This window comes from Phyllostomus discolor, chromosome 15 (genome assembly GCF_004126475.2).
Source record: "Phyllostomus discolor isolate MPI-MPIP mPhyDis1 chromosome 15, mPhyDis1.pri.v3, whole genome shotgun sequence".
NCBI lineage: Eukaryota > Metazoa > Chordata > Mammalia > Chiroptera > Phyllostomidae > Phyllostomus > Phyllostomus discolor.
This window is the reverse complement of record NC_040917.2, coordinates 25044508-25114703: the sequence shown is the minus strand read 5'-3', so window position 1 is coordinate 25114703 and position 70196 is coordinate 25044508. Positions and strand designations below refer to the sequence as shown.

The 70196-nt window shown below is 54.5% G+C and overlaps 1 protein-coding gene and 1 long non-coding RNA gene across 2 annotated transcripts; both read right to left on the bottom strand.

Annotated features, from left to right (window-relative positions):
- Positions 1 to 15326: 15326 nt before the first annotated feature.
- On the bottom strand, positions 15327 to 51542 carry PTPRC (protein tyrosine phosphatase receptor type C). The gene is made up of 23 exons (XM_036016075.1): positions 51536 to 51542; positions 50433 to 50564; positions 46424 to 46534; positions 42574 to 42788; positions 40507 to 40567; positions 38185 to 38293; positions 37146 to 37180; positions 36795 to 36904; positions 35769 to 35859; positions 35587 to 35663; positions 31150 to 31186; positions 30953 to 31050; positions 29661 to 29786; positions 27778 to 27935; positions 27428 to 27563; positions 25704 to 25853; positions 24618 to 24708; positions 23200 to 23333; positions 21837 to 21971; positions 20202 to 20324; positions 19761 to 19939; positions 17887 to 18022; positions 15327 to 16525 (listed from the first exon to the last, which is right to left on the bottom strand). Exons 1-23 carry the CDS (start codon positions 51540 to 51542, stop codon positions 16250 to 16252), a joined length of 2727 nt encoding a protein of 908 aa, XP_035871968.1. The 3' UTR covers positions 15327 to 16249.
- Positions 51543 to 55146: 3604 nt separating this feature from the next.
- On the bottom strand, positions 55147 to 58932 carry LOC118498274. Its single transcript, XR_004900798.1, has 3 exons — positions 58695 to 58932; positions 57854 to 57982; positions 55147 to 55229 (listed from the first exon to the last, which is right to left on the bottom strand). It is a non-coding gene; the product is annotated as an uncharacterized LOC118498274 (long non-coding RNA).
- Positions 58933 to 70196: the final 11264 nt, after the last annotated feature.

Sequence of the window (70196 nt, the reverse complement as noted above, 5' to 3'; positions counted from 1 at the left end):
AACGGAAGGATGACTAAGCACCTACTAAGCACCTACAGGAAGTGAGTCGCGGTCCAGCGCCACCGCCTGGGAAAGCACGAGGCTCCGCCCAGGTGGGGGAGGTGCGGTCTCAGCCGACCAGCCCACCTGCCCGGCCTTGAATCAGAGTGAGGTTTCCTCTGTGCGTTCCCGACTCAGTCTCCTCCTATTGATGTGATGGGCGTGGGGCAGGTGGACCTCGGTCTGGGCCCCCAACCCAGGAGGGAACAATTTTGTTAAAAAAAAAAACAGAACTCACAAAACTCTCCCTCCTCCAAGATGCATTTTGCCTGGTATTTGTTTTGGAGAAGGAGGGCGCTGCACATATTTCTCTTGTTTTGTTAAAATTATTTCTGCTCAACCATAAAAAGAAAGGACAAGAAAAGTAAGAAAACAGGTGGAAAACGGGGGGAAAAAAAGAAAGCTCATTTAAAAACATTCATGGACGAGAGAGAAATGCGAAGGGCCCTGCCTTTAATGCTCAACAGCTGCCTTTGAAGACACATCAATCACATGATCACTACCAGCTGTTGCAATCGAGTTAATCAGCCACGATTTTCGAGGGGCGGAGAGGGGGCCGCTGGCACGGCGGGTGGAAAGTTACCGCTCCAAACGCGCGCGCCCGGCACTGGCAACCCAGCCAGAACTCGGAGAGACGGAACCTTACCCGGCACCGTAAACACCCTCCGTGCCCTAAGCGCCGTGCTCCGAGCGGCGTAACCGGTCCCACATGCCGGGGAGCCTGACAAAACAATGCGGGTCGGCCGTGGACTTGGGCCGACGCGTGTCACGTGACGAGAAGTGGATTCAACAGAAAGTCCGCATCCTAACAAGTCAGGAAAACCCCAAAGCGCAGCTCATTTTGATCACCGGGCAGAAGGGGGCCCCAGGCTGGGGGCACGTGGATCCCCCACGCGTGTGATTGGAAATTAATAACCCGTGTGGGAGTGAGACCATCAGGGATCCCGGCGATTCTACGCAGATTGGAGAAGAGCTCGCTCCTGTTTCGAATTAACTTGAGGCTTTCTTGGAGACAACTGGCCACGCCTGTGCCATTCACCTTTTCACGCTAAGAGCTAATGGCGACACGTGAAAACTCGGTGCCCTCAAGGGAGGCTTCGTGTTCCAAATTAAGGGGGAGGCGGGCTTCCTTCCCGCCTAGAATGTTCCTTCACTCATCAACCATTTGCTGCTAGTGCCGGTCACAGAGCACTCAAGGTGTCCAGTAGGATTGGAAGAAAACTAAATGTGTGTGTAGCCCTCTCTGGCAAAATAACCCCGTGGGCTCCACCCCAGGGGCATGCACGATGCCCCCGGTCCCCCAGCGTCCTGTCCATTGAGGCCTCGGTGGCGACAATGTCCCCACGAGATGGCTAAAACGCGTCGCAACCGAATGCCCTCTGGGGACAAATTCCTGGCCAGAAAGAAGTCCCCTTCGATGACCAAACCAGCCAACGTGTCTGTCCCTTTATTTATTATTAATAAAAGGCCTAGCAAAATTATAGACATAAGTATTTCCTGGTACTTAATGTTTTTTTCCTGAGAATCGGAAAGGCTCATAAAGGGTGGCTTTGCAACACCGGAGAGGGCTGAGCCACCGGTCGGTCTGCGAGGACCCCCGAGAACACACTTGTATGACTGTTGCTGTCCTCGCCTTGATTACCGCGCGTTCTCGCCCTCCCAGAGTGCGTCCCTGCGCTGAGCATCGGCACCGAGGAGCACAGGGAACATTCTAGCTCTTGGCCGCCCTGCTCGTAAAATACATTAACAGGCAAAAATAGAAATCAAAGCCATCTCGTTTTTATGTGAAATTACAGAGCACACGCTTAAAAAACAAGTTTTCCTGTGAGTCTAGAGGCAGGCCGAAATCCTGAGGGCTATAAAAAAAAAAGGGTTCAGCGGGGAAGCTGGATTTTTTAAGCTAATGAATGCAACTCTATTTTTGATACTATGCTGTGTGTTTATATAAAATAGAGGAGCGTTTTAGGCCAATTAGTGGCTTGCACAGCCTATACTTTTTCCAGCCAAAGGCCAAGCTCCGCGAACTTGAGACGTTCAGGGAGACAAGCGTTGGCAGGGGAGCCTGCGGCTGGCTGGGTTCGAGGCAACAAAGCTTTAGCATAAATTAGTTTTTATTTGTTAAAAGGAAAAACAAATTCTGTTTGTTTTTGTAATACGGTTTGTTAGTTCTTTTAATTCGGGGGAACACCGGGGGGCGCACTGGCCCTCCCTGAAGGGGGAGGCTCAGGCCCTGGGTAAACACCGCCCGCGCCTCCCTAGTCCGCCTCGGGCGGTGGCCGTGGGCCGTGGGCGGCCGGGTTCCGCCGGGACCTCAGCTGACCCGGAGGGCCGGCCAGGCCGAGGCCGCTGTGGGAGCCACACAGGGTGATTCAGACCGCCCCGGGGAGCGCTGGCCCGCCCCCCATCACCATCCCATCTCGACATGGCTGCCCTGGACGAAGAAGCCCAGGTCTACAGAATGCCACCGCTCTGACGGAACGTCCTGCCCCTGGGTTTGCCGATAAGGCAAGAGCAGACACAGACAGCGTCTGCCCGGCCACGGCGGGTTCCTGCCACGCCTGCCCACCCCGAGTCCCACGTGGAAGGCTCCTCCCCCCCCCCCCCCCGAAATGTGCAGTCAGCAGCCCCTTGGTGTGCCTGGCAGCTGCGGGGGGCGGGGGGGGGGCAACAGGAAGGGAGGGGCTGGGAAAAACACACGCGTCAAAACCACTATGCAATCGCTGCAAGTGTGTGTCCTCGATTCCAATGCGGGTCCTAACGGCTGCCTCGAGGGGCACAGCAGATGCTGGGGTGCCCATGAGGAGGTGGTCCCTGCCGGCCCTGTGGTTACAGTGGGCCTCGCCTGACCTTGTGACCTTGTGACCTTGAGAGTGGGGACCCGTGCACCCGACAGGAAGCGAAGCCCCTGGAGGGCCAAGGGGAGGGGGCCCCGTCAGGGTGGCCCCCCCCTCCTGAGACCCCTGCGTGGCTCTCCGTAGTGAACTCGGGGGCCTCCCGTCGGTGCTGGTGTCTGTGTCCTCAAAGCGCGGTGACAGGAAGCGCGACTCGACAGCCAGTGTCCGAGGGTGGGGACGCTGAGTCTGGGGTGGGCCTTCCTCCTTCCGGTCTGGGGCCATCTGGGGGCTGGGAGGGTGAGGCTGAGTGTCGGGGTGACTCAGCGCCCCGGGGGCGCAGCGCAGGGAGGGGCGTGTCTGGCGGTTGCGCTAAGGCCTGACGCCCAGCCCGCTGCCCGGCAGCTGCCGCGGGCACCAGCGTCTGACTTCACAGACGGGGCCGCGCGGACCACCTCTGAGGGGCTTCACCTGCTGTGCTCTCGTCGCGCATCGGTCACTGCTGGACGGTTTTACGCAGCTTCCCAGGTAACCTGGGACAACCACCGGGGACAACCACCTGGGCGGTCAGAGAGTCCTGCCACGGTCAAGGTCAAGGTCAAGGTCAAGCTCCCCGGGTGGCCTCTCCATTCAGGGTTGAGTGGGGAAAGCGGAAGGGCTGAGCCCGGGGCTCGGGCACGTGCCTTGAATCAACGGTAACTGGGAAATACTTATCCCAGCCCGAGAGGTGAACCAGCGAGGGTAAGAACAGCCCGGTGCGCCCCGGCTGGCGGAGGTCAGTGGGTGGAGCGCCGGTCTGCGGCTGGTCTCCCAGTCGGGGCATGTGCCTGGGTTGCAGGCCAGGTCCCCAGCAGGGGGCGCACGAGAGGCAACCACACGTTGATGCTTCTCTCCCTCTCTTTCTCCTTCCCTTCCCCTCTCCCTAAAAATGAATAAAACCTTAAAAAAAGAAAAGAGCTCAGTGGCTTCCCCCGAATCGTAGGCCCTCCCTGGCAGAACAAGACGCAGGGCCTGGGGCAGCGCCCTCGCGGGGGCGCGCATCTGCTTCCACCGGAGGGGGGGGGGCGGGGCACGCAGCCCTCCCCCAGCTGCAGGAGCCCGTTCTGCGGCTCTGTGAGGGCAGGCGGGGGCCCGGCGCCTAAGGACACGGCCTCGTCCTTCTAAGAGGGGGCGTCTGTATTGTCCGGGCATCTTCAGCGCGCAGCCAAGGGCCGCTCCGGCCCCCAGCCCTGCGCGCCGCTGGTGCCCAGCTGCTGCAAGCCCCAGCCACGGGACCTCGCCTGCCTTCTGTCTGTGGGGTTTCTCAGCCAAGAGGAAAACCAATAGGTGTCAAGTTGCAAGCAGAAAGCATCCAAGGAGCTGCCTGTTCCAACGCGAGGCCCTGCCAAAGAACCTTAAATAAACCTGGGGGAGGAGAGGCGTCTGCACCCGCTCTGCACGCGGCTGCGCGGCTGGTGAGAGGAACCCGCAGAACCCCGCGTCGTCTCGCTAATTGGTCCGGGTTCTAAAAGCTGGCGAGAACAATCGGCTTTGATTCCCTTCTGAGTCTCTTTGTGGAGCTGTTTATTTTTGGGGGGGGGGGCGTGGGGGGGGTGGGGGGGGAGCTAGTCAATGCACTACTTAGGGGAGAGGAAAACGTTGTGCGTGCAGCGTGGACTATAGTTTTAGCCGCAGCGGAGAGGTGAGGCCGAGCAGTGTCTCCGAGAACCGGTGGGCGTACACGGCGGCCGTCCGTCAGAGACGAAGGATGCCCTGGGTACGAGAGAGAAGAAAGTCAATAAAAGTGCTAATCAAATGCTTAAGGGGCTTGGCCTTTTCAAAATATCTGCTGTGTCTACACAATGCTTTCTGAAGGGAATAGGACACTTTTACTCTCCTTTATATATATAATATAATATAATATAATATAATATAATATAATATAATATATGCCTGCCCTGACTAGTGTGGCTCCGTGGGTTGTCCTGCAGACCAAAAGGTCGCTAGCTGGATTCCCAGTCAGGGCACGTGCCTAGGTTCTGGGCCAGGTCCCCAGCAGGGGGCGCACAAGAGGCTACGGATCAGCGTTTCCCTCCCTCCCTTTCTCCCTCTCTCCCTCGTCTCCAGAAATAAAAATCTTCACACAGACGGGGTAGAATCCCCTCGTGGTTTCCGTGCCCGGATGACTCACGCCACCTGGCGGGTTTCTCCACCACGAGGCGCTGAGAAACAAATGCCTCCCGGGAGGCAGGGGGCTGGGGGCAGGAGCCCTTGGGCCCCCCAGAGCCCCCACTAGAGAGAGGAGGGCCCCCCAGAGTCCCCACTAGAGAGAGGGGGCCCCCCAGAGCCCCCATGAGAGAGAGGAGGGCCCCCCAGAGCCCCCACTAGAGAGAGGAGGGCCCCCCAGAGCCCCCGCAGGAGGCGGCGGCAGGTCCCGGCTCCCAGCCCCTGGAACGGGGGCCGTGCGCCAGGAGGAGACCAGCACTTGACATTTACCTTCCAGCAGAAGTTATTTTCTGGGAAGGACATCCACTGGGCGGGGGCGGGGGGGGGGGGCAGAACTCTGCATTCATGTATTCAAATGCTGCAGGGGCAGCGGCGGGAGAAGCCTGGGTAAAGGTCAAGGCAGATGCCCAGACTCTCCGGAAACCCAGGAACGGTCAGGGACCGACCGTCCGGGAAGAAAGGGGGTCAGATGGGCCCAAGGGGGATGCTGCCGGCAGGCGGGCGTCCGGGACCGGGGCCAGCCCAAGCAGGAGAGTGGGCGGGAGCGGGCGTGTGCACGTGAGGGTGTTCGGGGTGCCGTCCAGGGTGTGGGCGGGCGGACAGCCACCTGAGTGGGCCGCAGCGAAGGGCCGGAGGAGCTCACGGAGCCTTCCACGACCGGGCGGACAGGTTGCAGACACACCTGCGGTGCGAGGGGCACAGCCCCAGTGGTGACTACAGGTGGCTCCGAGGGAAGGTCAGAGTAGCACATGGAGGACACTCAGCGTCGATGAAAGAACACCCCTCTCTGGGGACAGCGCAGGTGGCAAAGGAGAAAACGCAGGTGTTTAGAAAGCAAGGCCATGTCGCCCCTTGGCATGAAGCCATGGGGGAGGGGGGGAGAGAAAGGTCTCCCTCTCGGGGTGCACTCTTCCGGGGGGCAGGCTCCTGCAGCCCCGTGGAGAGGCTGTGGGCTCTAAAACACGGAGCTGCACCGCCGTCGGGGTCCACAAAGCAGAGAGGCCGCGGGTGGGCAGCGGCGAGTCCGAAACCAGTGCAGGTCCTCGGGACGATGCTCTGCAGACCTCAAACGCTTGCCCACCTGCCTGAGGAGCCCCCTCCTCTTGTGTGAGGTAGTGCTTGCCTTCCTGGTGAGCACGGGCGCGTGAAAGTGTCGGCTAACAGGCACAGTGGCAGCAGATAGTACACGAAGGTGTTAACCACCCGCAAGGGGTTTGCCGCCTCAGGGTGTCGCGTTCAAGACTGAGACGTGGCCCTCCTCGGGCAGTTTCATGTACCGGGAGCCGGTAAAGGGGAGGGGGGCTTCACATCCCAAGCTCTGCCTCCGCGAAGGCAGGGTTAGCCTTGGCTTCCATACACTGTCGGCCCACCCCACCCCGACTTCCCCCTCGCAGTGGGCTGCCCTTGCCTGTGGTACTTCCCGTCCTGCCCATCACGCTGCAGCTGCATCTGTGAAACACTGCTACATTGTAGCACTCAGCAAGAGCAGCGTTTGGTGAGAAGGCCGGGCCTGCAGGCCCTCGCCCTCCCCAACAGAAAAGTTGCAGCTCTTACAGGAGGTCTCTAATCACCGCAGATACCAGCTTCGCAGTTCTCACGGCTTCAAACAAAACACCGTGAGGGCCGTGGGGACCGATGTCCAGGGACATCGGGAAGGCGTCCGCTCACCAGGCCCTGCCTCAGGGGTGGTTTGAGATCTCCCGAGATCGTCATCCCCCGGAGTCAGACAAGAACACAGCAAAGTGGACGAACATAAACAACCATCACAGTGAAACGGAAAGCCCCGGAAAGAGCTGCACAGGGAAACGGAGTCCCGCAGGGGCTCGCGTGATGTTTCAAGTGCAAAGGACAATGAAGTAAAAGAAGTCGTTTTCTCAGGCAGAAGGGGAGACATGGTCCTCCTCCATGACTTCTTCTTCTTCTTCACTCTGGCATGGAGAACCCACAGAGGAGGAGTGTGGGTGAACAGGAGGGGGCGGGGAGGAGGGGAGAAGACCCCAGCAGACCACCAGCAGTGGCATCAAACAACGGACACGGGCCTGCAGAATGCCATGCAGATGGGAGTGTCCAGGCTGCCGGTGCCTGTCAGGCCTGAGCCGTCTCTTAAAATAACTGAACTTGCCCTGGCTGGCATAGCTCAGTGGATGGAGCTCGGGCTGCAAACCAAAGCATCACAGGTTCGATTCCCAGTCAGGGCACATACCTGGGTTGCAGACCATGGCCCCCAGCAACTGCACATTGATGTTCCTCTCTCTCTCTTTCCCCTTCCCTTCCCTCTCTAAAAATAAATAAATAAAATCTTTAAAAAATAAAAAAAATAAAAAAATTTAAAAAATCACTGAGCTTGAGTGCCTGTGTAGGGAGAGGGGGTGCCTCCCCCATTTTGGGAGTGGCCTGCCCGCAGGTTGGAGCAGCCCCTTTCATTCACGGTCATTGTTTTCCCGACCTCTGAAGGTGCGTGGGTTTGCCAGCGCCAGCTCCAAAGCGGTTCCGGGAAGACCTGAAAGCCAGCATTTTTAGAAGCAGAACCTCTGAAGAGGATCCTCCTGGCATGCTGGAGTCCGAGGGAAGGAATGTACGAAAACAAGCCCACAGCTTGTAAATGCAGAAATTATTCCTGGGGAGGGACTTCCTGAGAGCCGTCGTAACAGTTTCAAGATTTCTATAAAAACGTACGGTGCACTCAGATTTATGCACACACAGTTTTTAAAACCTGTATTTCCTCAGTCATCTTTGTTAAACATCTGTCTCCTGGGCCATCAGATTCCGTCCCTGGGTTCTCCTCCACTCTTGCCTCAAAAGCTATCCAAAGAGCATGTTGAAGTTCAAGACTTGAACTTGGAAGGCTGATAAATAACGGATTGCTTTGACGGAAAAGACCTTTGATTGAGGTCTTCCAAGGAGCCCGAAATTATTCCTATTTGTACTGTACAAATAGGCCGCGGTGGGTGTATTTCTGTATCTGTTAGATACGTCACCATGTGCAACATTGTTCTCGTTTGGGGCAAAGAAAAACACAACCCAAGCCGGAGCTGCCTGCACGTTGCTGGCTGGGAAGGAGCCTGTGGGGTGTGGGGTGGCTAGTGGAGGAGGGGGCCCACGTCCAGAGGCTGGGACCCCAAAGGCCCTCACAGCCGGGGTGCCTGCTGTCAGGGACAGAAGTGGATTTCTGTCAGGGGTCAATGCCAATAGCAGGCTGGTCCGCTTGGAGATGATGGTCCAGGAAAGTAAGCATTTCCCCAGAAAGAATGATTGATTTGTCCTGGCAGAACCACTCTTGGTGAGTACGCATAAAACACCAGCATGCACGTGAAAATCTGCAGTGCAAGCGCCTATAAATAGACCACAGGCTCGATTGACCTAACAGGCGTCCAAGTTGTTACCTTTGGAAGCACTGCCTCTGTTTGCATAAGTCATTGCAAAGGGTTTAGCGCCACCTGGTGGTCGCTCCGCATTCTACAACAAGGTACATTTATGCAAAAAATACTTAGGATAACACAGTTATCCCAGAGAAAAGAGTAGTTGTTCCCATAAAATTTACTATTCTGTTATTTAATAAAACATAAGCACAAATTGGTTAAATAAAGACCTACATTTCTTCAAGTTTGTTTTTATCCAGCACTCATTCAGCAAAGAAATATATATTTTGGATGAAAAAAGCATCCTGGGCTGAAAATCTAGTGTTCACACACTTTTTTTCTTTTTGCTCAGAGCTGTTTATTTCTATAGAATTAACTTTAAAACATGTTTTAGAAGCTACTAAGTGGGTCTTATTCAAAGAAAGAAGTTGGAGTTAAAGTCAATGAGAATGTATTAATATAATTAGAAATTCCAAATTTATATAAAAACGAAGTCCAACTTTAAACACTGAATATTTACATTTGGTTCCGCTGATAAATGCACATTCCATTTAGAGTAATAAGAAAAGTGTAAGTTAATTGGATAACGTATTTGTCTGCTTTTCTCTCCTTAGCATACTATCCCCCTGAATTCACTTATCTTGTGTGTAAAGCTTACATGCTGACCAAACCTTATAAAACTTACTTAAAACTTTAACAAACGTGCACACAAAATACCTGGTTCTCATAAGCGAGGGACAGAGCAGCCACTAAGGTTGCCAGAGAATCGGGGACACGTCCCCAGGGGGCCACTCCGGGGCTCACCCACTTCCTCCGACATTTTCGGTCACACATTGCCGGGGCCAGCACTCTTCAAACTCGAAGAATTTTGACTCCTCTTCCAAGGCTTTTTCATAGTTTGTGAAGAAATTGTTCATCAAGCGAGTGTATAAACAAGGCCTGGGGTGTCCCCATTGCATTGAAGCCCCATGTGCCGCAGCTAAAAATGAAGATCCCGAGAATAAATAAAGAATTTTGTGCATTATATTTTCGAGGGAATCAGTCAATGTAAGATTAAAAAAAAAAAAAGACTCTTGGAGAGAAGACCACACAGACAATGAGCTAAAACCCAGCAGAGTGGCTATGAGAAAGGCAGGGGATCTGGAGGTTCAGCACAAAACGTAAGAAAAGTGCCACCCACCCCCACCCCGAGCACACGTTGCAGGATGGACTTCGGGAAAGAGAAAGGGAAGAGGTGCACACATCACATTCCTCGGGGGAGGAACCTGGTGTCTGTATCCGGAAGCCAGGAGGTGCAGGTTCTGTTCCCGGCCCTTCCTGGCGGGACCCCGAATGGGGACCCACCTACCCAGGCCCGGGCAGGTCCCCGGGAGACCGATAAAGTGGAGCGGCAAGTTCATTCCCAGGGCCGAGGCACGGGGCGGGCTAAGCTCTCCAGGGCACCTTGTCCCGGCCGGCAAAGCAGGCCCCTGTGTCCATGGTTGTGGCCACGCCTGGCGATGACGTCCTTTCTGGCCCTGAGTCCTTCGGCCATTGCTCACGGCCCCGCTGGCACACAGCACCCACCCGTCCTTTGTGGGTGTCACAGTCAGTACCTGGTTTTGCACTGGGCGCCTTGGCCGTCTTGGTCCCTACAAGCCGGCTGGGCTTGTGACGTCAGCAGTTTGGGCACTGAGAGACGTGAGGGTCTCTCGAAGGATAAGCCAGTGACGGTTCGCGTTGTCCCCAGTAATTTCCATGTCAAAGACGGGCGCAGCAAATAATGTGTGTGTGCCTGTGTAGCTGTTTCCGGAGGGTGGATCGCGAGATGTGAGGTTTCTAGGTGAAAGTGGACTTGTGAATTCAGGAACTGTGGTCGCATGGCCTGTGTACAGTTACTTTGTACTGGGCCGGTCGTCCCAGAAGCCCCTGTTTGCCCCTCAGCCCTGACCATGGGTGTGGACAAGCTTTGGGGTGCCTCCCTTCCACTGGTAACTCCTCCCACCCACTCGGATCGAAGTTGTGTTTCCCTGCACGGGTGAAGCTGAGCGGCCGTCACGGATTTGGGGCCTTGCAAGGTTCTCAGTTCTTGGGCGCTCTATTCCTTTGACCATTTTCGATTGGATTTGGGGCAGCTTGTTATTTTTTTTAAAGATTTTATTTATTTATTTATTTTTAGAGCGGGAAGGGAGGGAGAAAGAGAGAAAGAGAGAGAGAGAGAAACATCCATGTGCGGTTGCTGGGGGTCATGGCCTGCAACCCAGGCATGTGCCCTGACTGGGAATCAAACCTGCGACACGTTGGTTCCCAGCCCGCGCTCAATCCACTGAGCTACGCCAGTAAGGGCAGTTTGTTATTTTTTCATTGGTGCTTTTCCGTGTTGCTTGCTTTTATAGAATAAGAATGGACTAGTTTTGCAAAAGCAATAGTTGCTGTAAAAAAACTTGAAGACTATGAATGAAGAGTTTGGGGGGACACGGTGTAAGAAAACGTCTTAAGGGACGAGGGCGGAAACGTGCGTCTGCGTAAGGAGGGGCGTGTGGGCTCCGGTGCATCCAAGGAGGTTCGGGCGGTGGATTGAGTGTGCGTGGCCGCGGCTCTGGGTGCAAGTAGCAGCGATGGAGATGCCTCAAGTGGGGACGGACAGGCCGTGAAGGAGGCCCACTCAGGGTGGGAACATAGTCCGGTCACGAGACCGAGGTTCTGCATCCCGTTCAGGGCCAGGTTCGGAAGGGGCGCGGGCACTGAGGGGCTCCCGGACCGGAGGTCCACGGCGCACGCACTGGGGGCTCTGGGCCGCTGCCCGCAGGAATTAAGAAGGAGCCGGCGCAGCATTTAAAGGAACAGACGGTTCCTCGGTGAAGAGGTAGGGCAGAGAGCCGGCTCCCCCACCGGCAGGCAGCCCCCCCTTAGAGGGGTTCACTTCATTACTGGGGCTCATTAAACTGAGGGGCGGGGCACTCAATCAATCACCAAGGCGAGGAACGCTCCGGAGGTTTCTAGAAAGGGGGCGGAGACTTCTCGGAAGAGCCCTGCGGGCCTCACACCGGCTTCCTCATCGGGAAGGCCTGTGTCCGGTCCCAGGTGTGCGGGTGCTGCTCAGCCTGCCAAGGCGTTGCAGTGCGCGGACAGTGCGGCTGGGGGTCCGCAGGGCAAGGCCAGTCCCCGGGCCGGGCGGAGCTGGGCTTGCACTGGCTCTGCCGCATCGCTCTGCCGGGGGTCGGCCTTACCTGATAGGGCCCGTAGCCCCTGGAGGTCCCAGGTGCTGTGCCACCTACCTCATCTCGGAGTCAGCCAGCAGGGACCACGCTGGAAGAGCGGGAGCAGCTCGGAGCGGGGAGCTGCGGCCCACGGTAGGGACGGGGGTGGGGGACGTGGTGGACGCTGCGGCGCGCTGACCCCGGGGCGGGGCGGGGCCGGGCGCACAGGTGTGTGTGAGGTCGGGCACCGGGGCGGATGGGAAGCGCGTGTGGGGCAGAGGCGCGCCCTCCGCGGGGTGACTGGGGAGTCTAGGCCATACCCGGTCCTGGTTCTGTTGTTTTCATTTCCTTTGGTGGAAATTAATATCAACACGTCTTTCGCTTATAACAATGCCCACTGCTGCATACATCACGGAGCACAAATGCCCGATAATATTCCGGGAAGATATCTTACATGTAAATCTCCACCGAATTATGTTAAATAATGAGTAGCCTACCAAGTGTGTTATCTTGCAATGCTAGATAAAATTAATCCCTCCCTTTAAATTGCATAGAATATAAGGTTGGTTCTATTGAATTTCATTTGCTCTCCCAATGACCACAGAGCATCGATGTAGAGTACACTCGGAAAATCTGCAGGGAGAAACGTGGTGAGCTTTATTAATTTCACCAACCCTGTTGATTCGACTGATTTTGACCTTTCTGAACTTCCTGCGTTTAAATTGCGAACCAATATTTTGCTGCCTCTTGCAAGAAGAGTTTATTTCCCAGTGACTCGCATCAAAGGGAAATTTGACTTCCATGATTTAACGCTACTTTCAACAAAGAGGAAGCTGCCAGAGTGTGTTTTATTTATAAAAATAACATGTTTTGTTCAAGAAGTCGTTTTCCCAAACCCTGGCCGACTGCAAGCCCAGAGGAGAAAGGTCGGATTCTCGTGGGGGGGGGGGGCCAGACGTCCCGCCCGGAGAGGTTCGGGCTGCAGTTCGGCCGCATTAAATCACGGATCCACGTCGCCTCCCGGAGTTCTCGTGACTCCGGCTGCGGGACGCTCTTCTTGCCCGTGGAGCTGAGTGTGGCCCTCCACACTGCCCTTGTACGAGAGGGTCCATAGTTATTTCGGGTTACTTAACATTCCAAGATGGTATGGAGAATAAAGCCAAGAAGCTTCTAGGAGGAAGGACGATCGATTATTGAAGACGTGTCGCCTAATTAGCATGTGTCTTGGTAAGGAAAGAGCAGTGTAGGCCCAAAAGAACACATTTTTAAAAGATGCTGCAAAAATACTCATTGAGAATACGTAGAGTGTTTGCGTAAACAGCTACCTGCTCCGAGCTGTTACCTGCCGCAATGCGTGAGGCATGATGGGAGATCTGATGGCCAAGTCCATCTTGCCTCAATAAATGTTGGCTATTAAAATAATAATTAGGCTTTTGTTTATAAATAAGGAGACAGGATGCACAGCCTTTGATGGCATTAGTATTGAACCAAGAAAATGTAAAAGTAACATAAAGAGGTTTCAGGGAATGATTATAGAAAATGGACCCTCGGCGGAATCTTTTCACTTGAGAGAGGAAATGAACAACCCCAATGTTGAATGTCTCTTTGAAGAACTTTTGGATTGTTCTAGTGCTAAAATGTGTATCAGAGGATGAAAGCCCAGCCTTTTATGCTCGTCTCAACAGACACTCTTTGCCTTTGAAGTTGTGCATCTGAAGGTGCATCTGGAGAAATGCGGCATCCAGCCAGGCCAACCACAGCCACTTCAGTAACTGACACAGTGCTGAGACATTTGTGACCAATCCCCAGTATAAGTTAAAATGAAACTCAATCCTAGTTAGCTATAAGCAAGAACAAACTTCTCAGTCAATGTTTTCAGAGGAAAAAACAAAAACTGGTCTGAAAACTTCACTGTATGAGTTCTAAGGAGAAGCTTACGCTTTTACAATTATCATGGCAAAGATATTCAGCTAATCACGTCATGCAGCTTTATCCTGGCAAAGAAACAGTAAAATGTATCTCTCTTTTCTACAACTATGTACTTGGAAAAGATGTTTGGTTTAAAATGAACATTTGTACAAACATTAACTGTTTTCTTACTGTGTCCTACACACACAAAAGAAATGGATGGGTTGGGACGTGAATTACGAGAACACTAAATGCATCTTGTAGTCCTGATGAACTCTGATATCAAAACTAACATAACCTTTAAAAGAATCGTAACATGGTCCGTTTCTGCCCAGCAAATAGACAATGGAATGCAAGCTTTATCTCTGAAACGGACCAGGCTCTATTAAGCTGCAACTTTTTGCTTCATTTTCCCAGCTAGGTCCTGGGATTACGACGGCAGTGCCAGACTTTAGAAAATGAATCTTTTGTTGTCTCGTGACAGATTAGCTAGGAACGCAACTCACAGTGACAGACATGGGCCTGTGGTTTACATGTTGTTTTCTCTTTGAAGATGAAGGTCATAGGCATGTAATTCCATGATCTCGTGCAGTGGACCCCATTGATTAGCACTGACTGGTTCTGATTAGTAGATGCTTGCTCAGTGTTAACAGGCCTTCGGTCCCACCGCTGTTCCTCCCTCAACCACAACTGCTCTGCAGAAGAGAAACATTTTCCCAGCCTGCTCCTACACGACCAGCAACCACCACGGCTCTGTACGTATTGTATCCTTTGTGCCTTCTGGAGCAGACAGACTCCGGTGGAAAACCCCCAGCTGGGACACACGGCCCCCACATGCGGCAGAAGTCACTTGCAGCTGAAATCCTCTGAATAAAATCTTTATTGCAGATTCTTCAACATGTAGGACTTTCGCATTTTGTGTCTCCAAGCAGCTCACAGATAAAGAGACACACACACTCCAGTCTGCTGGACATGAGAACTAACTGTACACTTTAACGACACCGCCCAGTGAACGGCAGCTGGTCCCGTTTCGGCGGGAGAAACCGAGGCACGGAGCTGGAACGGCTAACGAGAGACATAAAAACTTAACTCCCTCTGGTGTTCCTCAGCTCATCACTGATGATTCCCAACCCCCTCTTCTCAGGAAAGAGATAGTGAGGAAACACCACAAATGAGACACTCGCTTCGCTCCAAAGGGTATGTTCACAAGGCACTAAGCCATAATGTAAGGAATAATTGCTAATTTTGTATGTATAATGAAGACTTAGAAAGATGCACACCAGATGAAGGTGAGTTGGAGGACAAGCAATAGCTGGTGTGTGGTTAAAACAGACATTTAGAACCGGCCAGGAACCTAATATAAGACCGTGTCAAATGTAATACAAATTTTCCCAGGATTCATAAAACCGGAGAGTGAAGACACAGAAAACCGAGCCTGAAAGCAGTGTGACTAGCGTACGAGCTGACGCACAACTCAGTAAGTTTTCTGTATTTCTTGAAAAATAACATTGTCCTTGATGTTTTCCTAGAACCTAAACAATTATTAAACTGTATTTCTTTACAATTGAGACCTGTACCATTGTTCTAGAAATGTTAATTGTATAACATTTGTACTTTATTGTGTGCTTATATAGTTCACTTATGGACACATGGCACACTGTTCTATGCACAAGAGAAGACAGTGGTTACATTTAGTCACGGTTCTTGGTGCAGGTTCCTGGGAAAAGTGGTCTAGGCATGTGAAATATTCAAAGTGCAAGCGCTTCAGAGAACCTTTAACATGGAGAATACACATATGCAAAATCTTAGGTCTCATATCAATGTTTTATTCCACAAAAACAGCTGTATTCAGTTTCACATGTAAATATTTAGCACACATACATTTGCACGATTCTATTTTTATTCTATGGATTTAATATAGGCTGCACTTGTTTAAAGATGTTTATTTAAATTCAGTCCTAACAAACACATAATTTCGGGTCAGAAGTATCAAGCAATGAATGTCACATATCGTACAAAGAATAACCCCGGATGCAAAATGTAAACACCACGTAAAGATACCAAGATAGGCTGGCTTGAAATTTTTAAATTAGATTAAATAAGCTTGAAAGGAGACTGCACTAAATGCTAACATATGGAGTATAAGGTTTCCAAACGTTAATTTGGCTGGCTTTCTTGAAGGAACTGCATGCTCACTTACTACTTCCTGTCTATCTCCAGCGGTGGAACAGGGCCCGGGGAGACGGGTGTGGCTGGGGCAGGGAGGACCCCTGGTGGTGGGTCCCCGGAACGCACACGGCCGTCCCCCACGGCTCACACGCGATTTGTGATTTCAGGAAATAGGATGCTTTAAGTGCATGCTTCCAGTAAAAACATTTCCTTGTTCTTCTTCTCAAAAAAGAAAAAAACCCAAACAAAAAGGCGAAAGTTTTCAAGAGCTCTTAGACTCACTTGAAATCCGCATCCCCCCTCTGTCAGGGGCACACCCAAACCCACATGGAAAGGTTACAAAGTTATTTTTTTGCTGAGTGATAGGCAAACTTTTAAAATAAGCATGAGGCTGTACAAAAGGGTCTTAAATATTTTCCACAGTAAAAAAAAACCAGAAGCTTGCCCGAAAAGTCGTTCCCCCTTCACCTGGTTAATCCGCTGTATGTGGACCCTACTTGTAGAAAAACAGAAATGACATTTCATGGAAGGTTCTGAGCTGCCCCCACTGTGGCCGTTCCTATGTGCTCGCGGTCATGGCTGGGCTCGCCGGGCCGTTGGCGGAAGGTTCTGGCTCCTCGGGGCCACCGGCGGGTTTGGGGCCCCCCGCCTCTGGGCCCCCATCCTGGCTCTTCTCTGGGGTGCCCAGCGCACACACGGAATTAGCCTCCTGTTTGCTTTGGTCCACCTCGTTATCAAACTCAACCTTATCTTCTTGGCTGGCGTGCTTCTTCACTTGCCGGGTCTGGGCCGGGTAGGTGCTGGCGATGACGTCGTACAGGAACTGGTACTGCTCCTGGGGGAGGGGAGAGGCGAGAATTCGGGGTGTGGGTGTGTGTGTGGGGGGGTGCTCCTGGGGTTGGACGGCCGACGAGAAGGAGCGGGAAAGCCCTGGGCCCTCACGGAACCCCTGGGTCCCAGAAACCTGGTCTTCCATGTGTTTCCCAGGCTCCCTGTCTGGACAGTGTGGTGCGGGGGCTGCAGGGGGCTCCTCCAACTGGACCCGGGAGCCTCACCGGACGGGTGGGCCGCGCGGGCCGCGCCGTCTCACTCCCACACCTTCCCGCACGACACCAGCTGGCCCGAGATGCCAGGTTTTGCACCTAACCTCTTGGCTAGCCCCCACACGTGACCTAGCAGCAGAGCCCCCTCCTCCAGGAAGCCCACCCTGATGCCCACAGGTTAACCTGTGACCTTATCCAGGTGCCCCTTATCCCGTCTCTGCCACGTCGCTCACCACCCTGCGGAACATGTGCCTTTCCTCCACCCCAAACCGGGGTCTCTCATCGGCAGGAGGACACGGTGGGCCCTCAGCACACTCGGACAATTGACACACGTGAGCTCGGTGTCAAACAGTTAAACGCTGCCTGTATTTTCGGGAGCGGGTTAGTGTGCTAATTAACGAATGACCAGTCACGAGTTAATTCCCAGACAGTCATCTGTGGTTACCACCACTTATCAAGGGCACGTGCAGATGGAGCACGGAAATGCCGCACGGACCGCCCTCTCTGTCCCCACGCCTCTGTGCCACATGGCTGAGCAGGCCCCCCCCTCAACAGAGGAGCAGAGCCCCTTTCCCCGCCCCCAAGCCTGAGCTGGCCTCCGGCCTCGTCTGGTGCATTAAATGTAGAGGGAGGCAGGTCAGGCCGGGCCCGAGCCTGGGCCCGGAGAGGTCTACTTCCTCACTGCCGTTCTTCTGGAAACGCACAAACGGAGAGAAGATGGAAGGAGGGAGCCCTGGCTGGTGCAGCTCAGTGGACTGAGCACTGGCCTGCAAAGCAAAAGGTCGCCAGTTCGATTCCCAGTTGGGGCACAGGCCTGGGTTTCGGGCCAGGTCCCCAGTAGGGGGGCCCTGGGGAGGCAGGCAACCACACACTGATGATTCTCTCCTTCTCTCTCTCCCCCTTGCCCTCTCTCTAAACATAAATATTTTTTTTTTAAACAGGGGAGGGGGCGGGATTCAGAGCATTTAAATAAATGGTCTTCCTGCTCAGTCGTGACAAAGAGCCTCCAACTCTAGTTGGGTCTCTTACGCGGACAACCATTCAACGTGAATCCGCGTGTGCAGTGGGAGAAAGAACCCCAGAGGAGGGAGGGGCAGGGACTGCCCAACCAGCCCTGGGAAACGCGCCGGAAGCGAAGGGGAGGCGGACTTACGAACGTGGGCACCACGGCCGGCCGGGCCTTGCGCAGGGCCTTCACCACCTGGAACACGTCCACCGTGCCCTCGGTCTCCGCGCTCTCCAGCAGGCTCAGCAGGGCGCAGAACACCCCCGTCTGCTGGGAGCCGTCTCTGCAGGGGGACACGGGGTTCAAGGCTGCTCCGTGTTCACAGGGAACGGGGACAGCGGGCCACACGTCGAAAGGGAGACAGAATGTGCTCTCCGCCACCACGTGCTCATCGCGTTGTTTTATCCTAATCTCTCAAGAGCCTAGTATTTATGCTCAGTACGTTTTGGGGGAAAATATAATCATCCCACAGTTCAAAACCTATCTGTCTCAGGCTGAAAAATACACTTTCGTTCTGTTCAGTGCTTTTCAGAGTATCATGCACTTTAATTTACATCCGAAGTTGACAGGATGAGTGGGATGGTGCCGTTTGATGGGTGAGGACGCCAGTCTTTGGGGACATAAAGTCACAGCCAGACACGGACGCGGCCAGAAGCCCTGGACCTGGCATTTTGTCGGTGACCAGACCCCCTGCCTTCTCCGCCTCGCTCTGCCTCTCTGCTGCTTTTCACCAGCGTCCACACCTCCGCGTCCACAGAAAAACGAATCTGGTGGGATGACTCATTACAAAGAGGGCAACGAAATGATTTGCTCGCCTATAAGAGGTATGTTCCGTGATTCTAAAGATCTCCCTTAAAGAATTTACCACTGGCAGCGTTGCTTATTGCTGCACACAACTCAGGAGCATGTCCCTGGGGTTCGGCCGCATCCTGGGACAAACACGCTGTTTTATTCCCTAAACTGCATTTCTACAGCTTCCGCTCCATAGCCACGTCACCTTGGAAACGCAAATAAATGGCAAAAAGCATCTCTAAGGGCTCGATTCTAGACTATGCCATTCTAACCACAATGAGGAGGCCTCCTGAAGAATTCTGAGAGCACCGCACTGGACCCTGGATCCACGTGTCTCGTTCACGGTGCTACTTTCACGGAAACGGTTCCCGGTGTGCCGCCTCCTCCTTTCGTCCAAAATCCCTTATCTGAGGTGGGTACATGGGCCTCAGGTGCAGACGAAAGCTAAGGGTCTGCGTAGCTCACGAGTGAGAGGGAGAATCATTTATTGTCAAAATCTCTGCCTCACAGGTCAGTTTAGAAAATCAACTGGTGGCTTTCAAATCGAAGCCACGAAGAATTAAGACGTCAGTCAATACGCATCCCATGTTCGCTGCAGACAAAGCCCCCAGTCCTCCGGATTCTGTTGGCGCTTCTCAGGGGACTGACGCGCATCAGCCTAAACCAGACGCCCCGCCCACCTGCCTGTTCACACGGCCTTCCCTCCAGCCAGTCACTCGTCCGGGACAGGCGGCACTCCAGGGTCAGTGTTGGGGAGGCGCCAGGGACTCGACGGCGCCGTGACACTGGCGCTAAGGGATTCACAGCCTAGAATTGCTACACCGTGATGTCATCATGGCTACTAAGAATATTTCTATGTCCCCTGGCTGGCGTAGCTCAGTGGATTGAGCACGGGCTGTGAACCAAAGTGTCGCAGGTTCGATTCCCACAAGGGCACACGCCTGGGTTGCAGGCCATGGCCCCCAGCAACCGCACATTGATGTTTCTCTCTCTCTCTCTTTCTCCCTTCCCTCTCTAGAAATAAATAAATAAAATCTTTTAAAAAAAGAAAAAAAAGAATATTTCTATAATAGTTACGCGGTCGGACGTAACAGAGAGTCGCCGACGGACTCCCTGCTAGCAGGCTCTTCCCGGGGCTGGGCCCCTCGCCCGCTGGGATGAGTAGAGGGAACGGGAAGCCGAGAGGGGGACATGCCTTTGGGGGGTGCACGCCCGCCCGCCGCACCCACCTGCAGTGCACCAGCAGGGGCACGTTCTTGTGGTGTCTGTGCCCGTCGGCCGGGCCCCTGGTGAGCAGCTTCTGCTTGAGGGCCTGGATCATGGACACCAGCTCCTTGGGCTCCGCCGGCAGCTCGGCCGGCCTCCAGTGCCGGAACTGGTACTGGTACACGGTCTGGGGCTCTTTCCGCTGCAACCGGGGGGAAGGGGACACGGGCTCGGGTGAGGGCCAGCCCAGCAGACCCCCGGGTGGGTAGCCATGTTTTCTCCACAGGTTCTGGGGCTTAAATCATTCAAACATTTCATTCTGCAGGTATGGCTCTGTAGCCACACCACTCTAGACACTCAAAACACTCTACAGGCAGTGGCTTTGCTTTCGTGGACTAATCTATGTCGACTTTTACACCGGAGTGTTTACGCCCAAGAGACACGCCCCGGAGGCGTCCCGGTACCTTGGAGTGTCTCAGCTCGAAGATGCGGAGGGTGTACGCGGAAGACTGGGCGGTGTCTTTCAGGTGGACCTCCACGTCTCCGTGCGTCTGCTTGCCTTCTCCCCAGTACTGGGCGCAGGCCTCCTGGACGGGAGAGCACAGGACATGGCCTGTCCACGCGTGCGTTCGCTGCCCCGCCCCCTCCGCCCTATCGTCGCATGGAAATTGCTAACTGCATTCCAGAACCGCAGGCTGCCCGTGAGACTCTGACATCTGCTTCAGGTCTGAGGGTATCCATTCAACGATACCTCGGGTGTTTCCTCGTGAGGATCGAGGGAACCTGGGAATGACCAAGGGGACCAGGGCGCCCTGGGAGCAGCCCTGTCACCTCTGCGGAGGGTCTTTGAGACTCCTTCCTCCCGCCCACACCCTGCTGCCACCTCCCCGCAGGTCACAGGCTGAGCCGCTGGGGGGCGTGGCCCCGCGACAGCTTCGGTCTCCCTGCCCCTCCCACGGCCCCTGAGGGAAGTCCTGCATCTTTGCAGCTCTGTCCCTGCAGCTGGGGGACCAGCCCCACTGGTGGCTCCGCAGAAGCCGACTGAGCATCTGTCTAAAGGACCAGCCTGGAGAGCAGCTGAGTCCCAAGGGTGTGTCCTGCCTGCAGACGGGTCTCCAGCAACTACCGCCCGCAGTGGCTGCGCACGCCAGGCATTCCTGCCCGCACCCCGTTCTGTCCCCCGGCCTCCCCCACTGAGACGGAGGAGGAGATGGCTGCAAATATAAACATGCATCTCTTTTTGGAAAACAAAGGGAAAAAATAAAGGTGAAAAAATAACTTTGTATGTCCAGGGTAGGGGACCAGGAAAAAAAAGAGAGAAAGAGGAGGCATACGATAGAATCACATGCTCACGGGGCCATTCACTCAATAAGCTTCACCGGGTGTGTCCGATACAGTGCGTGGGGGCAAACAGGCGGGGCGGTTTTGGTGACTCGGGAGGAGGGACAGAGTCCAGGGCGCATTGTGGGCATTGGGCAGAAGATCAAGTCAGATCGCAGATTCACCTCCAACTGTGGAAGTTTATGCCAATAAGTCCACCAATGGGGACACCAGGAAGGCAGAGTAAGGCCACACTGGGGAGAGGGTCTGGGAGAAGACCGGGGTGTTGGTTGGTCTGGCCGGGGGGGCAGGTGCACGTGGAGTGTTAGGGTTCTGTCGACCAGCCTGCTCCTCTGGAGTGGGGAGCGGAGCAGAGTGGGGAGCACAGAAAATGAGAACACAGCAGGAAAGTGGAGAGCTAGACGAGGGCCAGATCATGGAGGGACTTAAATGGTAGACTGAGGAGTCTGGTTTTTGCGTTGAAGGAAACAAGGGGAATGGGGCTGCCGCTTGTTGGTTCAGCGAGGCGACCCTGGCTGGCCCGCCTCAGATGCTCTGGGGGCGGCCGGCAGGACTGGGGACTCCGCACCCAGATGCGATGCTGGGAGCCACCTCGTGGACGGCGGAGGGTCCCCACCAACACATGAAACTGTACGGCAGGGGCGGGGGGGGCGGGTGGCACCGGGACTTGGGTGTCGCAACCAAGTGCGTCACCCACAGGTGGAGAGCGGTATTTTACGACAGACAGGTGAAAATAAAAGACTGTCCAACGTGCACACCTGGCCTCCGTTGTTCAGGTCTGTCAGCATCACGATAACCTTGACTTTCCTCTGGAGGACCATCTTCCAGAAGTCCCCGGTGGTCTCCTTCAGCGGCCCCTGGGCGGCGATCATCACCTCCGGCTTCCAGTAGCTCTTTAGAGACAAAAAGTGGCTCTCGTCACCACCGCCACCCGGGCAGAGCGGCGGGTGCTGACAGCACCATCTGGGCATGCGGCCGCTTAATGTCGATAGCGGTGTTTTTCCACAAAAACACGGGGATTCGGAGGCCCGAGAAACAAGGGGGTGTCTGTACAGAACATCCTTGTCTAGTTGGCGGGGGTGCTTGGCCAGTGCTGTCAAGTCTCGTTGAAAACACGTCTTCCAAAACTACCAAGGTATCCCTTCCAAAAACGTCTTATTTTCTAGAAAGGTGAATAGGATTGAAAAAGGCAATTGCATTCGCCTTTCAGATTATCTTCATCATGCTTCTACTTCATTGCTGCCTATACATTCTTATGACAGCTCATCGTTACATTAATCTTTTGTGAATGTGTGTTTTGGGAAAATCTGCAAAGGAAATAAAGCCAACCTAGTACATACCTAGAATGTGTGTGGAAAGTGTTTGTTGAGTGACTAAAGGTTTCTCGTTTGAATTTTCAGTCTACTGAAAAACAAGGGCATGTGGCACAGGCTCACCTGATAGCTCAGATCATCTGAATTAAAAGTTTGTAAATGGCCGTGGCTGGCATAGCTCAGTGGATTGAGCGTGGGCTGCGAACCAAAGTGTCACAGGTTCGATTCCCAGTCAGGGCACATGCCTGGGTTGCAGGCCACGGCCCCCAGCAACCGCACTTTGATGTTTCTCTCTCTCTCTCTTCCTCCCTCCCTTCCCTCTCTGAAAATAAATAAATAAAGTCTTAAAAAAAGTTTGTAAATGCACAAACACTCAAATCTGAATTGACTCACAACTTGGATGTGTGAGTAAATAGAAACATTTCCAAACACCTGTATTTTGATCAAATGTTATTTTTCAAATTAATATGATTACAGTTGTCTGCATCCTAAACAGCAACTAATAGCACTGTCTTGTTTTGCATCGACTTGGTGGATTTCATTTAAATACCTTTGTCTTTCAGTTAGTGAAAGTATAGCATTCAAAATGGAAACCTATATCGTTTTACTAACCAACGTCACCCCAATAAATTCAATAAAAAGAATAAACTTTACAGAAGAAAAGAGAACGGAAACTTCCGAGTCTGTCAGCACGTGGTCACGGCCACGCTCCCCATTCTGTTGTAAAATTACTTAAGAGCGGCCTTGGCGGCCCCGGGGGCAGTTTGCGGGCTGGACCCGCGCTCTGGGGACAGGGGCGCGCACGCACCGTCACGAAGGAGGCGTTGATGTATCCGCTGTTCTCGTCCGCGTCGCTGTCGTCGTCCGAGGACTCGTCCGACTCCTGCTCGCTCTCCTTGCTGAAGTCCAGCTCGTGCCTGAGCTGCACTCGGTTGAAGTCATCTGCACGGAGCGAGCGAAGCAGCGGTGAGCGCCCCGCCAGCGCCCCCAGCGCCCCTCCAGCGCGCACCGCTGGGCCCCATCGCCACGCGGCAACCGGGGAGCGCTCTAGGGGTGACGTCACGCCAATGCATTGATTGACAGGGCAGGAGTCCTGGGGTAGCTTGGCGCTTGCAGGTTAGCGGGTCGCCCCAGAGAAGGCTCAGAAGGAGGAGGGCCCGGGAGCGTTCCGGAAACGCGCGTGGGACACACTTCAGTATTAAAGGACAAATAGGTATCGTAACTCTCCATGAGAGTATTCGGTCTTTGATGCCTACGCTTTAGCGTTCCCGGGAATATTAGCATTCTGCTTGATATAAATTAAAAAATATGTATATGTTAGTAACATACATCGCTGAGGTAAGAACTTATTTTCTATTGCATTCTATTAACTCTTAAGTAACATTTTAATGAAACCAGTATTTCCAAGAAATTATTAATGAAAACATGCAGCCCATAATTCCTCAGTATCTCAATTTGTAAAATGTAATGGCCTGATCAAATGATCTCATTAGCTTCATGACTGTCGATTTCATATTTTAAACTGCTGTGGAGAGTTTGTAAAGGATTCTCCAGAAATGAGCTAGGTCAGCGTGCACTGATCTGATTGATCTGGCTATCTAGTCTGTTAGCCGGGGCTCTACTCTGTGCAGGGGAACTTTAGTGTGCCCATCGGGATGAAGGGACAGCCGTCCTGGGTGTGGGTCTGTGACTCGCTCACACAGCAGAGTTCGAGTCCTGAAAGCCGCGTGTGCTCTGGTCTGTGGGACGGAACGGTGGGCAGGCTGCAGAGACCTCGTCACCTGCTTTCACCCCCCTGAGATAAGGAGGGGGGAAGGGAAGCCCGAAAGGGAACGGAAGTGTGCGGCCCCTGCTGTCCGTGTGTGGCCCCTGCTGTCCGTGTGCGGCCTGGAGAGAAGACTGAAACCCCGAGAGGCCGGGAGGGACTCGAGGAGAGGACCCGGCTCCTCCTCTCCCGGTGCCAGAGGGCCCCCCTCCCACGGCCCTGTCCTGAAATGAGTGGTAAAAAGAAAACACGGAGGACAGTCTGTCCTCCCACGTCCTCCGTGAGTGTCTGGGCCAAAGCGTTGGCCTTAACCCGGTTTTAAATAGTCCACCGACGGCTCTCTACACCAACCCAGCACCGGAAACTGGCTCCCAGATCACCTGTGTGTCTTCCGTGAAACAAAGCCACAGGAGCCCGAGGTGATCGGACACAACAAAAATAAGATAACGTGAACTACCTACATGGAATGACGGAAGAGATCCTGTTTTTGCTCTTGTTCTCTTCCTGGTTTCCGGTGTGCTGCGTCCTCCAGCCCCGGTACGTGGGGAGTCTCTGGGGGCGGGAACCAAAGAGAACGGGGAACGCCTTCACACATGCGTGTACTGGCTCCGAGCTTTGGGGGGGGGGGCCTCCAGAAATGTTGTTTTTCGTCAAGTTTTAGGAAATGTACATACATTCCCCGTCATCCACAATTTTGAAGTTTGCCTCTGAATTGTCTCTGTGAGTTGCTCCAGCATTTAGTACGTTTGACACGGTAAGTGTGGACTAAATACACACGATTATAAGACAGACCCACACGCCCTCCTTGTGCTGAATGGGGCTGACTTATCAGCTGAAAGAGCGAGAAGCCCACGAGGAGACTTACAAGGCTGCTCTGCCCTCTCCTCCCCTGCAGGGCAGTCCACGGGGGTTGCGTGGCCCGTGGTCACAGCACCCCTGACCCTGGGCCCCCCTCGGAGCCACAACCCTCAGCGATCCCGCATCTGATTAAAAGCACATTCCCGGTGGGTGAACCCCTCTGAATGGACCCCCTGGGCCGTTTCCAGAAGAGTTCGGGAAACTGGGCATCACAGGTGAGGGGGGAGTTACAGGACGTGTGTTGTGAGAAGCGAGCCATTCGGAGGCGACCGCGCCAGCACTCCGGAATCTCCGGGAACTGCGTCGTGCGGCGGCTTTCAGAGTAATTGCCCCGTAAATGGGCCGGGACACACGTCTTTCTCCCCGTTTCCGTCTTCAGCTGCGGCCAGCCCCACTTCCGAAGGAGCCATAAAGCCCTCTAACGACTTCCTTTGCAAACCAGAACCAGGTGCGTTTTTAGGGCTGGATGCCACGCTGCCCTTGGCGGGCCGGCGTGGTGGCTCTGTGCCGTGACTGCTAACCTTCATCTCCAACCCGCTTAATGGGCAGGGTTAAAACCCTGGCCACAGAGGCAGGCGTCCCCGTGTAAGCACGCCTACGAAATAGCCGTGTGATCCCCGCGGCCCCGGGAAACTGCACGCGGCGACCGGCGTCTGTAAGCGCTGCCGTCACGGCCGTCGCTGTGGTACCTGGAACTCGGCCTCCAGCGGAGAGGGCTCGCTTGGCGGGTCCCGCTTCTTCAGGTTGGACAGGTACTGGTGCAGCTCGGCCAGGCTCACCTCCGTCTCCCCGAACTGATTGTACTCCACCAAGGCCTGGTGGATGAGGATGTACTGCGCCTGCGATTTCAGGGAAAACACGGGCGGTTAACCGAGAGCCTACAGTCGTAAAAGTCACGTTTGAATAAAGCGCTTAGTCCCGTCATTTTGCTCATATCGGGATGACGTACGGAAGCGAGTTATCTCTAGTGGTTAAAGATTCGGAGAGGTGGTTCTCATGGTTCTTAGGAGTGTGAGCGAGTTTCACCTCCGAGTTTCTTTCCAGAAAAAAAAATAGCTTGCTAATTTTAAAAAATATAATTAAAAAATTAAATAATTAAAAAACTATGTGTCTGTTATGTCTTCCAGTGACTACGCTGGAGTCATCAAGCCAAATCACTAACACAACACTAATAACTTTCACATCTTGGAGAGTAACAAGGAAGTTTATATTCCACGGAACACATTTTTTAGAAGTTTTCCAAAACTTTGTAAAACAGAGAAATTTATTTTTTTAAAATGCAGTACGCCAAACTCAGAAACCCCAAACTTTATTGTATTTAAATCCACCATTTTAAAGTAGGAGACACGTTTCTGATCAAGTTCAAGCCTCTGGTCCCCTGAGTTTGGCTGTGCCCTTCAATTCTGTGTGTTTTTCCACATAAAATAATTTTTTTCCCCTCTGGTGAGCAATCAGTTTTTATACTTCTACACTAATAGCTACGTGCCTGTAAGCATTGTGCATTTTTGTGTTTCCTTAAAAATGACATTGGTTGCATCCTGTTTTACCAGTGACTTGATTCACTCTCTGTGTTCATCTGGGTTCTCACCACACGCACGGTGACCTAGGTTACTCCTTGCCACGTCGGCACGGCGGGTTCCCAGAGAGGCCACGTGACCGCATTTTGCGCGTCTGTTTCTCAGCCGACAGGCATCTTGGGTGTCTCCATGTCTTTGCTACCCTAACGCCCTGGAATGCAGCGAGCACCCCAGCTCGCGTTTCTTACTGCGCACCTCGTAAGTGCTTCCCTGGGGATCCCCAGGGCCCGTGGGGTTGAGGGGTCAAGGGTGGGCGTTGTCACTAAAAGCCACCACTTAACAATGACTGGCTCCAGGCATGTGCTGGGCACCTGTCTAAGTGCCCCACTCGGGTCACCTTTTGCCCTAACTGTCGGGTGAGCCCCACCACTACCCCCACGGCACAGATGCCTTAACGGAGGAGCGGGTACATGACAACTTTTAAAAGGATGCGCGGGACTGGGAATCAGGCGCCAGGTCAGAACACTGGAGTCTGGTTCAGAGAGCAAGCTCTTCACCACGGTACTGCTCTGTGCCTTAGTTTAGCCTTACAAGATGCTGCCAAATGGAATTTCAGTATTTTTATCCTTTTCCTAATATGGTATGGGGAGGTGGTATTACACTATTAAAAATATATTTTTTAAGTCATCCTTCTTCTACCGTACGTTCAGCCACAAATGTATATGCTTCTGGGGTTGGAGCTTAGCGCACGCTCTAGCTGTCAGGAGTTAAAATGAAAATGATTTTCGCCCCCTGGTTGAGACTGAGAAGCGTCTGGGTTTCCTTGACGACCCCCAGTCCCACCCCCAGAAACCCACGCCAGGGAGCCGCAGCCAGAGGGGCGAGCGCGAACGGACCTCCACTTGCACCATGAGGCACCGCTGCCGCCGCAGCTTGACCACGTAGCCGTACACGTCCACCTTGTTCTCGGCCTCCAGGCCCTCCAGCATGGCGTCGATGCCGATGTAGGTGCCGGTGCGCCCCACGCCCGCGCTGGGGACGGAAGCGCGGCAGCAAGTCAGGTCATGGTCACGGTCATGGAGGGACCAGGTGTGGAAAAGCCGACACAGGGTGGGGGGACAGAGCAGAGGAGGGAGGACGAGTCTCTCCGCGCAGACCGCCCCCAGCGCAGCCGCTGCCTGTGGGAGGCGCCCCCCCTCCCCCGGAGGGCCGGGGCCCGAGGCCCGCGGCCGGCCGGCGCCCTCACCTGCAGTGCACCACAATGGGGCCGCTGAAGAAGTTGCTGAAGGCGTTCACCCTCCTCCGCAGCTTGAGCAGCAGGTGGGGGTCCTCGGGCACGCCGTGGTCCGGCCAGCTGGTGAACTGGATGTGAGTGACCTCCCTGCCCGCCGTCTTCTCTTTTTTCTAGTCGAGAGATCACATGACCTTTCGGTCTGTTCTTTCTCCGAAACCAACTACCCGACACAACTAAGAGGAAGGGGCGACCCGCGCGAATAAGTCCCCCTGCACGTGTTTTCCGCGGCAGCTACATCTTCTTCCATGACGAACAGCGGTCACCACGGTGTCGTGCATGACTGGCACGCACTGGCCAGGGGGCAGCGACTTACCAGGAAGCCAAGTGGGGTACGTGAGTGCCGCTGAGACCGCTAGGAACTTTCCTGCCACCACGCCACACACACGCACGCACACACACGCACACGCAGGGACACACAGGGACACGGGGCCGGGGGATGGGCACGACAAGAGATGGCCCCCCTCACGGCCGACAGAAATACTTCTGCCCAGCGGGCCAGTGCGCAGGACGCCTGTCCTGTGCAGGAAGCCTGGCAAATGGTGGGGTCCAACTCTGTTTCCGGGGCCCCCTCATCTTAGAAATGTCAACCGTGGGCAGAGAACCAGGGACAGTCGCCCAGATTACAGCTCAGGTTGGTCCCTGTTCCAAGGCACCGCGAGGAGACGCGGAATTCACGGTTCTCCGACCAGGTGGGGAGGGGACCACCTGTGTTCCCGTAATGGACGGAACCACAGAACTCGGCTGGTTGCACGTTTCTCACAGGAAGTAAGTGGCCCAAGAATGGGGACGTCCGACTGGTCGAGGCAACCAGACTGGCATTGACCTCTACACATCCCCCGTGTCTACGGGCTGGGCCCTCGTGACTTGTCCAGCCACGGGCCACTGGTGGGATTCTCCCACAGCCATCCGTGGGTGTGACGATTAGTGAGACCACGGAAACCTGGGGAGACCCTGGGGTAAATACACAATTCATGGTTTGTTTTTATTGCAGAAGATCTATCTGGACCATAAGGAAATATCATTTAGAGTACTGAAAACCCTTCTTCAATAAGTGACATTTAGAGAGAATTTCAACCTGCTCTGGAAAGACCTCTGTTTTTAAGGTTGATTTAGATATTCTCCACGTACCATAGCTCATTCCTTTAAAGTGGAAACTTTTTTTATTATATTGACAGAGTTGTAAAATCATCACCACTACCCAATTACAGGGTATTTCCCACCGTCCCCAACAATAAAAAAAAACCCCACTGCTTAGCTGTCACCCGAAAAGTCTGCTTGGACCCACCCCCTCGGTCCCGAGCAATCGCCGACCAGCTTTCTGTCTGCAAACCTGCCTGCCCTGGGCCTTCCGTAGTGGAAGCACACACAGGTGCGGAGACCTCCACTTTCAGTTACCGGTGAGGACACACCGGCAGTTTTCCGAATTAAACATCGCATGTCTCCTGCACAGAACTTTGTGCTTTTTGCAGTAATCTCTAGTCATGCCTTATGTACAGGTATTCTCCCCATATTGGCCATAAGCCCACTGGGAACACAGACCACTGTATCACTCGGGAAGTCAACCACCGATTCGGCACATTTCATGAGCCCTGCCTGGTGCCTCCTGAGCCAGCGCCACAAACAGCTCTGATGTGACTCGAGCCAACCCTCCTTTCACCGGAGACTTATCTCGACCCTGCCGGCTCTCGATACTCTTCCCACCCGCCGTTTCCTCCTGCAGGCCATGAAAAACCACGTCTCCCAAGCACAGTCTGACTTCTCACCCTGCATCCCCCATCACTGCGTTTCTGGGCAGAGAGCACGCACACTCAAGAGGGGCAGGGAGACACACTCACGTTGGTGATGCTGAACTTCTGGATGATGTAATCCGGGCAGGTTTTGTGCTCGCTGATCCTCACCAGGATGTCGCCGTACTCCCGGGCGCCGTCGCCCATGGACGGCCAGTACTCTGCACACTTGTTCTGTCGTTTAAAAAGCCACCGGTGATTCCAGCTTCCCGCTTAACCATACGTGTTTATCACGCGTTCTTTACACGAAAATATTCGGATACAAGCTAAGTCACAGACATTCTCGAAACACTTGTCTGTTCTTTCTTAAATCCGTGCACACCCTAGGATGGGAGCCTCAGGCAGCTTCCGCGTGCCAGACCAGGTCCAAGGTCGAGCTTCCCACTGCTTCTCGGGGGGCGGGGGGCTCTGCCCAGGTTGGCTGCCAATGAGGGGGGCACGCTCGGTGGCCAGCAAAGTGATGCGGCGGCCGGTGGCTCCTTCTGTGCTGGGCCGTGGGGAGGCTTTCCTCCTGCTTAGAGTCACGTTACAGAAGCGACCACCCCTCCGTCCGAGGTCAGGTCTGTCTCAAGTATTCACAAGCACGTGTGACATCGGCTCACAGAGATGTGCAGAGCCCGCCCTGACCCCTGTGGCTCAGTGAGTTGGGTGTCATCCTGCATGGCAAAACGTCACCGGTTCGACTCCCAGTCAGGGCGCCGGCCTGGGCTGTGGGTTTGGTCCCCAGTCCGGTGGGGACAAGGGGCACTGGTCGATGTTTCTGACCAATGTTTCTGTCTCGCATCAATGTTTCTCTCCCTCTCTTTCTCTGTCCTTTCCCCTCTCTCTATGAATATATAAATAACTTCTTTAAAAAGAGAAATGTGTGCCCTGGCTGGCGTAGCTCAGTGGATTGAGTGCGGGCTGGGAACCAAAGTGTCCCAGGTTCGATTCCCAGTCAGGGCACAAGCCTGGGTTGCAGGCCACAACCCCCAGCAACTGCACATTGATCTCTCTCTCTCTCTCTCTTTCTCCCCCCCTTCCCTCTCTAAAAATAAATAAATAAAATCTTAAAAAAAAAAGAGAAATGTGCTGAACTAACAACGACACTGTAAAGACATAGGAATCAAATGTAAGTCCAGCAGGAATGTTTAACCTTCATTCACATGCACATGTAGGTATGCGTGTGGAGATTTTATTTCCGTACATGCATGAAAAATGCCAGTCGCGTGTCATGCTGACTGAAACAGGGAGCCGCCTCTCCTAGTTGTCAAGCACACGTACCCGGCTTTCGGGAGTGCACCCCGGCACTGTCCTTCCCCGACCCCCGCTTCCGCTCTTGGAATCTCCCAGGTCCTTACCCTGTTCCCCTCCTCGCAGCGGGTGACCATGACGATCACCGTGGCTTTCTGCTCCCAGATCATCCTCCAGAAATCGCCAACCGTCTCGTCCCGGGGACCTGGGAGGTGAAGCAATGCCAACTCAGAAATCTCTCTTTTCTCAAAGGCTGTGAAACGAGGTTTCGAAAGGACACTGAGCAGCCCGCCCGAGAGGTTACCTTGTGCGGCGATGTACTTCCTGGGTTCTTTGAAGCCCTGTGCAAAACACACACAAAGGAACACGTCACTCACGGGACACGCGGGGACTCCTGTGCTGCCATCGGGAGCGGAGGGCAGTCACCCAGAGCCACTGCCTCTCGGCCGTGGGCTTCCCCGGGCATTGCAATCACGGGCGGGGGGGGGGGGGCATTGAGGGACGCACAAGCAGGCATTTGACCACGCTAAACAGGTCAGGTGGCATTTCCAAACCATCCTCAGGGCTCCATGGGTCTTGGCCCTGCACCCGGAACGATTTGGGAAAGCCAGGCTAGCTTCCCGGAGGCGGCGGCACAGCAGTTCACAGGAGTGGACCCGCACCGCCTGCCACGACTCAGGCCTCCTGACCAGACGGTGGTGCCTTTGGGGACTTTTACTCCATTTCTTTTAACAAGTCCCCCTGGGCTCACACATCTACCTACACTCCAACCCAGAGACGTGATGCAGTGATGCTCCTCTCATCACCTGCAAAGGTCGGCTCTCCCTCTCCTGCTACCGAGGGGGAAAAGGGGTGCAGAGGCAGGCTCGATCCTGGGCTAATTCCTTCCAAATTACCCGAAATTCCTTCAGTCCACCTCACCAGTCAGGGGGGCCCTTCAGAGAGACGAACTCTGCCACAAGATGAAACCCACAAGATGGAGGCGTGGGTGGACACACCGCGCCTCCTCGCACGACCAAAAGAAGGACAACAACACGTTTAAAAACAAAAAGCAACCAGAACTACCAGAAAAGCGAACTGTATGGAAGTCCGACAACCAAGGAGTTAAAGAAGCAGCATTCATCCAGACCGGTAGGAGGGGCGGAGACGGACCACGGTGGCAGTTGGAGGACCGGGATGGGCGAGGTGGTGGCTGGTGGACCAGGCGAGGTGGCGGCCGGCAGAGCGGACGGCCCCACACTCATGTGCAGACAAGCCGAGAGGAACAACTGGGGAGCGGACAGCCCTCACAACCCGGGGGAAGTAAAGCCTCAAACCACTGACTGAAAACACCTGTGGGGGTTGCCGCGGCAGCAGGAGAAACTCCCAGCCTCCCGGGAGAATTCACTGGAGAGACCCACAGGGTCCTAGAACGTACACAGGCCCACCCACCTGAAAGTCAGAACCAGAAGGGCCCACTTTGCTTGTGGGAAGCGGGGGGAAGTGACTGAAATCTGGCAGAGAGTGGAGCAAGCGGCACTGTTCCCTCTCAGACCCTCCCCCACAGACAACGTCACAACGCAGCAACGTGGGTGCCCCGCCCTGGGCAACACCTAAGGCTCCGCCCCTCACTACGTAACAGGGACGCCAAGCCAAAAAAAAGTATGGCCCAAATGAAAGAACAAATCAAAGCTCTGGAAAAAATACAACTAATTGATGAACAGCTAGCCAACCTGTTAGATGCACAGTTCAAAACACTAGTAATCAGGATGCTCACAGCAATGGTTGAGGATGGTTGCAAGATAGAGGAAAAATGAAGGCTATGAAAAGGGAAATAAAGGAAAAGGTACAGGGAACCAACAGTGATGGGAAGGAAACTGGGACTCAGATCAATGGTTTGGACCAGAAGGAAGAAAGAAACATCCAACCACAACAGAATGAAGACATAAGAATTAAAAAAAAACAACAACAAACAAAACAAACAAACAAATGAGGAGAGGCTTAGGAACCTCTGAGACAACTTTAAACGTTCCAATATCTGAATCATAGGGGTGCCAGAAGGAGAAGAGGAAGAGCAAGAAATTGAAAACTTATTTTATGATGAAGGAGAACTTCCCCGATCTGGCAAAGGAAATAGACTTCCAGGAAGTCCAGGAAGCTCAGAGGGCCCCAAAGAAGTTGGACCCAAGGAGAAGCACACCAAGGCACATCATAATTACATTTGCCAAGATGGAAGAGAAGGAGAGAATCTTAAAAGCAGCAAGAGATAAGGAGACAGTTACCTACAAAGGAGTTCCCATAAGACTATCGGCCGATTTCTCAAAAGAAACCTTGCAGGCAAGAAGGGGCTGGAAAGAAGTATTCCAAGTCATGAAAGGCAGGGACCTACATCCCAGTAAAGCTATCATTTAGAATGGAAAAGCAGATAAAGTGCTTCCCAGATAAGATCAAGTTAAAGGAGTTCATCATCCCCAAACCCTTATTATATGAGATGTTGAAGGGACTTACCTAAGAAAAAGAAGAAGATAAAAAATATGAACAGTAAAATGACAACAAACTCACAACTATCAACAACCAAACCTAAAAATACAAAACAAACTAAGCAAACAACTAGAACAGGAACAGAACCACAGAAATGGAGATCACCTGGAGGGTTCTCACTGGGGGAGTGGGAGAAAGGGAGGAGGGGAAGGTACAGGGAGTAAGCAGCACAATTGGTAGGAAAAAAATAGACAGGGAGAGGGTAAGAATAGTACAGGAAATGAAGAAGCCAAAGAATTTATATGCACGACCCACGGACATGAACTACGGGGGGGGGGGAATGCTGGAGAGAGAGGGGATACAGGGCGGAGGGGAATAAAGGGGGGGAATGGGACAACTGTAATAGCATAACCAATAAAGTATATTAAAAAAAGAAAAAAAGGACGACGCCCAGTCACACAGGCCACAAAAATGTCACGATCAGTCTCAGTCACTTCCTGAACTTTGCCGGACACAGCGCGATTCCGACATTCACTGGTTCACCAGGCAGCTACTGGGGGGCTGCGGCGTGCCAGCGTGCAAAACCGGGCAGGGGCACGCGGCTCTGCTGGAGAAACTAAGTGTGAGCAATAGTACAACCGCCACATATATATTTGAATAGAAAATAGAGCGTTTTTCCCCTCCAGAGACTAAGTTCTTGTGAAAACAAAAAGTCACAGGGAGCATAATTCCGCTGACACCTGTGTTTCGGGCCTCTGGCCGCCGGGGCCGGGGAAGAAGACATTTCTGTTGTTTTTAGCCGCCCGCGTCCCGCCTGCGCGGCTTGCCCTGGGGAACCAGTGCTCTGCTGGAGTTACCAAATATGTCCTTGTCATGTGACCGCTTCCTCTGCTCCACTAAAAGTTTGTATAGTCAAGGAGGTCAAAACAAACAAACAGAAAAACAATCCTTAATTTGAATTCCTTCTTCTTTAAGAAAAGGGACTCCTCTAGCTCTGGCTGGCGTAGCTCGGTGGATTGAGCTTGGGCTGCGAACCAAAGTGTCGCAGGTTCGATTCCCAGTCAGGGCCCGTGCCTGGGTTGCAGGCCACGGCCCCCAGCAACCACACATTGATGTTTCTCTCTCTCTCTCTTTCTCCCTCCCTTCCCTCTCTAAAAATGAATAAACACAATCTTAAAAAAAAAAAAAGAAAAGTGACTCTTCATAATGATATTATGTACAGGGTCCGGCACAAATAATGTTCCCTTTAATGACCAATCTCTTATTAGAAAACCATAAGTATGATATTCTATAACATAACAACATCACACTCAAGCACACCACATGACATTTTAGGTGAAAGGTTTAAATGAAAACTATACATTATTACACCCACGTCATTACCCTACCAACACACTCAAGCAGGTGTTACTTCTGCCGGACCCTGTATATTCAACGTAGGAGGTTTCAGGTATATTATGCTCCAGAAAGGCGTGAATGTTATGTTAACATTTTTTGGATAAAGCAGGGAATGATGAATCTGAGAGTTTTCATGTCCACGGAGAAAGGAACTCGGGCTGGATGGGTACGAGACCGGCTGGTGGAGGAAGGTGCGGGCGGAATGGTGGGTGGGTGGAAGAAACATTCTTTCCAGTTTCTCTATAAATGGATTTTTTGTAAAAATGTGCATTGTGTGTAATGTATTGCTCCTCTAACAGTTATGCGGTAAGCCCCCTTTTTAGCTACTTTGGGTAAATCCCCATGCACGGGGTTTGTGTTTGAACGGCTGGAGTGAGCAGGTGATGTGGGTCAGGAGGGCGTCTGGGACCTCGGTGTCGCGTCCTGGAAGCGCCGTGGGGTGGGGTCGGGCAGCGGGGACCCAAGTCCCAGCTCAGGCCTTTCCCCCTCGAACCAGGACAGGAAGACTAAATACCCAGAGCTTCCCTCCCACCCCCGCCCTGCCCACCTGTACAATGACAGCGCACACAGGTGGCGCCAACGTGGGCTCCGATGAGAAGCCCCTGCCTAGACCATCCAGTCTAACACCCTGGGCCCCCGGAGCGTTTTGATTCTTAGTGTCACTTTGTTTGCAGAGAAAAATCTGGTGCCACACGCAGCACCGACAGCAAGTAATAAGAAACTCTTCTCGCAAACATTAGTGATTTTGTTGTTTGGAGCGGAGGCATCACGGGCGTACTTCCAACCGTCCCTAGCGACGTCTCTAAAACCTTGCCACGACCAGGAGGGACGGAGTGCAAGTGCCGGAGCCGTGCAGTGGCCCCGCCGCGGGCACCGTACTCACGTCGATGTAGCTGGCGTTGATGTAGTTGGACCCCGGGTCTCCGTTTACTTCCGACAGCTCCACGCGGTTGTAGTCATCTGTGCGCGGGAAGGGAAGGCCAGTGAGTGCGACCGCGGATCCCCACGCAGCCTGCCCACGCGGAGACCCCGCTCTCGGCCGGGGGGGGGGGGGGGGGCGCTTACAGGGCAGGATGTCCACGTAGCGGTTCTTGTTCTGGTTACAGGACTTCCGGGCCTCCTTGATAGGGAACTTGCTGAACACCCGAGGGATGCTCTGGAAGACACAAGGACCCCGGGGTCACAGCGGGCTCCGGGGAGCCGCGTCAGCCTCACCAGCGGCGGTGGGGACCGGCAGGCTGTAACCTGCCTCTTTGGTGCGGACGGACAAGTTGCGTGCGGCCACTGAAATGAACGTGGAGGAATGAGGCAAAACACACTAAAAAAAGAGACTAAATTCCACACTCGGAGAACAAATCCTCCGTGACAGGGAATCTAGCATGCATTGTTCTACCACTTCGAGAGTCATTCAGAAACACCGTTCTATTGCCACCACCACCACCTATGGCGTTGGACGGGTGCTAGTTTGACCGGGGTGATCGCTGGGTACGTTCCACAACTGTCTGATCAAGGGGCCGGACGCCTGAAAATAATACATGATTGTACATCGACTGCACTTTAAATGTAAAAGAGGAAGAGCAAACAAACAGAAACGCATAGACACGGACAACAGTGTGGTAGTTACCGGAGGGAAGGGGTGGGGAGCAGTTAAGGGTGAAGAGGTCAAATGTCTGGTGACGGAAGGAGACTTGACCTTGGGCGGTCAACACGGTGCAATCTACAGACGATGTAACATAGGACTGTCCCCTCGAAACCCATGTGCCACCCCAATACATTTCATAAAATACATATATAAAACCCAAAGACTAAAAACAAAACACAGAGTTGGATGATGACTGAGAATCCCAGGACAGAGTCAGCCAAGCAGGTTTTGTGACGCGATCTCGTGACGCGTATGCACACAATGAAGCGTCACCGTGGAACATCGACCCGTGTCCTGCGGGTCTCTCCTCTGGTCCGTCGGTTTCCGCTACGGGGATCTGCTTTGGCGACGTCGCGATACTGCGTGTGACGTATTATAAAGGCAAGTTTCCGGTGGGTGTCTGGATCATTGAGTAACCTCCCCCCTTGCGTACCAAGAAGAGCACCCACCTGGAACTCGGCCAGGAAAAGTCTCCCTTCGTCCGCGATCTTTCTCTTGTACGTTTCCAGCAAAACGTCGGCGTGGATGGGGTCCACGTTCATCAGCTGTTTCTCATCATCTTTAAGCAGATTAAAGAGTCAAGGCCAGTGTCACCCCTGTCTTTCAGAGGCTCACTCTCCTGTCACTACATTTACCCCTTGGGTTTACTCCTCGCTGATCAAACAAGTACATTTAAGCTTTGTCGCAGTACCAACAGAGGCGGTCCAAGTTAGATAAAAAGTGTGGAATTCTTGTTTACAATGAATGGATTCAACTGTGGGGGTGGCGTAATTCATCGGTTAAAAAATAGGCATGCTTACCCCTTTCAACGAGTTCCTGTTGTTCATCTAAATTGCTGTGAAAATAAGAAAAGTAAGTTTCTAGTCTTAAACATGGAATTCAGTTGGCATTTAACTCATAGTTGATAAGTATATTATAGGAAGGAGGAGATGGAGGCCGGGAGGTTAATGAGAGGAGAGAGAGAACAGGAGGGAAGGGGAAGGGGAAGGGGAAGGGGAAGTGAAGGGGAAGGGGAGTGGAGGGGAAGGAGGACTGGGGGGGAGGGGAAGTGGAGGGGGAGGGGAGCGGAGGGGGCATGGAGGAAGGAAGAAAGAAGAATGAGGGAGATGATGGAAGAAGAGGGGAGTAAAGCGTAAAGGAAAAGTGAGGGAAAAAGAAAACCAAGGGCTGTCTGTTAGTCTCAGACAAATGACTAAATGATTTTATTTTAAAACTCCTGTTTTTTTTTTTCCGCCCTGGCTGGCGTAGCTCAGTGGATGGAGCGCGGGCTGCGAACCAAAGCGTCGCAGGTTCGATTCCCAGGCAGGGCACATGCCTGGGTTGCAGGCCACGGTCCCCAGCAACCACACATTGATGTTTCTCTCTCTCTCTCTTTCTCCCTCCCTTCCCTCCCTAAAAATAAATAAAATCTAAAAAAATTTTAAAAAAAGAAATTCAAGAAAATAAAAAAAACACAAAACTCCTGTTTTTCATGAAGCGTAATTGTCCCTGGCCAAGAGACTACATACATTCCCCTACGTAGTTTCTCCTTCCTTTTGCTGTCGTCGCTCCTGGAGCCCTCTGACCCACTCTGCAGGGCAGACACACGCCCTCGTCACTGGTTGTTATTGCGAGAAGCCCCTACCGTGATCCGTGAATGTAGAAGATGCTGATATTTAACGTAACCCGAAAAGGCCAGGCTGAAAACCTTTGACCCGCGGTTCCACGATGGCCTAGGCTCCGTGCGGCCTTGGCCTCTTGCCCCTCCCGTCCTGGTTCTGTCCCCACCTCACGGGTTGGTGCCCTCATTGCTACCGCCGTCATCGTTACTGTTGTGTTTCTTTGGAAGTCAGCGCTTACCTGGATCTCTTCTTGTGCAGGTCATAGATTTTGTAGAGGACAATGAGCAGGGCCACTGTGGTCACAAGAATCAGGAACACCAGGAACCCGATCAGTGCTTTAGAATTATCTAGAAATGAAAATAGCACAGGAACAGAGATGACGATGTCCTAGGCTTTGCTGGGTCCTTGGAATAATGAATCACCTTGAAAGTCTGTAACACGTCGAGATTTTCACTTATTTTGCAGTTTTCAAAAACAACAACAACATATGAAGCAGAGGGGGTGGTGGGGCGAGAACCCGGGGCAGAGACAGGCCCCGCACGCCCAGGCGACAGCAGGACTGCCAGTAGGACGGGGACTCGGAGAGCTCGAGGGTCGGATTTGGGGGTCCTGGAGAACTGTGTGAAGGCCACGCTGTTTTGAGCTGAAGGTGCAGCTTCCGTAGGACGTGGAGCCGAGGAGAGAGAGGCTCTGACTCGTGCATCGTGCAGACATCGGTGAGTGCTGCCGTGAGTCCCACGGTCCAGGCAGACTCTGGCGGGTCCAGCCCAGACCCGGAGCTCTGCCGTCGGGGGGGAGGCAGCTCCACGCCACGGCCTCCGTCCGGACCTGGTGGGTGCAGCAGGCTCGGGGGGCGGAGGGGGGGAGCTTGGAGTGCATTTGAGAACAGGAGAAAAGGATCAGACGTCGGAGGGAAGGGGCTGAGGAGGCAGTCTCTAGGCCACTTTGGAAGGAACGCTCTTGCCAGAAATCTTCTGAGAACACATCTGGCACTGGACATAAATTTGAGTCTTGGACCGAGAGTGGCTAGTTAATGTATAAGCCTGAAGAACTCATCAGATGGAGAGGAAAGGAACCCCAAGACTGCGCCCCGAGACTCGGCCATGTCACACAGCTGGAGGGAAGGAGGGAACCAGCCAAGGACACCAACACGGACAGCGCGTGCCCGGGGAAACCAGCTCCAAAGGAAGAATTTCTAGGAGGAACCAGTAGTCAGTGATGAACAAGGTGCTGGTGGGTCAAGGTTGATGAGCCCCAGGAACTGTCCCCCGAGCTTCACTGCAAGGGAGGGCCTTGTGGAGTTGGACCGGAGCCATTTTCGTGGGGCCCTTGGGCCCGAGCGCAAACAGACGAGGAAGAACCAGAGAGCGCCGAATTCTGGACCGAGTTCAGGGGCACTCCCGTTGGCTCCACAGGCCGGGAAACACACCCGTGACTCGTCCTGCTGCTCGGTCTATGGCCCCCAAGTGTAGGCACCGCCGCTACAAATTGTTTACGTGATTGGAAGAACTCCAGGGCGCTCTTTTTATCGTAAGGGCTTATAAAATATTTACACAAGCGTACGGTCAAAGGCGTGTGGCTGAATTCGGCATCTAACACGGGGAGCTTTTCTGTTCTGCGTCTGGGCCACTGTAGCCAAATTTCTGCGTGAGACCCAGTGCAGCAGTTGGCAAAGATAAGCTACTTTTGTATCTTCTCTCTCGGGTGAACGAGGCATCCGTGAAGGCTGCGAGCACGCGTGAGACAGGGCAGGGAGTGGCCGGGAGAGGGACAGGCCGAGAGCTTTCCGTAGTCTGATTTTATTCGCCATGCCACCAGGGCGGGAGCTCTACGAACAGTGACCCGAGTCTCCTGCCCCCGCCAGCTCGGCCGGCTGGCCACGCCCACAGCCCCAGACGGGGCGGTGTCCCTGAGGGTAGAGGGCAGAGCGAAGGAAACCGGGGAATGCATGGTGGGCTGTGAGGCTGTTCTGCAGGGGGTGGGGGTGGGACACCGTTATTCTCATGATGATGACGGCATTTGACGTGATTTTTTTTCCCTGCATGCACACTTATTTTGCTTGAAATACTTTTAATGTTATTGGCACAAAATAAAGTAGCCGTCTTATTACGAGGCGATACTGATCCTCCGTTAGTTAGGCAACGCAGGGGCAGAGGAGTGTCCAGCACCTGCTTCTGCCCCGGGGACTGGTGAGGGACCAAATGGGGTAGAATAGGTCACAGTCTCCAAACTACAGGGAACAAACCCACTTTGTGAGGAACATGACCAAGGTCATAGACACAATCGTCATTTAATAGTCAATCCTCTCAGGACTGATTTCATGAAACTGACAATCTTTCAATCATCGAATTTCCTGGTTTGCATTTAAGATGCTATATTTTAATATGATGCTCATCTACACTTTTTTTTTCCAGATAATGTAGACTTTTAGGTTTATAAAATGTGTGTCATTTAAACCTTTAACGATTGGACGCAGCGTGAACATAAAATGCTCAAGCTCTGTGTGTGTGTTCATATATTTTTAAACATGAACTTAGTAAACAGCGAAGCGATCACTTACATGATGTTGATGCAGTAACAGACTCTCGGGGTCCATCATATTTCCCGTTGTTCAACAAGACCTGTTTCAGCGACAAAAGGGAAGCTTATTTTCTCACGTGAATTTACGTGCTATAATGTAACATACACATTTCCCATTCAACCACTTCATTGTCATCAAAAATATGCTGTCAACCTTCGATCTCAGGTGGAAACTTGAAGGCCCTCTCAGTATGTTTTACCGGTTATTGTCTAAAAGAAAATGCTCAACAGTGAAAAACAGATGGAGAAATCTTTGCTCACTCAGCAATGATGTTCTATCAAGAAGAATAAAGAATCGGAAGGAATAAAGTCCAGCACTTCAAAACATTCATTATTTAACGTTAAATTCCCTACTAATAGGCTAACTAATGTTCACACACTTTATTTTCATAGTGAACATCTACCATTGAGTGTTAACGAGAGCCATGCGTGAAAGGCACGTGAAAGTCCTCCGGTGGCGAACTGCGCACAGTAATGTGCCAGTCGCCATGTCGCTCTCCGTGGGGGAGTGAGGCCGCCGGCATGGCAGCGGCCCAGTCCCGTGCTCTCAGTGACCCGGGGCAAAATCTGCGGTGGGGACGCCACCAGCTTCGGTGCCTGCATCTCGTGAGATCAGACACAAGTGCAGCAAACCTGTGTAGGTGAGCGGGGAAGCTGACAAGAGGGAGAAAGCGGTCAGAGTGGCAACCCCCCCCACAAAAAAAAATCCCAAAAAACAAAACAAAAACCACCACCCAAATTTAAGGAAAAATAAATTTAGTGAAAAAAGTTAAGTGAATCATATCTTTAAAGAGATTGATGACAAATAAAAAAATTTTGCAGACGTATTGATCTGGAAAATATATATCTAAGCATTTACCCTATGGAGGATTTGCCATTTCTCCAGGAGCCACGGAATATTCAGGTACATGTATCATATAATGAACTGTAAAAAATACTTTAGAAATTCCCAAAGGCAGCAGTTGTAAAAAAAAAAAAATCAAGCACCAGAAATATAGAAACACTGTCTTTAAAAGACAGGTACGTTAAAACTCTTTCAAATTGCAATTCTAAACTCTTTAGAAATTATCAGTAAGAGCACTTCAATAATCCACTCATCATATAATTGTGCCATAATTGTGCCAGTCATTGAGAAATTAGCGATAAGTCATGTAGACATGGGATAGGATACAGTCAAAATTTTATGAAAGCGTTAACTTTAGTTAATTAACAAAAGAGAAATACATGGCTGAAAAACTACCAGAAGAACATAAAAATAAGCCTACAGAAAAGAAAAGTAATGAAGTCACAGCACTAAAAACACTTTCCTAGTTCACGAGCCAGCGGTCGTAATGGTGAAAAAAGCCAAAAGGACGGCCCCCCATGAAGGTGTGAACGGGGGGGGGGGGCGGAGACTGAAGTGGACGTAAAACATAAAACATAAAACCATGGGCGGCGTCTGCCGTGAAGAACAAAAGTCTTGGAGAGCGGGGGAGAGGGTGAATAACTCAATAATTATCTCCACATTTGAATTTTAGGATTGCATTCTAATAGGATGTTTACCTATAATTTTCCAGAATAACTTAACCTTATTCAACAGATGGGAAAGGAAAATTCTGGAAAGAGAGAAGAACATTACATGTTGATGATATCATATATTAATCATCTGTGATAGGTTGATCATCTAAAGGTAATATACTGGTATATTATTGAAGGTCAAAAATATTCTGACAGGCTTGGCTGGTGTAGCTCAGTGGACTGAGTGCCAGCCGGTGAACCAAAGGGTCACCGGTTCGATTCCCAGTCAGGGCACATGCCTGGGTTGTGGGCCAGGTCCCCAGTAGGCAATCACACATTGATGCTTCTCTCCTCCTCTTTCCCCTTCCCTTCCCTTCTCTCTAAAAATAAATTTTAAAAATCTTCAAAAAAAAAAGAAATTTACCTTTAAAAAATATTCTGGCAAAATATTTGCTTTAAAGTCCTGTTTTTACTGCAGTGGGGAAAAGGTTGCAGTCCAACTTTTAAGACTTTTACAGGACTCCAGTGAGCACAGAAATGATCATCTCACCTCAAAGATGTATTGTGTTGAGTAGCTAAGATCCTTCAAGGAGAATGAGCAGTCTCTCTCCTTCTGATCCCGTGTAACCTCAGCACCCTGTGCGGTCTTGACGAACAGCTTGTAGGTTCTTTTGGGGCCGTAGATGTAGTTGGGTTCGCTACAAGTCACCAGCATACGGTTATCTGCCTCCGGCGTGGCCTTCAAGTGCTTGACCTTGTCTGGCCCTGCCGAAAGGAAGCAAGGTCGGTCAGTCACGTGATGAGCGTGATCCGAGCCTGCGGGACGCTGTGTGTCTACAACACACATGCTCTTAGGTGTTCGTTAGCGGGTGCGGAGGAGAAAGTTCCAGCAGGCCCTTCCGTGAGAAAACTGGAACAAAACGTCGAGGACTAAACCCCCTCTTTGCTCAGGGACCATTGGCCCCGGAGTTGCACTCGGAGCCTCGAGCGCGCTGCCCGCCAGGTAGAAGCCCAGAACTGCAAGACCGAGGGGGGCGGGAGGGGGCGGAGGGAGGGGGCAGGGCGCCGGCGCCCAGCGCCCAGCATGCTGCCCGCGGCCTTCTCTCCGGGACCCTCGGCAGCCGCCGCGGCTCCGCCCCGTGTGGCGGGACGCCGCGGGGGTCCAGCAGCGGGACGGAAGCCCCACGCCTGCGACCCTGGGCATTCTCAACCCAAACCTCAAGGCCATTAAGGACATTTTAGGTCCGGCCTCGAGTGGGATGAGCTGTCTTCACGCCAGCGAGGGCCTCCGGGGCGCCCCTGTGGGCTTGCCCATGGCACCGCCTGTCGCCAGGCCTCCTGGGCCTGACGTGCCTCTGCGAGCAGGTCGGGCCCGGGGCCTGGAAATGCCGGAGACGCCGGGCAGGTGGAGGAGAACCCCGGGTGGGCGGGGCGACGCCAAGGCAGGAAAATGCTAACGAGACGTTTCTGTGGGAAGGGGTGTTGGGTCAGGGACGCAGAGGCCGGCGAGGGAAGGCTTCGTGGGCCAGGTGGCATCGGGCGTCTGACCAGTGGCACTCTGGACACCACGGACCGCAGGGGACCACGCCTCTCTGATCTCCATGGGTCAGGGCCCCCTGGGCCTGAAATCGTGCGTGTGGTGCCACCTCCTGCGCCCTCGTGCTCCACTTTTATAATGCTTACAATTAGAGCTGAGGTGCACAGAGGACCCCGGGGCACGTGCTGAGGTCATTGTTCTTCAAAAACTCCGAGCCCGAGACGGGAACAAACGGGCCAGACCCAGGCAATCCCCGAGGGGAGCATGAAGACAGAGACACCGCGTGCTACCCGTGCTCCCGCTTGCTTCGTGCCATTCTGGGAAAGAAGGGAGCGCTGGAACGTAGGACTTACATCCTTCTTTTGTTTGAAACGTATGGGTCCTGGCAGGTCCAATACGCGTCTTGTTCTCCCCGGCAGAGGCATACACGGTCACACAGTACTTTGTATAAGGGACCAGTTGTTCCAAAGTAATGCCCGTCGAGTTTGCATCCAGTTCAAGGTAGGTGCCATCTCAGGGAGGAAAAGAAAACATTTATTAAGTCATGACAAGTCCAGAGTACCGCACCCTTAGTTCGACGTCTCCACGACACCATTTCTAGCCAGCTGCAAGCCCAGCGACCTGGAAAATATGTGCAAATATACCCTTGGCGTTCAGAAGTGCACGCCAGGACCGGCGATTACCTTGAACCAATTCCACTGCTATAAACCGAGTCGAATGTTGAAATGGCACGGCTGCATGTAATTAATTTGGTAAATACACACTTTAGTAAGTTGAGGCACTTTGGTGAAGATGGTGTTTCCTTCCTGAGGGAACAGCTCACAGTGGATATTATGGAAGTCTGGACTTGTGATGGTTCAGAAAGGTGATTTTTTTTTTAAGCGAACCTTTTTCTAATGCTTAGCCTGCAAACTCGGCCCCTTGATGCTAGCTAGCTACCGTTGGGGGCTCTAGATGCACGGCCCATTCGAGCACCAGTAACCAGGTCTGCTCAGCGGTAATTCATGGCGTCTGAGAAATGGGGGGAAGTTCGGGCTGGCAGTAGAGTGGGAGGGACCTCTTCCCGAAGGATGCGTGAGGCTGGACAGGTGGGAGGGTGACAAAAAACCATCACGAAAGCAAGGACGATTCTGGATGGAGGGACGAGCCCCAGTGAGACAGGGGGGCCTCTCCTCTGGCTGGGGAGCCGCGTGCGTGGCAGGACTTGTCTCACGGTGTCCGAACACGCAGGCAGAAGAGCCAGCGTTTGTGAAGATGAGAAATCACTAGCCACTGACTATTTCTGAGTAGCCCAGTGGCCTCAAGACAGAAGGGTTAAAGGACAATTTGAGTGGCACCCTGCTACCAGACAGCAGTTAGAGTGACAATAGCATCAACACCACCCGCCCTGACGGGTGGGACTCAGGGGGTTGAGCGTTGCCCCACAAACCAAAAGGTCGCCGGTTCAATTCCCGGTCAGAGCACATACCTGGTTTACAGATCTCGTTCTCCATAAGCGGGTTTATGTGGTCCCTCATGTGGTTTTTTTTCTCTGTGCTACACCCGTCTGTTCCTTCTAAAAAATAAATAAATAAACTCTCTTTGAAAATGTTAACACAGTCACGACAAAAACGACGCACAGGCCGCTGCACCTGCCAGGCACTGTTTTAAGTGGCGGAGAGGAGTGCCCAGGCCATCGTCGCATCTGATTTGAAAGACGAGAAAAGTGGCCACGGAGACACTAAGCCAGGGACGTGCTGTCCCAGCCGTCCTGTGGCGTCTCCCGGCCACCCTGGGAGAAGGAGAGTTGTCCCGGGCCCCACATCGAGCCCGCAAACGCTAACAAAACCTGACAAGCCGGAGACGGGTCCGAGCACCTCATGCCAGCGGCGTCCGCCAACACAGACAAGCACAAAAGTCCTCCCGTGATCACCCTCCTTACATGGCGGCCCTTTTGATAATCTTTGTCAATTGTTGAGCGGGACCCAAATTTGGGATCACTGATACAGAAAATGTCCATATCTGAGTAATACAACTTAGTATAAAACGTAGTGCTAAAACTAGGTCATGTCTTAAGTAAAGGCACGCTTTTGTGCTGGGCCCATGGGGCGTGTGGGCCGCGGGCTGGCCGCCCCTGCCTTCGGCGCTCTGTGTGTGACCCCCCAGGCAGGAAGAACAAGGCCGGACGGGACCCCCAGGCCCACTGCGCATACTGTGTGGTGTGGACAAGGGACAAGGGTCTGCGGTGGGGCCGTGCTTTCTCTCAGCGCTGGGCACCGGTCCCGCTGGCCGTGCCCATGGACCTGCAGAACCTCTACAGGAAAGATCTGGCTGCCGTGTGCACGCTCCTTGTCTCAGTGACTTAGCCACGGTCTCCGTGTCACCGTGGGCTGCTAGAGGGTCTGTTTCTCAGAAGTCCCCAAAGCTGCAGTTAGTTAGTGGGCTGAACGCCCACGAGACAGGATCGAAATGAGTTGTGTTTCTGGGGAAGCTCTTGTCCCAGCCCGTTGGACAGCCGGTGTTTCGTGGGGGTCGAGGCTTGGGAGGGGTTTGTTCGGGAGCCCGAACACTGAGCTCAAAGCAGCGTACCTCATTCCCACACTATTTGGAGGGCACTATTGTCTTTCTCCAGCCCTTCAGAGCAAAGGTGGGAACTAAGACAGACCAAGAAAGATAAGCGGTATTGGGGGCGTCCTGGGCTTCAGTCATTGCAGGGGCTGGCGAGGTCACGGTGATCGGACGGGGGTCTGGAACCCGACTCCCAGGGGGTAGGTCGCCACGGCCATGCGGAGGGCGCCGGGCTCACCACCTCAGTCCCCACGTCCAGCCCTTCCCGATTCCCGTCTCTCTGTCCGGACACAGAACCACCCGCGGTGCAGATTACCTGGCTCACAGCAAAGGAGAAAACCACGGAAGAAAGTGGAAGGTGGTGTCCAGGTGATCTCTGCTTTTGCTTCAGATTCCACAGAGGTCAGGCTCTGCAGCTGTCCTGGAACTGCGGAGAGAAGAAGAAGGCGTGAGAGTCAGGACACGGGGAAACCTTCTTCGAGTTGCAAGCGGGCCCAGGGACAGCCCTATGTTAATGAACGCTGGATTGATAATGACCTTGTAGAAAAGACGCCTGGCCACAGTAAATCTGCCTTTGAGGTCACTTAACAGGGTCACCGTGACCAGGGACAGTCCGCTGACGCACGGACAATCCGGGGACCCTGCTTTCCCCCTGCCCGTCACGGCCCAGCCACCTGGGGTTGCTGGACTTCCCTGCGCCCGCCGAGAGCGCTGTCACCGGCAGGACCCATGGCGGGCCCCACAGCCATTGCGTGAAGTGTCCCTTCTCCGAGTTTCCAGGGACTCGTCGTGGGACTTGAGGTGAAGAGGGCAGGGAGTGCTCGCACCAGAGGCAGGAGGCGCACCGCCCGTCGGAGCCTGGGTCCGTGCGTGTCGGCACCTGCGCGCACCGGCAGCGCCCCTGTCGCTCTCCAGGCAGACAGCGCGCGTCACCCAGGTCGGGGTTCCCCCAGGCACCCTCGGGCCTGCTTTCTGTCCCTGTGGACCCGGTCTGTCTCCTCGCCCATTTCTCACGGACAAAGCCAGGACAAGCGCTGCTGGGGCCCGGCATGCGGCACTGCACACGCCGGTGGGTGCGAGAGCCGACCTCCCGGGGACACGGCTGGGCCCCCTTACTCGTGGGCGGCGGTCCACGGCGGCGAGGGCGCGCCCCCTCCAACCTCTTCGCTCTCTGCTGCGGGACGCGGGCTCTGCCCCCAGGCCTCTGCCGTGGCGAGGGAAGCCCCCGTGCGCACGGGTGCAGAGGTCCTCACGGGGGCACGTGCTCTCCTCCCCCGTACACCCCTGCGGTGGCGGCGCTGGGTCCTCACCTCGTCACCGGCAAGATGCTCGGTCAGTTTAGCGTTCGCCAGTCTGGCGAGCGCGTGAGGCCTTCATGCCCTCGCTGTCTGGAGGTGCCCCCCCAACCGCTCCCATGATGACGTGGGGCATCCTTCCCAAGCCCTTACTGGCCGGGCACCTGCCGTGTGTGTGCGTGTGTGTGTGTGTGTGTGTGAAGTGCATGTTCAGAATGCTTGCCCATTTTTAACTGAGGCGCTCAAGTCTCATTGTGTACTTGAAAGAAGTCTCTAGGTTTTGGAAAATGCTCTTAGTTTAAATAAATTGTGGCTCTTTTTTCCCAATACATGGCTCGACCCCTTATTTCCTTAACGGCTGTATTCAAAGAGCGAGGATGCTCCATTCTGATGACGCCCAATCAGTGTAGTTTCTACAGTTATTCTTGCTTTCTGCGCCAAGAAACATCTGCTACGCTCAAGGAGCAAAAACACCTCTCTGGTGCCTTCATCTAGACATTTTATGGTTTTAGCTGCAGCTGAGGTCTGCAGTCCACCCTGAGTGAGCTTCTGTGTTTGTTGGGGGCCGGCGCTCGGGAAAAGTGGAGCTGGCCGGGCACGGGGGGGCACCTCGGCCCGCATCCACCTGCGGCGCGCAGACCGCACGGCCGCCGACACCCGGCCGAGGCGGTTGGTTCCGACGGCCCGCTTGAGCGAGGCGGCACAAGTGTGTTTCCGAATCCCTTTTCCCAAACTGCAACGTCAGTTTCTGCGATGCCCCAAGAGTCATAACCATAGAAAAAGAAAAAAAATAATTGTGTGTGTATATGTAAGTACCATACTCACTTTCAGGTTTTGTTCGAATAGTCTGATTTTTTTTATCAATGCGATAGTTGTCATAGAACAATTCTGAAGTGCAAACATGATCTTCATTAGGTTGGAGGCCTTTTACTTCAATTGTTTCCGTATCTGAATTTTTATTTTCTGAAAGAAATAAATATTGCATATGAATGTCTTAATACAATAAGTCACATAACTTCCTTTTCAGATTTCACATTTAAAATCACTATCTATTAGATTGCAAACCTGTGCAAATGGCAAGGAATGATGAATAAAAGGTCCCGAGAACTGTTACCACAGCGCATTATTTTAGCACACTCAACTTTAAGGACAGTCCCGGGAACGATGGTGGATTTTGAGAACGTGTCTCGTGTGACCGATGGGGTGAGCCCCTGTTCTGTCATCGGAACTGAGACCGCACCGGAGGCCGCCGTCACCCAACAGCCAGCGGCCTCAGGTCACACTGCGTCCTCGCCGGTCCGGGCCTCGCCCGCCTCACGTTCCCACCCCAGCTGGGCGTCTCTCCCGTACTCACCCCTGGGGGCGGTGCCTGCCTGTCCCCCCAAATACGGCCTCGCCCATGGCTTTGTGCAGAGCGAGGGAGGTCCCACCTCCATCAATTCAAGTAAAAGGGGGTTTAAAAAGCACCCAATCAGTGGTCATTAAACAGACACGCCAGCTCCGTCGCGGCCCGTCACTCGTGTAAACCCAGACTCGCGCTGGGAGACCGCTCTTCTCCCAGCTCACTTGCACCTGCGCGGTCTCCAGGGGCTTGTGCGCTTTGCGGCTGGCGGGCTGACCGAGTGGCCTCTGGCGTCGTGTGGCCGTGTGCTCGCTCCCCTTGCCCTCCCCTGGTGGAGCATCACCCCTTCTTTCCGACGCTCCTCGCTGGCCACCTCTCCCACGGTGCCTTGCGGGGGGGCGGGGGCGGCTGCACCTGAACGGACTTCTGCTATTTCAGAAGTTTTTTTGTTTGTTTTTTTTTTTTTTTTTGCGGGGGGAGGATTTATCTGTTTTATAAATTCGAGTGCTGTAGAGCATGCAGTGATCTGACTCCAGACATGCCAGAGACAGGGAGAGGGAGAAAAAGAGAGAGAGAGAAAGAGAAAGAGGAGGAAGAGGAGGAGGAGGAGGAGAGGAAGAAGAGAGAGAGAAGGAAGGAAGGAAGGAAGGGAGAGAGGGAGGAAGGAGACAACTTCCCATCACAGAAATTTGGATCAATGCTATATTCTTACCACACTGATGTTTGTACCGAAGTCTGTTTTTGTCACAAGTGAAGGTCCCCTTAAGTTTCCAAGTTAAACAAATAGAAATGTCTGCATAATCCTGTTTTGTACAGGTTTTCAACAGAAAATGGCCAGGGCCTGTCAAGGAGAAGACACGGAAACAGGTGACTAGTATCTCACACTGTGTGCCCTGTGCTGGGTTCTAGTCCCCGAGGGTCTGTTCCTGATCCTGTTCAAGACAAGCGTTAAGATTACTTTCGAAAAACCCCAAAGTCGGGGTTTTGTGTTTCTTGATTATTGTTTCTTCTTCTTTTTTTTTTTAACATCACACATTTTGGTGACAGTTTATTTCAGACGTGTGCTACTTTTAAAAAACAGAGTCCAACAAAGGTCTGGATGAAACTGCACTTTTGCACATTTCAAAAACCCTCGGTCCGTGTTATTTTCCTATTTCTATCTCCGCTTTCTTCCATTCACCCTTTGATTTTTCGCTGAGTGGTTATCGCACAGAGTGCGGGGGCTTCCTCTGGGGGAACGCCTTTTTAAAAAGGTGTTACTTTCTGTTCTTTTTTTAACGGGTGACTTATCTCAGTCATCTTTAGAGCAAGTGAGCAAGTGAAAGAACGTTTTCCCAGAAGACCCCTGGGCTCAGCCTCCTCCCACGCCCAGTAATTGACCGGCAACCCCGAAGGGGGACAGGACGTGAGGGACTCCGCACCCACACGGAGGTGGTCCCCGCGCCCTTTTGCAGACATGCCGCAGGGCGGGCGGTGGGGGGGCGGGGCGCTCAGACCCCGCTCTCGGCAGAGGCCGAGCCAGCGACACCTCCGGAAAGCCCCCCCTGGGACGCCGGCTCTCCTTGTCCGTGTCGGAGTAGGTTTGTTCTCGCCACAAGCATCAAGTCCTTGATGCTCCCCCCCCCACCCCGCCCCCTGCCCCGCCCCGGCGTATTTCCAGACACACCCGAGCCTGAAAGGCTAAATACGCACACGGGCGTATTCGGTGTATTTGGTGACGTGGATGAAGCGGAGGAGGAGAGGTGAGCTCTCGGGGATGAGCCCTCCGTTAGGGCGGATCTGCAGGAGCTCGGAGGGCCTCTCGGGGCTGCTCGTCTCCGCTGGGGGCGGGGGCCAGGGGGGGCTGGCCCCTCTGGTCCTGCCAGCTTCCTCCCCTCAGCCCTGTCCTGTCACCTGGTGACCCCGGGTGCCCTGGGAGGCGGCACGCGGGACAAGGTACCGTTTTAGTTCATATACAAGTAGCCGTCGATTTATACTTACCTGGTGGGACGTGTAATGTTAGATTTTTTGCACCGGTGCATGACTGACCCTGTATGTCAACATTGTAGGGTGTACATTCCTCCAGGCCAGAGATCTCATGGTTTTCACATGCATTACGGGAACATGTCACAGTTTCATTGACATTTAGTTGTGCCTTATATTTATTAGTTTTATCATCATAATGATAAGTCACAGAGATGTCTGCAAACTCTTGCTCTGAAAGCAGAGAAGACAGGGAGGGTTATTTTTATTTTTCAGAACAAAATAAACCTACATTTAATGCACACTCCTTACCACATGCTTCCAAAAATATCAGATTGTTCACGAAACATCGCCAGGAACACGGAAACAGGAGGAACACAGCAAGGGAGGGACAGAAGGAACACCCCCCCCCCCATCCCCCCAGCAAACATCTTCCCTGACCGCCTCCACTGCTTCACCGAAGACCCCCGCGTGCGAGAGCAGCCCGGAAGGGCCTTGGACGGGTGTCCGTCTCCCTGTCCGGACCGGACAGGCCAGGAGAGCAAAGGCCAGCCCGCCAGGCTCCTCGCTCTCGAGCCAGGTGCTTGTCCGACACTGGTCACTGGGGGTGGGGGCCACTCGTCCCGGATGAACTGACAACTGAGCGGACAGCGCGTCCGACACGTTTATTTTTGCTTTCCGGTTCCCTTTGCACTCTAAAACGTCGTTCTCTGCCTTCCGCTCCTCCAAACACGGGGGACACTAATTACGTAGGGACCCCAGGCCTCGTCCTTCCCGGACTTGCGTGCAACTATGGAAAATAAACCCTCCCTGGAGAGTGCGGGCTCACCCCGCATTCTCGCCTTTACCGACACAAACTCCGGTGACTGGGGCAACAGCGCCCTTTCAACCAGCACTAACTTATTCGCTCACTTATCAAAGCGGCGAAAATGAGTGAGTCCTTCGTATTATGTTCAAGTCGCTGCACGAACCGCTAGGAATACGAATGTTTGCTCTCTAACCAGCTGGAGCGTGACGTGGAGACACAGGGACAGAAGCTGCGGAAGACACGGAGACACCTAAGGCGGGGTGTGCACGGAGCCACGTGGAAGCAGGCGCAGAGAGAGATCGGTTCGGGCGGGAGGAACAGGGGAGCCTGTCCCAGCAGGTGACTGAGTCCGCCCTTTATTTACTTATATCACAAGTATCCGAGCGACAGAGGTTAATAGAATTATGTGGTTTCCGGTGCACGGTTCCATGACAGCCTCGTGCGCTCCTGGTGAGGATGCCAACTGGCGTGGCCAGGATGGAAAACACCGTAGGGGGCGGGGGGCTGAGAAAACTAAGAATGGAGCTACCACATGACCCAGCCACTGCCCTGCTGGGTATGTATCCCCCCAAGTTGGAAAACATTTAGTCGCAAAGACGTATGCGGCCAGGAACCCCGGGGCGCAGGGAGGCCCCCGGGTGATCTCGGACAGGCTGTGTGAAGGTGCCGTGTGTCCGCACCGCGGAGCACCGCCCGGCCCCAAGAAAGGCGGAGACGCCACCGTTGGTGGCACCGTGGGTGGCCCTTGAGATCGTTGCGCTAAGGGAATGAGTCAGAGAACCTCGAGAGCCGTGTTACCCGTCCCTCGGGGGTGGGATACAGAGCTGAAAGCAGAGACTGATTGGATCGCGTTTTAAAATCCGACCAGAATGCAGAAACATGGGTGGGGCTCCCCCGCAGGGGGCGGGGGGGCTGTATGTGGAGCGTCTCCGTGTTCCTGAAGTGGGGGGTGGAGGGGGAGGGGGAGGGGGAGGACGCCCCCGGGGTCCCCGGGCATGAAAGGTTGTGCACGTCACTCGAACCCAGGGCGGCTGCTCTGCACGCTAAGGCGCAGGGTCCACCCCCCCACCACGGGGACAGCAGACGGACAGTTGGAAACTGGGGGGCTTGGCCCAGGCCCCGGAGAGGGACTCGGCTTCCCCTGGGAACGGGGGGACACACAAGGTGTTCTCAGGCACCTGCTTGGAGCCACCTGGGCGAGACAGACACAGGGACGGACACAGGGACGGACACAGGCGTGGATTTTCTTCCCGAGAAGCCTGTCGGCACCACCCCCGTCCTGTCCGCAGCCTCCCGCTCGCTCCCACCCCGTCCCACAAACACCCAAGGGCAAGGCTTCCCCGAAGTTGATTAGCGAGTGACCGTCAGTCCTGGGCTGACAGTGGTGACATCAAAGCCCCTGACCCCCAAGGAGGAGGACGCGGGCTCCTGAGATTTGGACGTGGCCACAGGTGAGAATTGGAGCCGGTGAGCGGAGCCCGCTGGGGCCTCGGAAGCCTGACCCAAGGAAGGAAACCGTGAAAGCGCCCTCTGGAAGCACCATCGGCTGCCGCCCGGGGGGCACACTTACCGCAGGACAGCAGTGTAGTTGTTGGAGCTGTAACAGAGAAAAAAATCCGTGTTAGAATCTCTCTGCCCCTGTCATTTCGGGGCAGGGGGCCACGTGGGGACTCTCGGGTCAGGGCTGGCAGACCACACAGCGCCGGCAATGCCGGGACAGCGCGCTGGGCAAAGGGGCTGCTTCTAGGAGATACTTTTGTGTCGCATTCACCCGGTCGACACGGTGGCGAGAAAAACAAGACCTTTGGGGGCTCACGTCTGATCGTGGCTGGCGACACACAGTCGAGAATGGCGTCTAGGCCCTGGACCCTCGACTTGTCTCAGACTACAGCTTAAATCGTTACCATCTCGGGTGGCCGGCCTTTGGCATCTCTGGGCCACACGGGGAGGAGAAGGGTTATCTTGGGCCGCCCGTTAAATGTGTCGTGACACGTCATCGCAAACAAAATCTCGTGGTGTGTTAAGTAAACGTGCCAGTTTGCGTGGGCCGCACTCCTGGCCATCCTGGGCTACGGGATGGGCGCCCCTGCGAGCCTCCACAGTTCCTCGGGCACGTTTGTGTGGAAACATCAGAAAACAGGCATCTCTCTCTTGGCCTTCGTGAACTCTCAACACTCGCTCTCTCCAGAAATGGAGACGGGGCTTGTGTGAGCGTCAGATTTCCCAGGGCGGGGTGGAAACCGGGGGAACTCGGCTACTCCGGACTCTGAGCCGCAGGCCCTGGGAGAGGAGGGTGGCCTCCCAAGCTGGGCCCTGGCGACCACTGGCGGGCACCCCGACAGCGGGTCCGTCTGTACCCCAGAGGCCCTGCCTCAGCCCTTGGCTTATGCCGGGTGGCTGGGCCCCACGCTTTGGCTGCTCGTCACCTGGACTGCGGCGTCCGGGGTGGCATTGCTCGTTTTCACACCAAGACCCAGCCCTGCTCTCAGAGAAAGAGGCCCCGGTCTACGGGAACACGGCTGCCCAGGTTTTTCGTGAAGTCACAACCCCTGGGGGAGGCCACCGGAGGGACGCCGTAGGCTATCACACCATATCCACCCAGACATGGTGGGCGTTGTTCCCGGCCGCCACCTGCTGGCGCCGTGCCGTGGCCCCCGCCCCCAGGACTGCACCCCTCGATAGATAGAACATCTCCCAGAAAGGACCCTTCTGGGCGCAAGCGCGTCCCAGGCGCGTGCCGGTGCGGTGACTGCGTGACTGGGGGTGAGGCTGTCACCTAGGGCTGAAGTGGTGAGTGTGAGGTTGTCTGCTGCAGAGCTCTGAGTGGATGGTGCAAGGGTGGTGCCCGGGTCTGCAAGGAAACGAACAGGAGAAGGAACGTTAACGGGTGTGCCGCGGGGACGGGCGACGGGGAGGGGGCGCTTGGGCAGAGAGAGTGCGCTGGCTGCGTCTTTGCCGGGGAACCGACAGGCGCCGTTTTCAGAATAAGCTTGTGCCTGCAAGGTTTATCCCCACGAGGGTCTTTAAGACAACGGGTAGCTGCATAACGCGAACTAAACCTTGTGCAAGCTGGCAGCCAAGGAAGGGTGCGTTCCCCGGTGTGACCCTTCCCTGGTGTGTGAGCTTCCTCAGCTCCCTCCCCGTCTCTCCCTCACACCCCTCCCTACTGGGACTGCGGACAGGAATGCCGGCTACTCTCCCGTACTCTCCATGCCACGCCAGACTTTCTATATCTTCAGTCCTTCAGTCCATGGCCCGGTAAAAGGAGCATCACTGTACCCATTTTACAGGAGGGAAAACCGATCCCCAGGAAGTACCAGTCCCGTGTGCCAAAGTCGGCTACTTCCTGGTCCCCTTTCTCCAAGGGGGGGGACGGGGCTGGATTTGGCCCCAGGGCTCCATCCACTCTTACAGTAGGAAGAAGACGACAAAACGTGCCCAGAAAGAGCTCCCTGGCGCGTTTCTCTCGCCCGAATGCACAGCAACATGCACGCAGGGGCCGAGTGCGCACGCAGCCGCCCACAGGTTCGCTGCGGCCACACGGAGCTGCTGGGCTGGGCTCTCAGGTTGCCCTCTCTTTCCCGTCACCCAGCCCCCCGCCCCCGAGCGCTGGCCCGACCTGAGGAGTTGGAGGTGCGTGTGGGTGAGGCAGCCGAGCTGCTGTGTGCGGTGTCTGCAGGGAAGGCGCTGGAGGGGGCCGTCTCTGCCGGGGTCCCTGCAATCAGAAAGGCGGTCAGCTCTGTCCCTCGGCCCTGCCACACAGCGGGGGGGCGGGGGGGGGAGGCGGGGGGGGGGCAGGGGCCAGACAGCGGACGCGGACAGGGTTACCGAGGCGCAGCCGAGCAGCAGATGACCCGTCCCTCCCGTCACACCCCGGGATCTGTGTCCTGCCCGATGTGGGGGCGCAGCAACGTGGACCTTTCGACAGCCGAGAGGTCCACGAGGCTTCGCCGTCGGAGCCCGAATGCTAAATGCTCGGGACCTGGGGGGCGGCTGGGACAGCCGGCAGAACCGAGTTGCGGCCGAGGGACAGACGGGGGGGCGGGGCTGGCCTGCGGGTGTGCACAGCCCAGGGGCGGGGACAGCGTTCCGGGTGTCACAGGCTGTGTCAGGCCGACACAGAAGGAAGTGCGACACCCCGCAAGCTGAGGGCCTGGTGCGGGGTGCGCCCCCCTCTGGAGAGGGGTCCCCTGGCGCGGCTGCGTAGTTCTGCCTTCCCCAAAACGGGGCGGAGCCTGCTCCTGCCCGCGCAGCCGCGGAGCGCCAGGCCTCTCCGGTCCTGCGGACGGTGACCCTTCTGCCCCCGCTCCGTGGGCGGCCCTGGCCGGAAACGCCAAACTGGCTCAGAACCAGAGGGGGTCCCTGGCACCCCGACATCACGACCCTCCCTTCCCAGTCTTAGGAGAGCCCACCGGGGCAGAAGGAGGGGCCGCGGCCGCAGAGGCCGAGTGTCGTGTGCGGCTGGGGCTTTGCGTGGGGGGTCAAGTGTCAGAGCGCCCGCCCCAGGCCCGCCGGGTCACCCAGGAGTCCAGCAGAGGTGGCCTGTGGGCGCCCACCGGGCGGTGGTCAAGGCCGAAGCCGAAGGACTGCAAGCCGGCCCCTGCGTGAGGTTGTCAGGCTGCTGCACTGCGGCTGGTGTGGTCACCGTCCCCAGCTCCCCGATATCCGCAGCCCGACTCCCCCCAGCGTGTCCGTGGAAGGACCCGGCTGCCCGGTCTGAAAACGGCAGCGACACTCAAGGAGGGGGGGGCGGGGCTCCTGCGGCCACTGCCTCGCGTTCACCGCAGGGACACCCCCTCCCCATTAGGACAGGAAAGGCACCCCCCGCAATTTTGAGTTTGGGGTCCCAGCGCTGCCGTCTTCAGAAGCCACTGCAGCCGCTCAGGGAACAGAACGAGCAGAGAAGGAGCAGCGCGGCCGGCAGGCCCTCAGACGGGGACCCCGGCGGGACCCCGGTGGGACCCCGGCGGGATGGGCGGGGGGGGGGGGGGGGGAGGCTCTGCGTCCGGTCAGAAGAGAATTTAGACGCAGGCTGACCCCCGGCGGAGTTTTCAAACCGGCTGCGTGCGTGCCCGGCCCTTCGGCCTTTGCTTTTCCCAGGAGACCCCGGTCCCTGTGCCACTCGGAGACCCCCCCACCCAAGCCCCCTGACACCCCATTTCATCCGACAGCCCCCCTCCCTCCCCTGGTGGAGGGGATCCCCAGGAGGGTGGAGGCGGGCGTTTTCCACGTAACTGGGCTCATGCTCGCAGGTTCTAACGGGTGGCAGTAGCCACTGGGAGGTGTCCTCCGCCCGGGCGGAGCGGACGGCCGGGTCTGCGGGACCACCGGCCCGACCCGCGGGTGCCCTCCGCTCCTTTTCCAGCCCCTTCCCTGCCGCAGTTTCCGGATCTGCCAGTTTGCCGAAAGCTCCAGGTTGTGCGTTTTTACCGCAGCTGCCGTGGAAACAGCAACGAGGCGGGGCAGGGCGACCGGCTCTTTTCCCGGCCCTAAAGTTTGCAGGTCGCCCCGGATGAGGTTTTACGCGGAGGGGACAGGTTGGCGACTTCCAAGGAGCCGTCGTTCTGTCCGGCGTGCGTCACTGCCCCCCCCCCCCCCCCAGTGTGATTCTGGCGCGGCGCGGGCTGCCCTGTGGGCGCCCCACGTGCGCCTCTGCCCCTCGGGCACTGGGGTCCCGGCCTCGTCCCTGTGGCTGAGCCGGCTTGTACCCCGACGGGCAAGCCTGCGCTTCAGGACGCAAAGGGGCACCGAGCCGCGGCTTAGACACTGACTTGGAAAGGGAGGTCCTTTCCAAGGGAGGGGCCGAGTCGCCTGGTTTTTATAAACTCGAAGCTGCTCCGCTCAGAGCACCCTGGTGCTCCAGGGGCCGGGGTGGGGGGGCGGGGGGCGGGGCGTCTCCTTCCCTCCACTGCCTCGACCCTTACAAAAGCAGTTCAGTCTCTCGGCGACCGCAGAAGTCGCCTGCGCTTTGCTGCCTGGTTTTCGGGAAGGAGGTCTTGGAGGAAAGGCCTCCTTCCGAATGTGGGTCTTTATCCCTAGAAAACCGTCTCCAGTACAGACGCGCGGCCCGGGGAAAAACAAATGCAGAGACGCCCCCCATGACTGCGTCTCGCTCGCTCTCGTGGTTTTCCGTGTCTCATAGTTCCCTCCCTCACGGCTTCCTCGCCGGAGCGAGGGCCTCCGGGGCGTGGTCCCGCAGGCTGGCTATGGAAGCCCCCATCCATCCATCCATCCATCCACCGAACAGGGGGTCCTTCACCCTCCTGGGTTCGCCCCTCACCCCATCCCGAACGCCCCGGTGGTTTTCTCGCATCCGCACACGCGCACAGCCCCGCACACCTGCTGTCCCCGGGCCACCGGGGGCCGGAGTGAGTGAGGGCGGGGGAGCCACGCTGGGTGCCTGGGAGCCAGGTCCGGCAGCGGGTGCCTGGGGGTCTGTGGACGGTGTCCGGGGTGCTGACGCGGCATCTGAGGTAAGAAAGTGACATCATTTCATCAGCGTGTCCCCACTGCGGTGGGAGAAGTTAAACACTGGGTGGGGGGGGGGGTCACCAGGGGCCAGCTGCTACGACCACCTGCCAGACCTGAACTGACCCACTCTGTGAGAACGTGTCTGCCGGCTTTCATTAATTCACTTAATTTTTAAAAAAACTAATGCAAATATCCCGGGGGGGGGGGCCCCAAATAACAAAGCTAGATTATTAATCATCACTGTATGAAAAAAGATGAATGGTCCCCAATACTTTTCTGGCGTGGAGGATCTGGAACAGAACGAGGGGACTCTGCTCTGGGGGGCAGCCAGGGGCACCGGGCTGGGGGTGGAGCCTGAGCAGGGCGCTCAGGTTGCAGAAAACCCAAGTGAGCACGGACCAGGGGCCGTGCAGCCCCGGGGAGACCTGGGGAGACCCGGGGAGCCCCCCACCTGCCTCCTGGATCATACCCGTGGGGGGTTCCCTTTCATCCTTCCTGCTGGCCCCCAACAAGGCGTGCCCGCCTGACTCTGACCGGCCACTACTCCGCAGACACCTGGATTCCCTGCATTTGGGAGGCTTTAACACAACCGCGTGCCGGGACGCTGACACAGGGTGCGGTTAAAGAAACACCGTTCTGGGAACTTTAGGACGAAAACAACCACAGGACAAGCTCCTGTCTCCCTGTTCCAGGGGCCGGGGGCGCCGACCTGTCACACCGGGCCCACTGGCACTGTCCCGAGGGGGCGTCTCCGTGGAGGAGCCCCCGGCACTAAGAGATGTGTCCGCCTCTGGGGAGCCACTGTCCGGCTCAGAGGTGCTTGCGGGTGAGGGTGGCGTGGTGCGGGCGGGTGAGCGGGCGGCTGGAGTCTGGATGCCTTTGGGTGTGGTCGGTCCTGCGACATTCGTGGGGGACAGAGGAGGAGAAAGTGAGTGCGTGCCTCGTGCCCCGAAAGAAGGTCTCCCCCGTCCTCGTGCTGGGTCCGTAACCCATATACACACACGTTTGTGTGCACACAGTGTCCGGATGTGGTGCCTGGTATACTCGTGGGTGTGTGTGTGTGTGTGTAAATGCACGCACATCTGTACCCGTGCACGTGCATGAATAGATGCCTACAGAAACAGGGATGTGGTAATGCACACTCAGATAGGAAGCCAGCTGTCGGGCAGTGGCTAAAGATAACAAACCGGCTGGTGGGGTTACAACAGCTGTTCCCCGCCGTCTTGCCGGCCGAGCACTGGATTCCCGACTGCCCGGGGTCGTGGGGGTCAGAAGGACGAGGCACAGGGCGAGAAGCCCGTGGAAAGACACGGGGAAAGGCTGACCCACGAGGAAAAGAACAGAAAAAGACGGAGTCGAACAGGGAGTGTTAGGAGGGTGAGCTTTGCGAGAGGAAGAGACGAGAGACGGAAGCCTAGATACACACTAATTTTTTAAATAAATCACACTCAGAGAAAGCGGAGACTGGGTGAAAGCCCAGCAAACCAAATTCGCAAACAGGTGTAATACAAATGACCCAACTCTCCAGAAAAAAGTGCATTTGGGGGAACCAAGGGCGCCGCACCGAGGTCCAGGAGACACAGTGTCCGGGCTCAGTTCTTGGAGAGAAGACGGCGTGTGCGTGGTGTGGGGACAGGCGTGTGCGTGGTGTGGGGACAGGCGTGTGCGTGGTGTGGGGATAGGCATGTGCATGGCGTGGGGACAGGCGTGTGCGCAGCTGATGTGAGAATACCAGGTCCTGCGGGATGGGCTCGCCCGCACCACGGGTTCACGCCTTGTTTTCGTGTGGGTGCTCGCCCAGCGAGTGCATTTCCGTGTAATAGAAATGGGGGAAGACCCCAAAAATGTTTTTTAAACCCCCCAAAAGCGCACTGTGATCTGTGGGCCCTGGGGTTACAGGAGCGTAAGGTTTCTACGTTTTCTGTGGGTCCCGTGTCTGCTGCTACGAACAGCGAGTTCGCAGTTTTCAACGCTTAATGCGCCAGAAGGGGGCTGTGCCGCTCGAGTGCCTCAGGTGAGTCGGCTCGGCAGGTTTGGGTAGAAGGAAATGGCCTCGGCGTGGGGAGACCGAGTGGGCGGTGCCAGCAAAATGCAGGCACGCGGTGAGACGGGCAGGAATTAAGAACTGGACCGGAGAGACTGCTGAAGAGGAAATTAAGAATATGCAAACGGAAATGGCAGACAGCAGTCCTAGCTGCGATCATTCATGTCAAGGATAAAGCGAAATCAGTCTCTACTAGATTCAGATAAAGCCTTCCTAGCTGAACCGCTGGGGTGGTCGTGAGATACTGCAGACCGCTGGGTGGTCACAGAGATCGGGGTGCCAGCCCAGTCGTTACGTGTTACTCCCCCAAGAAGATGTGCAGTCCTTGCGGTCCCACAGCCTGATCACGCACAGACCCACGCGTTTCCCGGGGAACGTTCCTCCGCGGCACCTGCCGCCCACGCGCTGGCGCGCAGGCGGGCAGCCGCTTCCCGTGTCCGGTGTAAAACCTTCCGCCCGACCCCAGCCCCTTCTCCCCCGCTCTGCCCCGCCAGGAGAGAGGGAGGGCGCGGAGAAAAGGCCGCGGGAAGAGGGGGCGAGAGACGTGAGGCGGGAAAGGAGGGAGGAGGGCCTTCAGGTCCTGTGCAGTGACGCCCTCTCCTCTGTGTAGACTGGGCCAGCGACTCGCGTGTCGCTTCAGGTTAAACCAGCCTCACCGTTGGCAGGGTCTGAGGGGCCATTTCCGCTCGGAGAAAGGGTTGCAACCTTCTCCCTTTATTTCCCAGCCCCTGTCCCTTGCCAGACGTGGGTGACAGAGACCAGAAGGGGAACCACTCCAAGCACCTGCCGCTCGCCACCAGGCTGCACTATCCGATGAGCGGCATTCCCGAGGACAACTTCTAGCCGCAGACAGTCCGTCCGGGTGGGTGGGGAGAAGCTACCCAGAAGCCCGGTGCCCTCGCACGCCTCTCAAACTTGGTGCGATTCCCTAGTTCCTCCACCGAGAATTCAGGCGCTTCTTCTGTCGCCAAGTCTGCCTCACCCTGCACCCCTGCACCCCTCCTCTGGAGGTACTCCTGGTTTCCGGGGAGAGACACTTCTCTCTTGCATTTGGGGCCCCGGTTTGAACTTACCTGGGCTCACCGTTTGGAGGCTCGTGGTAACAAGGCCAGGGCAGAGGTCACGGCCGCTGTCTCAGTGAAGCGGTGAGTCGTCCAGCATTTGAGGCATTCCCTCCCAGCCACCCATCCCCGCCCCTCCTGCAAGAACCGCCCGTTTCTGTGGTTGGGGTGAGCTCGCTCTGCCCTAACAGGTGCAGGTGCCAAGCGGCACGTGAGTGGCCTAAACCCACTACGAGGTGCTGGGCATCTGGGGCTTCCCTCAATTGGTGAAACTTCTCGGCCCCATCACAGAAGTCTCGAGTTCTAACACCGGATCTTTTTAAAAAATAAAATAGTGTGCTTCTTATGCAGGGCCCCGAGTGTTTCGCTACTGTTTGCATGGTTCTCTGGGCCCACGGTGCGGAATGAGCTTTCATTCGTTACAGCGAGCTTTCCTTTAATGACCCCCCCTCACAGCCTTTCCGGTGGGCCTCGTTGGACTGGGCGTCGTGGATGCTGATCGCATCAGGATGGTCTTTGGGCTCTACTCGCTCTCTGAGTTCCACTGCCAGCCACATTCCTACTTCCTTAAACAACTTATTGATTAGGAAATCAATAAGACATTTTCAATAGCAGTAACATTTAAGTGGCAGCATTTATTTTTTAACTAAATGCAACCTAATACTTCTCTCTTATTTTGCATGTAACATGTACAAATGTATTTCTAGCATCTATGTTGTTCAAATTTAATGTGTCACAGGATTAGGACACTTGATAAGACTACATTCAGGTGTGGCAGTAGAATTTAGAAACAATTATCACAAAATATCCAAATAGTCTCAAAGCTTTCCCCCTGAAGGAATATATATTTTACAAATGGTTATGTTTAAACTTCTCTCTAATCTCTCAAATAATTCCTTAACCTGTTTTTTTAAAATATGGTTTTGTGATCTAACTTGAATTGATTTATTTGCAATGTTAAAATGTGCAGAGATTGGGATCTGTTGTGTGATTTACTATAAGGGTAAAGAAAAGCTATCCTTCATACACAATAACATACATAAAAATAATAATATGTCCAGGTGGTTATCAAACGTTATCTCTTAGAAGGAGACCCAGGAAGGACAGCGGAACATTCTAGTCATGGAAGTTGATCCTCACAGAGTGATTTCATTAGATAGTAACAAACATTCTATCAACAACAATCATAAACTTTGCAACAGAGAATAAAATAAGTAAAATGCAAATAGTAATTCTTACCAGAAGTGGGATCAGTTGTATTTCCTGAAAAAAAAAAAGGAAAACAGGCACCTCTTAGAAAGTTGCACATTTCACCCATGCGTATACAACTATGAGTCATGTACAAATCATTTCTGTTAGTTAACATTCGCCAAGTGACGTTTCCAGGGCCTTCCACCCCAGCGAAACTACCTTCCTTCTCTCCGTGCTAGGTTTACAAAGCCTAAACATGTCAGAACTATGCTATCAGTTTCAAATTCTTGGGTAAAATGGGAAAAAGAATAGGACAGAGGAGAGCTACTGGGATTACCTTCAAGCCTGCAAAAGACTTCGGAAAGTTTTCCCAGATGCGTCACTGGTTTTTTAGGTAATGGTTGTTTATTGAGCTACTACTGTGTGCTAGACAGGATGCCGCATTCCAGCGATGGAATGTGACCAGGGCGGAGCAGTTCCCTGCCCCAGATAAGCTCGGGTCGGTGTGACAAGCAGACGAAAAAACTCGAAAATGCCGTGGAGGAGCTGAGACAGCAGGCCAGTGACGAGCAGGCTGACTTTCCCTGGGCGATGGAGGCCATCGGCCACAGGAACTCGGAGGAGAAATCTGACGGTGGATTGATTTGGTGGCAGAGAAAGGCAGATGGTTACGTAGCTCCGCCACCAAATCCACAGGCCACGGTGCTCTGTGGCTCTGATTTATTGCCACCAAAATACACGTGGAGTATTCTCTAAAAAGGAATTAGAGGCCATCGCCTGTTTATTAGAGAAACGAGAAAGAGGATGCTGGGAACGTCAGGACGCTCTCTCTTTTTTGACGACGGAACTGTGAATGGCAAATGGGCCAGAAGCGTCTCCAGCCAGTGGGCTGCTCCCCAGCCCACCGGGGTCAGGGCCTCGGAGACATGCATCTCACTCCGACCGGTTCCCCGGGAGTGCCTTTTCTTTCTGAAGGAAACACGTGACACGGTGCTATTTTAATCTCAGTTTTAAAAAGGAGACCAAAATGGACTAGGCGGTTTCTAAAGATTTCTCTTTTTCTAAAGACTAATCGAACAACCGTGTATTATTACACCCTTGGCTAGTATCTTCTCTCTTAAGCATCGCAGCAACCCCGAGAAGCTGAGAGAAGTTGGGTGTCCGGCCAAGTTCGCAAGGCTGGTGTGGGCTCGCCCAGGCTTGACCTTGAGCCTGTCGGACTCCGCAGGCCACGCCCCGAACCCTCTGGCATCCCGCCTTCCTCCTCCTCACAGCCCGCACTCTCCAGCAGATCTAGCCCTGGGTTTAGGTTCCACGGAGATTCGTGTTTGTTAAAAAAAACAAAACCTCGCAAGCTAAGTAAAAACCATCTTAGATGGAACTGGACTACAGCGCAAGTGACTTAGAGTGCGAGGACAAGCTGCACCTCCCCACGGGTATTCAGGTCAAATCCCACACAGAGGGCTCAGACAGCCAGGGGAATCCAGGGGGTGTCGGTTTAAGTTAGTGCAGGATCCTGTTTTGACAGGCAAGTCGAGCTGTGGTGACGTCCAGCTCACAGGCCCCCGGTTGAGCTGGCAGGGGGCTTTGGAGCTTGGGACCGGACTGAGCTCTCCCCCATCCTCTCTCTCTGCCTGGTCTTCACTACCACCCCTCACCCACGCCTGTGGCACCTCCGTGCTTCTGTCTGTGTCTGTGTTACTGGCCTCGTCACGGCTCCATGTCCGGCACTCCTCCGAGTCCCTTCACCTTCAACGCAACGAAATGCAGCGTCACGGGGAAGTCACCGTGACGGGGAACGATGGGTCCCTGTTACTTCCTTTCTCGTGTGCTCACACCCGCGTCCCACACAGGCTACCCAGGTGGAATGGGCGTGTTTTACACACCTGTCCATCTCAGACCCCGAATCCGAATTTCCGCACGGAGGGAGGACTGTCAGGCTGTACTACAACACTGCGGCTCATCTGACGTGTTATTTCAGTTTCTTTACGGAATAAGTCACACCCGAACGGCCTTTTGTCTCTTGGAAAGAAAACCCCACCCCTTCAGCTTCACCGTTGGACTCCGAGTGACGCTTAAATGGCGTGTCCGTCCTCACAGTCGCACTGTTCATCAGCAGACACCTGAGTCCCCGAAACTCTTGGAGTCGACCTCATACATTGCCTGAGAATCGCTAGGCACTCCAAAATCATGGGAGCACTCTAAGATCATTTCTTTTGTATGCAAGCCACCCCCAGCGTGAAGGCAGGATCCCTAAGAAAATATTCAGGTGCCAGAGCAACGGGACTTGGAGCAACGGTTTCATTCCATGAGCCGTATCCATTCGATTGCACAATCTTTTAATTTCAGTTATTTTTTTAAATACAGAAAAATTGACTGCAAATCTCAAATTAGAAACATGAATAGGTATATTGTAGTAAAGACAAGTATCCCTATTTCTAAACGCTCGAACTGCATTTTTAAACTCTCTCTTACATTCTATAGTCACACCAAACAAGCCTAATAAAAATAGAGCACAGTAATATACTCAGTCCTTTTATATATTATCCTTTGACTCTACTCTTTTGAGAAACACATATGTACATATAATTTTTCAATGTTGAGTATCTAGGTTTCCATTTAGACAAAGGTGTTTCTACAAATATTCCAGTAGGTGGCGCCAGAGCACCAAAAATCTGCCCGCCATCAGGCAGAGCTCCTACAGCTCGGGAGAATCAACCAGTGGAATTGACCTTGGACAGTAAACGGGTTAAGACTCAGAGAACAGAGCCCTCAATCTTCGAAGCTTCTAAATCCTGTATCGATTCTGAATTTTCCCCTCTCCCAAAATGTTCCTTTACAACTCAGAACGTTTCCGTGACCGCAATTCCAAGTTCCCTTGAAGCCACACCCCTGAGTCCCCATCAGAGGTTTCAGCAACAACTAGGAGTCAGTTGAGTGAGAATGACGCTTGGAAAGATGCACCTGGGCTGTAAGTACCACCTTTCCGCCCGCCCCCTCCACCCCCCACCCCCCATAAAGGAACGGAGTGCCGTTTCCACAGGGATTTATACGGGTCTGCTTTGACGACTCCCACAAAAGCACGAGGTCGGAAGGGCGAAATGAAGTAGATGGAATACGCACTCATTCTCAGCATCTCTTACAGCAAATGGGAAAAGCAAATCAAGGCAAAAACTAAGGGCCAGCTGAACCGCCGGGTCGGCCCGGTTTTCCTCATTTAGTAAGACTCGATACTAATGCACACAGAAGTGCACGGCCCCACCTCTCCTTACTCCGCTGAGACCCCGGCAGACGGCCCACGGATGGTGCACCCAGGAAGTGGTACCCAGCGAGTGAGCCCCCGTGCAAGTGGTGAATTCTCACTCGTCTGGGTTTTAGGGAGCCGGGGGAACCGCCTTCCCTCCCCTCCCTCCTGTGGTTCCCCGGGAAATCCATGAGCACCGCGCCCCTGAGCCGCCCTTATCGCATGGCAGACGGCAGGGTGCAAGCCCGCTGCTCACCCAGGATTCTGCACTTAATCGAGGAGTGGGCCGTGATCTTTTCTCTTTTACGGGGAATGGCTCGGAGGCTAAGGAGGTCGGTGCCTAGGAAGAGTTGGATGTGAAGCAGTGTGTGTCTGCTAGTACGTTTCTTACTCTTCTTACACGGGCACATCGGCTGTAGTGTTACTACGCCCCGAACCCGATGGGTGAAGCCGCTGCCGCTTCCCCGAGGAAGATCACGTCAGGCCTTTCTCCACGCAGGGAACACAGGACGTTAACATACATGGCCATGTGGCTGCTTTGAAAGGCTCCAAGAACTTACATGCACTCCGGTGGGGCTGCGATCTCCGAGCCCGCCCCTCGCCACAGAATCCCAGCCTGCCTTTCTGGGGTCTTCGCTCCTAAACACTAAGGGGCTCCCGAGAAGCCCCAGACCAAAGGCTCAGATGAGACAGAGGCCCAGAGAACTGGAAGGAAGCCAGGAGAAGCGGAGGGAATGCAGGGGCAGGAGAAACCCCAAGACTCGAGCAGCCCGAGTTCTCTGAACGAGGAGGGTGCGCCCACGAACAAGGAGTTGGGAAAAGCAGCGTTTCAAGGCTGAGAGAAGCAGCCCAAAGGTCCTACCGGAAATCTTGGGGGAATAAGGAAGAAAAAGAAGGAGAAGCAGCACAGCAGCGAATACCACTTCAAGGCGGCGACACATCTGCCGATGCTCGGGTTTGCTTCTGGGGAGCGGGAGCCCCGGCCGGGGGCCGCCTGGGGACAAAGGACGGGCTTTTCATCACGGACTTCATCACGCTGTTAAAGCTTTTGGCGCGCATTTGGGTAAGAATGCAAGTCAGAAAGGTGTCGGTGCTGAAAATGGAGGGAACAAGGGGCAAAGGTCCGGGGCTCTGGGGCGAAATAGAATCGGGGGGTTGTTGTTTCTTAAGTACAGTGATGACACCTAGCAGCTGCCCAAGGAGTTTCCCCATGTGCCACGCCACAACCTGCTGTTCACGTGTGAGTGCAGACATGAACACGCATGTGAGTCCAGATGTGTACATGCACGTGAGTGCAGACATGTGCATGCATGTGAGTCCAGATGTGTACATGCATGTGAGTCCAGACGTGTGCACACACCTCTGCACCTAGGCCTACATGTCTATGTATTTTTATATTGGCTTAAAATGTCGTGTCGCCCCGTGCAGCCACGCTGGTTAGCTAAACAAGCAACAGGAGCATTACTAAAGACTGGACGGCCCTTCCTGCAAGACTGATCACTTTGCCTCATTGTCCATCTTCAAACACGCAGCTCTAAGGGGGGAGGAGCCACGAGAGGGTCACTCCCTGTGTCCGGCCCCTGCTGTGGACTTGTGTGTCTGAAGATGCCCCAGAGTGGAGTTTCCCTCGGCAGCATTTCAGGAGCACGGCTGAGGGAGCTGTGTGAAGTGTGTTCGTGAACCACGGGCCAGGAGAAATGTGCGCAGCTTCCTTGAACCCCAAGTCTCCTGGACGACGTCACCACAGACCCATTTTCTCCCCCCTGGAGACGTTGGAGATGGGGTCACAGAATCCCGTGTTCCGGGGGACACGGCCTACGGCCCTGGTCTGTGTCTGTTTTGTGGCGCATTTACAGAGAGAAGAGAGGGTGCGGGAGGAAGAGAGCATTACTGATGAACACAATGCCGGGCCTTGTATCCCCCTGCCCGTGCATCAGATAGAGAATGAGGATTAATCAGAGCACATCAGAAGGAGGGTCCCGGCCCCCCCCCGCCTCCACACACACTCTGCAAAGTCGGGTTCAACACGCCTGAGGCGGGGGGGGGGGCTCTGGGCAAGGTGAGCGGGGCGGGGACAGGGCTCAGAACAATCCGAAAAGACACCCCCTCAGGCAGACTCTGTGAAAACACTTCCCGGGAGAGGGGGATTCTCATAAGGAGTCTTTTTGTTTCTCATGAAAATGTCTCTTTTCATTTACCCAAACCCTGGGGCGAAGACCTAACTTAGCAAATGTACTCCGGGCAGCAAAAACGTTTCAATTCTACCCATCCCTTAGCAAATGCATGTCGCTGTAGCTCTCTGCTGCCCCCGGGGCGGGGAGCCAGCTCATCGCTGGGGAAGCCCAGGTGCAGGGGAGAACAGCCTCCTTAGCGCCCCCTGGTGCCGTGCGTGACGCTGGCTGCTCATGACCTGCTGCCGCGTGGGGGGCACCTCGCTTGAGTGATTCTCCGCACGACCCCTCCCCCTCTAATCATCACAGGGACCCTGCGAAGCAGACGGCGCTATCCTCTTGTGCAGATGAAGGCTCGAGAGTAAACAAATCCAAGCAAGACTAGGGAGCTCACGGCAAGAAGATCTTGGTTTCAGAGACACGGATCTGTCCCTGCAAAGCCCCAGGTGACACTGAGCCCTCAGAGAGGTGGCAGTGAGTGACAGGTCATGTAACAGCCATCAAAGTGGCTGTCGGAGGAAGTCGCACATCAACATTCATCTTTTAAAAGTGTAAACTGCTGAACAATGACTATAAACCGGCTAGAGTCTTGTTGCTTAAGAGGGGGCAGGGGTGGGGGAGGTGCAACGTGAACAGGCCCCAGACCACCATGGCATGAACTTGGCCTTTAGAACTCGTCCCCAAACCCTCAAGGAGGGAGAGACTGGACGTGCTTGAAAATGGTCTACTCTTGTGCAAACAGGAAAAAGCTTGTAGCTTGTCGGAGAGGCGGCGTGAGGAAGTGAGTGGGCGAAGTGGAGGCCAGGGCGGGGAAGGAGCGGGGGCCGGAGGGACAGGGAGGGGGCGCCTTTCGGTGGTCCTGCAGCCGGTTACTTAGTGCAGCGTCCACAGAGGCTTTTCCCGGTGACCCGGGAGGGACGTCTGGTGACGTCCTGAGTGTGTGTGTGTGTGTGTGTGTGTGAGAACTAAGTGCAAGGCAATGAGAGCTAAACAGACAGTAAACGCTGGGTCGCGGGGAGTCCACCGAACCGACGAGAGCCCCATCCAGCGTCCCCGAGGCTGGAATAAGGCTGGTGGCGACCCGCCGACTCCTGCTCACTCCCCCCCGACGACAAGGACGCCGTCTCTGTGCACAAACACTTGTTTGCCCTCAGCGCGGTTCCGGGAACCCAGGCCCAGCGGGAGAGCTGCAGCGTGACACGGAAGGCTTTGACCTGGGCTGGTTCCCACCAGCCTGCTGGGTGCACAGCTCCGAGCTCCTGCAGGGTCTCGAGGCCTGTGGTTTCTCCTCCGCGCTGCGCTTCTGTGTTTCTGCTTCTGGGTCTTTATAGCAAAGGAAGAGGCGTGGCCCCTGCGGTTAAGCTCAGAAGTGCTTCCAAATGGCGAAACAGGTTGCCATGGCACCAGCTGAACCAGCCCTACTGGGGGCTGTGGGGGGCAGCCCCAGTTTCTCCAGGTTAGGTCGACGCCGTCTGTAGTAGGCTGTTCTGTGCGGCATGGGCCCAGCTCCCACTGGGAGATGCACAGGACCCACGCCCATGGACAGGTTCTCCTGTGGGGAATCAGGCCTGCAATGTGCCTAGGCCACTTTGAGTCTTGCTTTTTGCCAAAACTCCCTCACCCTGAATTGAGGACATTTACTGCAAAGCAACTTCCTAAAAACCATGCTAAACCTTCCAAGGATGAGTGTAACCAGTTCAACTACTTTTGCCTTTTCATTGGCAAATCTCCCTCTTCTGGGATGTGATTAGTAGCAGTGGCTCCTTTGTTTTCTGTAAAGGTAACCACCTACAGCGAACCTGTGCAAAGTTAATGAGGACCTTCTCATCCTGTGCCCAGTAGGACAGTAAAAGCTCATTGGAGCGAGGGCTGAGGTTTTTGCTCCCCTTGAGAGAAAAGCCATGCCGTCCCTTGTCCTCCACCGGACTTGGTAGTCTGTGTGAATGTCTCATTTTCATCCATAATGACGTGGACCCCACGAGCCGGGGTCCGCATCAGCTGTCTGATGAGACACTGAACAGCCGCCCCCCAATGCATTTCAAAGATAAGGTTGAGGAGGATTCGCTTTGCTCCAGAAACTGTTCCCTTCGAAAGCCTTGGCCGAAGCGATTTTCAGGAGGCAAAAAAAGTGGAAGCCAGCCTTATCCTCAGTAGCACAGCCCGCAGCCCTCTCCTGGGCCGGCACGGGCGTGGGATGGATAAATCACATAACGAACCTTGGAGAAAGTAGATGACAAAGGACAAGGCGGAGTGAGCGTGCGCAGTTTGAAGTCGGATTTTCATTTCTTCGGCCTCCAGACTGTAAGGCGGCCAGGCAGCCAAGGTGAAGATACCTCCTGTTTGTGAACAGCTCCTTTATCATCCCATCTGGGTATGGTGCTGCCGCTGCCGCTGCCGCACACCACATCCGACCCTGCGCAAGCCAGCGTCCTGGGCTCGGGGAGCCGAGTGACTTCCTCAGTGTCCCCCTGGCAGGGTCACAGAGACAGTGTCTTCACAA

Bases quoted from the DNA above. Each gene is read 5' to 3' on its own strand.
- PTPRC (XM_036016075.1), bottom strand. The intron at 46,535-50,432 runs GTATTTAGCCTT...TTCTCTCCGCAG, and splicing joins CACCGAATACGCCCGTGTGC to TTCCAGGACAGCTGCAGAGC. The intron at 27,936-29,660 runs GTGAGTGTGTCT...TCTCTCGACTAG, and splicing joins AGAAGTTCAGCATCACCAAC to AAAAAAGAGAAGACGGCGGG.